Below are 72,089 nucleotides of genomic sequence, written 5' to 3' on the forward strand. Positions count from 1 at the left end.
ACCCAGTATTAGATTGGAAATCAATGTCTGTGTCCAGCTGGGGTTGTCAGGGGGTACATGGTGATGTTCCATTTCTGTCTATCTCATCATCCACCCCTTCTGAGGTCCCAGAATTCTTGTCTGATTACCGGGATGTATTCGATGAGCCCAAGTCCAATGCCCTACCTCCGCATAGGGATTGTGATTGTGCTATCGATTTGATTCCTGGTGGTAAGTTTCCTAAGGGTCGACTGTTTAATTTGTCTGTACCTGAGCACGCCGCTATGCGGAGTTACGTGAAGGAGTCTTTGGAGAAGGGTCATATTCGCCCGTCATCGTCACCATTGGGAGCGGGTTTCTTTTTTGTGGCCAAGAAGGATGGTTCGCTGAGACCTTGTATTGATTACCGCCTTCTAAATAAAATTACGGTCAAATTTCAGTACCCCTTGCCGCTGCTGTCTGATTTGTTTGCTCGGATTAAGGGGGCTAGTTGGTTCACCAAGATAGATCTTCGTGGTGCGTATAATCTTGTGCGTATCAAACGGGGCGATGAATGGAAAACAGCATTTAATACGCCCGAAGGCCATTTTGAGTGCCTGGTTATGCCATTCGGACTTTCTAATGCTCCATCAGTGTTTCAGTCCTTTATGCATGACATCTTCCGAGAGTACCTGGATAAATTCCTGATTGTATACTTGGATGATATTTTGGTCTTCTCGGATGATTGGGAGTCTCATGTGAAGCAGGTCAGAATGGTGTTCCAGGTCCTGCGTGCTAATTCTTTGTTTGTGAAGGGGTCAAAGTGTCTCTTTGGTGTTCAGAAGATTTCATTTTTGGGGTTCATTTTTCTCCTTCTACTATCGAGATGGACCCTGTTAAAGTTCAGGCCATTTATGATTGGACTCAGCCAACATCTCTGAAGAGTCTGCAGAAGTTCCTGGGCTTTGCTAATTTTTATCGTCGCTTCATCGCTAATTTTTCTAGCATTGCTAAACCATTGACTGATTTGACCAAGAAGGGTGCTGATGTGGTCAATTGGTCTTCTGCTGCTGTGGAAGCTTTTCAGGAGTTGAAGCGTCGTTTTTCTTCTGCCCCTGTGTTGTGCCAACCAGATGTTTCGCTTCCGTTCCAGGTCGAGGTTGATGCTTCCGAAATTGGAGCAGGGGCTGTTTTGTCGCAGAGAAGTTCTGATTGCTCGGTGATGAAACCATGCGCCTTCTTTTCCAGGAAATTTTCGCCTGCTGAGCGAAATTATGATGTTGGCAATCGAGAGTTGCTAGCCATGAAGTGGGCATTCGAGGAGTGGCGTCATTGGCTTGAAGGAGCTAAGCATCGCGTGGTGGTCCTGACTGATCACAAAAACTTGACTTATCTCGAGTCTGCCAAACGGTTGAATCTTAGACAGGCTCGTTGGTCGCTGTTTTTCTCCCGTTTTGACTTTGTGGTTTCGTACCTTCCGGGCTCTAAAAATGTGAAGGCTGTCTAGGAGTTTTGTGCTCGATTCTCCGGGTTTGTCTGAGCCGGCGGGTATTCTCAAAGAGGGGGTAATTTTGTCTGCCATCTCCCCTGATTTGCGGCGGGTGCTGCAAAAATTTCAGGCTAGTAGACCTGACCGTTGCCCAGCGGAGAAACTGTTTGTCCCTGATAGGTGGACGAATAAAGTTATCTCTGAAGTTCATTGTTCGGTGTTGACTGGTCATCCTGGAATCTTTGGTACCAGAGATTTGGTGGCTAGATCCTTTTGGTGGCCATCTCTGTCACGGGATGTGCGTTCTTTTGTGCAGTCCTGTGGGATTTGTGCTCGGGCTAAGCCCTGCTGTTCTCGTGCCAGTGGGTTGCTTTTGCCCTTGCCGGTCCCGAAGAGGCCTTGGACACATATCTCTATGGATTTTATTTCGGATCTCCCCGTCTCTCAAAGAATGTCGGTCATTTGGGTGGTATGTGATCGCTTCTCTAAGATGGTCCATTTGGTGCCCTTGTCTAAATTGCCTTCCTCCTCTGATTTGGTGCCATTGTTTTTTCAGCATGTGGTTCGTTTACATGGCATTCCAGAGAACATCGTTTCTGACAGAGGTTCCCAGTTTGTTTCGAGGTTTTGGCGAGCCTTTTGTGCTAGGATGGGCATTGATTTGTCTTTTTCCTCGGCTTTCCATCCTCAGACAAATGGCCAGACTGAACGAACCAATCAGACCTTGGAAACATATCTGAGATGTTTTGTTTCTGCTGATCAGGATGATTGGGTGTCCTTTTTGCCTTTGGCTGAGTTCGCCCTTAATAATCGGGCCAGCTCGGCTACTTTGGTTTCGCCGTTTTTCTGCAATTCTGGGTTCCACCCCCGTTTCTCTTCAGGGCAGGTTGAGTCTTCGGACTGTCCTGGTGTGGATACTGTGGTGGATAGGTTGCAGCAGATTTGTACTCATGTAGTGGACAATTTGACTTTGTCCCAGGAGAAGGCTCAACGTTTCGCTAACCGCAGGCGCTGTGTGGGTCCCCGACTTCGTGTTGGGGATTTGGTTTGGTCATCTCGTTATATTGCTATGAAGGTTTCCTCTCCTAAATTTAAGCCTCGTTTCATTGGTCCATATAGGATTTCTGAGGTTCTTAATCCTGTGTCGTTTCGTTTCGTCTTTTCCGGCTTCTTTTTCCATCCATAACGTGTTCCATAGGTCATTGTTGCGGAGATACGTGGCACCTGTGGTTCCATCTATTGATCCTCCTGCTCCGGTTTTGGTTGAAGGGGAATTGGAGTATATTGTGGAGAAGATTTTGGATTCTCGTGTTTCGAGACGGAAACTCCAGTATCTGGTTAAGTGGAAAGGTTATGGTCAGGAAGATAATTCCTGGGTCTTTGCCTCTGATGTCCATGCTGCCGATCTGGTTCGTGCCTTTCATGTGGCTCATCCTGGTCGGCCTGGGGGCTCTGGTGAGGGTTCGGTGACCCCTCCTCAAGGGGGGGTACTGTTGTGAATTCTGTGGCCAAGCTCCCTCCTGTGGTCGTGAGTGGTACTGCGGCTGGTTCTGTCTATAAGCTTCCTTTGGTGGATGAGAGTGGTACTGCGGCTTCTGAGTTTCCTTCCTCAGGTGATGAGGTTAAGTCGTTAGGTGCTGCTCTATTTAACTCCACCTGGTGCTTTGATCCTGGCCTCCAGTCAATGTTCTAGTATTGGTCTTGCTTCCTCCTGGATCGTTCCTGTGGCCTCTCTATCCTGCATAAGCTAAGTTCTGCTTGTGTTATTTTTGTTTGCTATATTTTCTGTCCAGCTTGCTATATTGGTTTTTTCTTGCTTGCTGGAAGCTCTGAGACGCAGAGGGAGCACCTCCGTACCGTTAGTCGGTGCGGAGGGTCTTTTTGCCCCTCTGCGTGGTTGTTTGTAGGTTTTTGTGTTGACCGCAAAGCTATCTTTCCTATCCTCGGTCTATTCAGTAAGTCGGGCCTCACTTTGCTAAATCTACTTCATCTCTGTGTTTGTATTTTCATCTTACTCACAGTCATTATATGTGGGGGCTGCCTTTTCCTTTGGGGAATTTCTCTGAGGCAAGGTAGGCTATTTTTGCTATCTTCAGGGCTAGTTAGTTTCTCAGGCTGTGCCGAGTTGCATAGGGAGCGTTAGGCGCAATCCACGGCTACCTCTAGTGTGGTGTGTTAGGATTAGGGATTGCGGTCAGCAGAGTTTCCACGTCTCAGAGCTTGTCCTATATTTTTGGTAAATGTCAGGTTACCTTGTGTGCTCTGAACTTCAAGGTCCATTGTGGTTCTGAATTACCTGTTCATAACACCAGGGTAAAAATCGGGTTACTAAGCGCAGGGCTGCGCTTAGTAACCCGATGTTTACCTTGGTTACCATTGTAAAAGTAAAAAAAAAGTACATACTCACATTCCTGTCACGTCCCCCAGCGTCAGCTTCCCTGCACTGTGTCAGTGCCGGCCAGCCGTAAAGCAGAGCACAGCGGTGACGTCACCGCTCTGCTTTCCGGCCGGCGCTTACACAGTGCAGGGAAGCTGACGGCGGGGACGTGACAGAAATGTAAGTATGTAGTGTTTTTTTTTTTTACTTTTACAATGGTAACCAGGGTAAACATCGGGTTACTAAGCGCGGCCCTGCGCTTAGTAACCCGATGTTTACCCTGGTTACCGGGGGACTTCGGCATCGTTGGTCGCTGGAGAGCTGTCTGTCTCCAGCGACCACCAACGATCACGGCCAGGTCATATCGCTGGTCGTGATTGTTGGTAAGTTGTTTAGTGTAACGGTACCTTTAGAGATGTGCCTTTTATATTTTTAGCCTGGGGGCGCAGTATCCATGGCACCTTCCTAGGCTATTAATATCAACTCGCAACTGTCTGCATAGCCTTTGCTGGTTATTACATATAGGGGGACCCTACATCACTAAAGGCTAAGTATACAGTTCTGAGTTGATGTTACTAGCCTGGGAAGCTCCACGGGTATTACTCCCTTCCCAGGCTATAAACAAACTTCTGTGTGTGAATCAGACCTGAGATCTAACGTGATAGAAGATTACAGTGCGGGGAAGACGGGAAACCTTCATATAGACGGCCGGTGGTGATGGAGTCAGTGACCGAATCTGGCCGAATCTGTTTCTAGAGCCATAGTAGAAGATGAAGATGTCGTCCTCATCATGAAGTAGTTATTTCTCATGTCACGTGTAATGAATATCTCCTGCAGTATTGCTAATGCCAATTCCAATGAGACGAGAATTAGCGTTATGGAAGATGAGTCTATGAGAAACGTATTCAGCTGCCGACTCTGAGGAGGAAACTGCTTGTTGTCTGTGACCTAAATATATAGGATTTATTAGTAGATGTAAAGAAGGAAACTAAATCCTGTAAAATAATAAATCTCCTCATATGTTTCCCTTATTATCTCCAGTAATTGTATTATTACACAGGATTCTTATGATGTTCCATCGGCTCATCTTCTCATTCAGTTCTCTACAATATCAGATCCTCTCAGTGAAGATCTTCTACAAAAGAACATATTCCTGATTTACCCATCACAGATGGATATGGACAGAGACAAGATGGCGGAGAGGATATTACACCTCACCCTAGAGATCCTCTTCCGGCTTACTGGAGAGGTGAGAGATTCTGATGACGTCACATTACATCATTCTTATCTATGGGAATAACAGATGGACAGAACTGGAGAGGTGAGGACTCTGGAAATGTCTGTAGGGAGATTTATTAATGTGTCTCTCCATTACCAGGATTACACAGTGGTGAAGAAGACCTCTAGTGATCGCTGTCAGGACCCTGTGTCTGAGGGATGGGGAAGACCCCTGAGCCCAATCACGGGGCCTCCACCTCACCCCCTGATCCATGAGGACATCAATGACCAGAAGATCCTAGAACTCACCTACAAGATGATTGAGCTGCTGACTGGAGAGGTGACACTGCTGGGAATGCTGGGACATTATACAGTAACACTATGAAGGGATCGGGGGATGACGGTATCATTGTATGTGTCAGGTTCCTATAAGGTGTCAGGATGTCGCTGTCTATTTCTCCATGGAGGAGTGGGAGTATTTAGAAGGACACAGAGATCTGTACAAGAACGTCATAATGGAGGTTCCCCAGCCCCTCACATCTCCAGGTAATAGACAGGACTAAATACACACGGCCTATAATTATCTGTATGTAAAGAATGAATTCACCCCCTGTGTGTGTTTCCTCCAGATCTATCCAGTAAGAGGACAACACCAGAGAGATGTCCCCGTCCTCTTCTTCCACAGGACTGCAAACAAGAAGATCCCAATGCTCCTCAGGATCATCAGGTAGATGGAGAGAAGGTGTCAGGAGATCTCCCATATGATGTGTAGACGCCGGTGAAGGTCTTGTGCTCAGTCTTGTTTTATCCACCAGTATTATATGTTTTATACTTGTGTAATGAGAACGGTGGAGATGGCAGGATTAGAGCTGATCATAGATGGGACTTCTCCATCTGTCGGTGACTTTTACAATATTTGTTTCAGGGTGAAGATCTGACCCATATTAATACTACAGAGACATATGTGAGGGGGGATGAGCGGTGTAAAGAGGAGATTCCCACATATGGCTACCCAGGTGAGTAGTAACCACTAAATGCAGAGAAGTCACAGATTCTTCTCAGTCACCGGCTGTGGCTGCTTTATCAGTGGTGTAGTCCGGCCGTATTACCATGATCACCATTTTGCCTCTAGACCACAACATTCTCCCCCACCCAAAACTGTTCTAATGACTTTGGGCATTGAAAGCCCTTTTCTATAGAACTTACAACCTGGAGGATCCACCTACCCCCTGGGTTTAGGAGACGCTGTTACCTGCCCAGATCTGCATAGGCAGCATCAATAGTAAAAGGTTGGGGACACACAGGGTTAATAGCGGCGGTAACGGAGTGCGTTACCCACGGCATAACGCAGTCCTTTACCGCCAGGCATTAACCCTGTGTTAGCGGTGACCGGAGGGGAGTATGGAGCGGAGCGCCGGGGACACTGCGGGGAGTATGGAGCGGAGCGCCGGGGACACTGACTGCGGGGAGTTTGGAGCGGAGCGCCGGGGACACTACAGGGAGTATGGAGTGGAGCGCTGGGGACACTGCGGGGAGTATGGAGCGGAGCGCCGGGGACACTGCGGGGAGTATGGAGCGGAGCGCCGGGGACACTGCGGAGAGTATGGAGCAGAGCGCCGGGGACGCTGCGGGGAGTATGGAGCGGAGCGCCGGGGACACTGCGGGGAGTATGGAGCGGAGCGCCGGGGACACTGCGGGGAGTATGGAGCGGAGCGCCCGGGACACTGCGGGGAGTATGGAGCAGAGCGCCGGGGACACTGCGGGGATTATGGAGCGGAGCGCCGGGGTCACTGACTGCGGGGAGTAAGGAGCTGCCATTTTCTTCCTGACTGCCCGTCGCCGATTGGTCGCGGCAGCCATGACAGGCAGCTGCCGAGACCAGCGAATGGATAACCGTGACAGAAGGACAGACAGACGTAAGTGACCCTTAGACAATTATATAGTAGATTCACTGAGGGCTATAATCTATACATATGTGGTCAAAATTGTTGGTACCCCTCGTTTAATGACAGAAGAAAACACAATGGTCACAAAAATATCTTGAATCTGACAAAAGTAATAAGAAATAAAAGATCTATGAAAATGAACAAGTGAAAGTCAGACATTGCTGTTCAACCATGCTTCCACAGAATGTAAAAAAAATAAAACTCATCAAATAGGCCTGGACAGAAATGATGGCACCCCTGAAAATAATGTGACAAAAGGGACATGTTAAATCGCGGTGTGTCCAGTAACTAGCATCACAGAGGTCTACAATCTTGGAATCAGTGAGTGGCCTGTATATAGGGCTACAGATACTCACTGTGCTGTGTGATGACATGGTGTGTATCACACTCAACATGGACCAGAAGAAGTGAAGGAAAGAGTTGTCTCAGGAAATTAGAAAGAAAATTATAGACAAACATGTTAACCCCTTCCCGACCTGTGACACAGTGTATGCGTCATGAAAGTCGGTGCCAATCCGACCTGTGACGCATATGCTGTGTCACAGAATGATCGCGTCCCTGCCGGCCGGGTGAAAGGGTTAACTCCAATTTCACCCGACCTACAGGGACAGGGGGAGTGGTACTTTAGTCCAGGGGGGGTGGCTTGCCCCCCACCCCCCCGTGGCTACGATTGCTCTGATTGGCTGTTGAAAGTGATGGGAGTTAAAGGTTTTGAATAACTGTTTGGGGTTGTAGGATAGGGAAGATACGAGGGTTCTGAAGTAGACCTGTTTAGCAGAGGTGAGAGCAGATTTAAAAGCGAGTATTGCCTGTTGCCTTCTCACAATACCCTACATACAATTGTACACTACTCTCTGGGCACATGGCAGTGTTCAGAAGGGAAGGAGCGCCATTTAGCTGTTTGAATGCAGATCTAGCTGGAATAGTTTGCAGACACAATGTATTGGGAGCACTGTTCGTGGTCAACTGGCAGCTCAAAAGATCTCCACCATGAACATGCTTGGCATTATCTTCTCTGCTTTCCATATCCCAAGGATCGCCTTGCCCATCGCTCTTTAACACCATTACATGGATCTGTACTTACACTGGGACCCCTAGGTTTGGACCATGGTGTTACCTGCTATTCTGTGGTATTAGATGGCAAGAAGAGTAGTCAGGTAGCTAGGTCAGAACCAGAAGGACAGAATGCAGATTCAGAAGACACAAGAGTAGTCAATAAACGGGCCACGGTCAGAACAGTAAACAAATATACAAGCCACAAGCTGAGCACAGAGGACTGAACCAGAGGAGAATAATGCTGTTTCTGGCAGATTCCGGCCATGTGCTTTGAGCTTTAGTAGGGTGTGGTACTTTCCAATTGGCTGAAGTAGGAAGCAGATTACTCCAGCTGGACAGCAGGAACAGATCCCAGATGAGATTGGACACACCATATGCAGAAGTGCTAATATGACTAAATGACAGAAAACCAGAATAGTTGAAATCCCCATAAAGTGATTCCATTTTATAAATTAATTCACTGAGGGATATAATCTATACATACGTGGTCAAAATTGTTGGTACTTCTCGTTTAATGACAGAAGAAAACACAATGGTCACAAAAATAACTTGAATCTGACAAAAGTAATAAGAAATATAAGATCTATGAAAATTAACAAGTGAAAGTCAGACATTGCTTTTCAACCATGTTTCCACAGAATGTAAAAAGATAAAACTCATGAAATAGGCCTGGACAGAAATGATGGTACCCCTGAAAATAATGTGACAAAAGGACATGTTAAATCGCGGTATGTCCACTAACTAGCATCACAGGTGTCTACAATCTTGGAATCAGTGAGCGGCCTGTATATAGGGCTACAGATACTGTGCTGTTTGGTGACATGGTGTGTATCACACTCAACATGGACCAGAAGAAGAGAAGGAAAGAGTTGTCTGAGGAGATTAGAAAGGAAATTATAGAGAAACATGTTAAAGGTAAAAGTTATAAGACCATCTCCAAGCAGCTTCATGTTCCTGTGACTACAGTTGCACATATTATTCAGAAATGTTAGATCCATGAGACTGTAGCCACCTCCCTGGACACAGGAGGAAAATTGATGACAAATCAAAGAGACGGATAATACGAATGGTAACAAAAGAGCCCAGAAAAACTTCTAAACAGGTTAAATGTCAACTTCAAGCTCAAGGAACATCAGTGTCAGATCTCACCATCCTTCATTGTATGAGCCAAAGTGGTCTTCATGGGAGATGACCAAGGAGGACACCATTGTTGAAAGAAAAATCATAAAAAAAGCCAGACTGGAATTTGCCAAATTACATGTTGACAAGCCACAAGGTTTCTGGGAGAATGTACTATGGACAAATGAGACAAAAATGGAATTTTTAGATCCGCTCTATATTCAGATGGAAAAATGAAGCTTATGAAGAAAAGAACACTGTCCCTACTGTAAAACATGGAGGAGGCTCTGTTATGTACAAATCCCTAGTTAGACCGCACATGGAGTACTGTGTCCAGTTTTGGGCACCGGTGCTCAGGAAGGATATAATGGAACTAGAGAGAGTACAAAGGAGGGCAACAAAATTAATAAAGGGGATGGGAGAACTACAATACCCAGATAGATTAGCGAAATTAGGATTATTTAGTCTAGAAAAAAGACGACTGAGGGGCGATCTAATAACCATGTATAAGTATATAAGGGGACAATACAAATATCTCGCTGAGGATCTGTTTATACCAAGGAAGGTGACGGGCACAAGGGGGCATTCTTTGCGTCTGGAGGAGAGAAGGTTTTTCCACCAACATAGAAGAGGATTCTTTACTGTTAGGGCAGTGAGAATCTGGAATTGCTTGCCTGAGGAGGTGGTGATGGCGAACTCAGTCGAGGGGTTCAAGAGAGGCCTGGATGTCTTCCTGGAGCAGAACAATATTGTATCATACAATTATTAGGTTCTGTAGAAGGACGTAGATCTGGGTATTTATTATGATGGAATATAGGCTGAACTGGATGGACAAATGTCTTTTTTCGGCCTTACTAACTATGTTACTATGTTACTATGTTCTGGGGCTGCTTTGCTGCATCTGGCACAAGGTGTCTAGAATCTGTACAGGGTACAATGAAATCTCAAGACTATCAAGGGATTCTAGAGAGAAATGTGCTGCCCAGTGTCAGAAACCACCAGAGCAACAAGTATACTCGCTCATCACTAATAATGACCGAAAACACACAGCTAAAAACACCCAAGAATGGCTAAGAGGGAAACCTTGGACTATTCTGAAGTGGCCTTCTATGAGCCCTGACCTAAATCGTATTGAGCATCTTTGGAAAGAGCTGAAACATGCCGTCTGGAAAAGGCAACCTCCAAACACGAGACAGCTGGAGCAGCTTGCTCTTGAGGAGTGGCCAAAATACCTGTTGAGAGGTGCAGAAGTCTCATTGACAGTTACTGAAATCCTTTGATAGCAGTGATTGCCTCAAAAGGTTATGCAGCAAAATATTAACCCTTTCACGCCAGAGCTTGTTTTTGCCAATTTTTTTCAATTCTAACCAGTGTCACTTTATGAGGTCATAACTCTAAAACGCTTCAATGAATCCTGGTGATTCTGAGACTGTTTTCTTTTGATATATTGTACTTTATGATAGCGGTAATATTTCTTTGATAAAATGAAAATTTGGCGAACATTTTGAAAATTTTGCAATTTTCAAAATTTTAATTTTTATGCTTTTAAATCAGAGGGATACTGTATGTCACACAAAATAGTTAATAAATAACATTTCCCACATGTCTACTTTACATCAGCACAGTTTTGGAAACAATTTTTTTTTTTTTAGTTAGGAAGTTGTAAGGGTTAAAAGTTGACCAGCGATTTCTCATTTTTACAACAAAATTTACAAAACCATTTTTTTCGGGACCACTTCACATTTGAGGTGAGTTTTGGGGGTCACTATGACAAAAAATACCCAAAAGTGACACCATTCTAAAAAATGCGCCCCTCGAGGTGCTCAAAACCACATTCAAGAAGTTTATTAATAGTGATGATTGAGTATAATCGTTGCTCGGGTTTTTCCGAGCACGCTGGGGTGACCTCTGAGTATTTGTTATTGCTCGGAGATATAGTTTTCATCACCTCAGTTGCATGATTTACGGCTTCCAGATACGCTGAATACATGTGCGGAATGCCTGTTTGATAGGCAATTCCCACATGTATTCAGCGTATCTGGAAGCCGTAAATCATGCAACTGAGGCGATGAAAACTATATCTCCAAGCAATAACAAATACTCGGAGGTCACCCCAGCGTGCTCAGGAAAACTCGAGCAACGAGTACACTCGCTCATCACTATTTATTAACCCTTCAGGTGCTTCACAGGAATGAATGGAATGTGGAAGGAAAAATAAACATTTACTTTTTTTTCACAAAAATTTTCATTTAGACCTAATTTATTAATACTTTCACAAGGGTAACAGGAGAAAATGGACTATATATATTCTGCAATTTCTCCTGAGCACGCCGATACACCGTATGTGGGGGAATACTACTATATAATGCTCCATACAGTTCATGATGGCCCCATAAGATGCTCCATACAAAATATGCCCCATATAATGCTCCATACAGTTCATTATGGCCCCATAAGATGTTCCATATACAAATATGCCCCATATAATGCTCCATACAGTTCATTATGGCACCATAAGATGCTCCATATACAAATATGCCCCATATAATGCTCCATACAGTTCATTATGGCCTCATAAAATGCTCCATATACAAATATGCCCATATGATGCTCCATGCAGTATTATGGCCCCATAAGATGCTCCATATACAAATATGCCCATATAATGCTCCATACAGTTCATTATAGCCCCATAAGATGCTCCATATACAAATATGCCCCATATAATGCTCCATGCAGTTCATTATGGCCCCATAAGGTGTTCCATATACAAATATGCCCCATATAATGCTCCATACAGTTCATTATAGTCCCATAAGATGCTCCATATACAAATATGCCCCATGTAATGCTCCATACAGTTCATTATAGCCCCATAAGATGCTCCATATACAAATATGCCCCATATAATTCTCCATGCAGTTCATTATAGCCCCATAAGATGCTCCATATACAAATATGCCTCATATAATTCTCCATGCAGTTCATTATGGCCCCATAAGATGCTCCATATACAAGTATGCCCCATATAATGCTCCATACAGTTCATTAAGGCCCCATAAGATGCTCCATATACAAGTATGCCCCATATAATGCTCCATACAGTTCATTATGACCCCATAAACGCTCCATATAACAATGTGCCACATATAATGCTGCTGCAATAAAAAAAAATTATATACTCACCTCTCATCGCTGCTCCTCAGCGTCCCGTTTCTCTGCACTGACTGTTCAGGCAGAGGGCGGCGCGCACACTAATACGTCATCGCACCCTCTGATCTGAACAGTCACTGCAGAGGAAGCAGAAGATGGAGCGGCGCCGACGCTGGAACGAGGGACAGGTGAATATGAAATACCCACCTGCTCCTGGCGCGGTCCCTGGCAGCTTCTCCCGGACAGATGGTCTCCGGCGCACGCAGCTTCTTCCTGTAGTGAGTGGTCACATGGTACCACTCATTACAGTAATGAATATGCGGCACCACCCCTATGGGAGTGGAGTCCATATTCATTACTTTAATGAGCGGTACCACGTGACCGCTGAACAGAGGAAGAAGGTGCCGGCGCCGGAGACCATGGGACATGCAGGGACCGCGTCAGGAGCGCCAGGAGCAGATGAGTATGTGATCTTCGTCGCTCCCCCTCACCCGCCGACCATGACTCGAGTATAAGCCGAGAGGGGCACTTTCAGCCCATTTTTGGGCTGAAAATCTCAGCTTATACTCGAGTACATACGGTGTATATATATGTTTTTCAATTGGATTTCTGCATTTTGAGCATTGTATATATCATATTTCCAGATCGTCCCTCATGACAGCACCACAAGGAGGTTGCTCTTCATATCCTTGATAGGGACAGGAACACAGAAGAGGTTAAATAGCCCCTCCCCACCTCTACCCTTCAGTGTTTTTCCTGTCCCTATCAGGGACAGACGCAGGAGAGAGTTCTCCAGAAGTTTGGATTTTTTACCTGATTGAGGTCAGGTCTCGGTGGAGCAGGAGCTCCTGAGTGCGGTCCCATCCTCCTGAAGGGGGCTTTAGCCGCGTGAGTCTGGCAGTGAAGACTCCCCAGAGTTGCTGGATACCGATGGAGGTACCTCCGCAACTAGGTTGAGCTGTGTGCTCCCAGGGCCTGCCTCATCCCCTCACAAAGGGGCTCTGAGACAGCGGCTGCGGTGTCCGGCGCTCCCTCGGGCGCCATGTGCAGCCGGTGCTGGCGTCGTTCCCCGGACTTCCGGTCCGGCGCCCGATCAGAGGTGACGTCTTCCGGGGGCGTGGCCGGATTCCCGGGGTCGGCGGCGCTGAAGCATTTCCGAGTATGCCGGGAAGCTGCGGGGGAAGCAGAGGCCAGAACAGGATGGCGACCGGATTATGCGCCAGAATCTAGGTCCCAGGCTGGTCGGCGTGCATTCCGGATGACGCATGCGCAGTACAGCTGGGGACCTGGAATCACCATGAAGCCGGCAGCTGAGTTCGGAAGGAGGACGAATCAGATGTCTTGAAGCTGGGTAAGACTGACTACTTAATGACGGACAGCTGACAGCACACTTGACTCAGTAACATAGAAGGTGCTAGTCGTCCTGACGTCCAATCCTTAGAGCTTCCCACGGACCATGTGAGTAGTACGTAGTATGGGAGACATTACAGTACTCTAGATCCGTAGCTACAGGGGTCTCCTTTACATTTACAGGATCCCGAGAGGCCTAAGAAAAGGACTATCAGATGTCCGCTGTGCACCACCAAGTTCCCAGATGGCTATAAAAAGAAGTTATGCGAAAAATGCATTGCTAAACTTCTAAAGAACGAACAGGCTTCGTTATTACATAATATCAAAAGCAGGAAGCCGGTAACTTCGGCTATATACCTAAAAATTTGGAAGAAATTTTGTGCACAAAGCAATACTTCAATATCTGTTCTCCAAGAACCAGATATTCCTCAGATATTAAATTTCCTCCAAACAGGCTTTGATATGGGCTTGAGGCCTAGTACACTGAAAGTACAGGTCTCGGCTTTAAGTGCCTTTTATGATTGTCCACTAGTAAATCATCCCTGGGTAGCGAGATACATCAAAGCTATGCAACGTATCCGACCAACAGTACGAAGTTCAGTACCTCCATGGAACCTCACCCTGGTACTAAATGAATTACGGAAAGCTCCATACGAGCCACTTGATCAGGCAGACCTGAAATCTGTAACATTCAAAACTATCTTCCTAGTCGCAATAACGTCAGCAAGGCGAATAGGCGAAATCCAAGCCCTGTCCATAACAGATCCATACTTAAAGATACAAGAAGATTGCATTGTCCTAAAGTTGGACCCTTCGTTTCTTCCAAAAGTTGTGACGGACTTTCACAGAAACCAGGAAATTATTTTGCCTACGTTCTGTCAGAACTACAACAATGATAAAGAACGTTCTCTCCATTCCCTGGACGTTAAGAGAACAGTATTGCAGTATCTGAAACTCACAGACAGCTGGAGAATTAATTCAAACCTCTTTATCCAGATGTCTGGGAAGAATAAAGGCAGAAAAGCCTCAAAAGCAACCCTAGCCAGATGGATCAAATCTACCATTTGCGCTGCATATATTTCAGCCGGTGAATTTCCTTCAGAACACCTGAAAGCCCACTCTCTGAGAGCAATATCTGCTTCATGGGCAGAAAGTGCGGGTGCATCCATGGACCAAATTTGCCGAGCGGCAACTTGGTCTAGCTCAAATACCTTTTGTAAGCATTACAAGCTGGACGTTCTGTCAAATCAACAAACCGGCTTTGGGAGGAAAGTCCTCCAAGCTGTGATCCCGCCCTAAATAGGAGTTATTTGGTATTTCTCCTTGTGGTGCTTGTTGTGAATTCTGTGGTCAAGCTCCCTCCTGTGGTCATGAGTGGTACTTCGGCGGGTTCTGTCTATGAGCTTCCTCTGGTGGATGTGAGTGGGGCTGCGGCTTCTGAGTTTCCTTCCTCAGGTGATGAGGTTAAGTCGTTAGGTGCTGCTCTATTTAACTCCACCTAGTTCTTTGTTCCTGGCCTCCAGTCAATGTTCCAGTATTGGTCTTGCTTTCTCCTGGATCGTTCTTGTGGCCTGTCTGCCCTGCATAAGCTAAGTTCTGCTTGTGTTACTTTTGTTTGCTATTTTTTCTGTCCAGCTTGCTATATTGGATTTTCTTGCTTGCTGGAAGCTCTGAGACGCAGAGGGAGCACCTCCGTACCGTTAGTCGGTGCGGAGGGTCTTTTTGCCCCTCTGCGTGGTTGTTTGTAGGTTTTTGTGCTGACCGCAAAGCTATCTTTCCTATCCTCGGTCTATTCAGTAAGTCGGGCCTCACTTTGCTAAAATCTATTTCATCCCTGTGTTTGTATTTTCATCTTAACTCACAGTCATTATATGTGGGGGGCTGCCTTTTCCTTTGGGGAATTTCTCTGAGGCAATGTAGGCTTATTTTTCTATCTTCAGGGCTAGCTAGTTTCTCAGGCTGTGCCCGAGGCGTCTAGGTCTGGTCAGGAACGCTCCACGGCTACCTTTAGTGTGGTATGATAGGATTAGGAATTGTGGTCAGCAAAGTTCCCACGTCTCAGAGCTCGTCCTATGTGATTAGCAACTATCAGGTCATTTTCTGTGCTCGTAACCACCAGGTCCATTGTGGTTCTGGACCACCTGTTCATAACAGTACTGGAGGCCCAAAGTACTAATGCTTCTCAATAGAGGGAAAAGAGAAGTTCTGAGACCATTTTTTTTTCTTTGCACTGTGTTTTGTCTTTCTTTTCCCCTTTACATCAGGGTGGTTCAGAACACAGGTGTAGACATGGACATTCAAGGTCTGTCCTCTTTGATGGATAATCTCGCTATAAGTGTACAGAACATTCAAGATTTAGTGGTTCAGAATCCTATGTTAGAACCTAAAATTCCTATTCCTGAGTTATTTTCTGGAGATAGAGCTAAGTTTCTGAATTTCAAAAATAACTGTAAACTATTTCTGGCTTTGAAACCCCGCTCCTCTGGTGACCCAGTTCAACAAGTTAAGATCATTATTTCTTTATTACGTGGCGACCCTCAAGACTGGGCATTTTCCCTTGCGCCAGGAGATCCTGCATTATGTGATATTGATGCGTTTTTTCTGGCGCTCGGGTTGCTTTATGATGAACCTAATTCAGTGGATCAGGCAGAGAAAATCTTGCTGGCTCTGTGTCAGGGTCAGGATGAGGTAGAGATATATTGTCAGAAATTTAGGAAGTGGTCTGTGCTCACTCAATGGAATGAATGTGCTCTGGCAGCAATTTTCAGAAAGGGTCTCTCTGAAGCCCTTAAGGATGTCATGGTGGGATTTCCTATGCCTGCTGGTCTGAATGAGCCTATGTCTTTGGCCATTCAGATCGATCGATGCTTGCGTGAGCGTAAAACTGTGCACCATTTGGCGGTATTACCTGAGCATAAACCTCAGCCTATGCAGTGCGATAGGACTTTGACCAGAGCTGAACGGCAAGAACACAGACGTCAGAATGGGCTGTGTTTTTACTGTGGTGATTCCACTCATGCTATCTCCGATTGTCCTAAGCGCACTAAGCGGTTCGCTAGGTCTGCCACCATTGGTACGGTACAGTCGAAATTTCTTTTGTCCGTTACTTTGATCTGCTCTTTGTCATCCTATTCTGTCATGGCATTTGTGGATTCAGGCGCTGCCCTGAATTTGATGGACTTGGAGTATGCTAGGCGCTGTGGGTTTTTCTTGGAGCCCTTGCAGTATCCTATTCCATTGAGAGGAATTGATGCTACACCTTTGGCCAAGAATAAGCCTCAGTACTGGACCCAGCTGACCATGTGCATGGCTCCTGCGCATCAGGAGGATATTCGCTTTTTGGTGTTGCATAATCTGCATGATGTGGTCATGTTGGGGTTGCCATGGCTACAAGTCCATAACCCAGTATTGGATTGGAAATCTATGTCTGTGTCCAGCTGGGGTTGTCAGGGGGTACATGGTGATGTTCCATTTCGGTCTATCTCATCATCCACTCCTTCTGAGGTCCCAGAGTTCTTGTCGGATTACTGGGATGTATTTGATGAGCCCAAGTCCAGTGCCCTACCTCCGCATAGGGATTGTGATTGTGCTATCGATTTGATTCCTGGTAGTAAGTTTCCTAAAGGTCGACTGTTTAATTTGTCTGTGCCTGAGCACGCCGCTATGCGGAGTTACGTAAAAGAATCCTTGGAGAAGGGTCATATTCGCCCGTCGTCGTCGCCATTGGGAGCAGGGTTCTTTTTTGTGGCCAAGAAGGATGGTTCGCTGACACCTTGTATTGATTATCGCCTTCTAAATAAAATCACAGTCAAATTTCAGTACCCCTTGCCGCTGCTGTCTGATTTGTTTGCTCGGATTAAGGGGGCTAGTTGGTTCACCAAGATAGATCTTCGTGGTGCGTATAATCTTGTGCGTATTAAACAGGGCGATGAATGGAAAACAGCATTTAATACGCCCGAGGGCCATTTTGAGTACCTGGTTATGCCATTCGGGCTTTCTAATGCTCCATCGGTGTTTCAGTACTTTATGCATGACATCTTCCGAGAGTACCTGGATAAATTCCTGATTGTATACTTGGATGATATTTTGGTCTTCTCGGATGATTGGGAGTCTCATGTGAAGCAGGTCAGAATGGTGTTCCAGGTTCTACGTGCAAATTCTTTGTTTGTGAAGGGGTCAAAGTGTCTCTTTGGTGTTCAGAAGGTTTCGTTTTTGGGTTTCATTTTTTCCCCTTCTACTATCGAGATGGACCCTGTTAAAGTTCAGGCCATTTATGATTGGACTCAGCCGACATCTCTGAAGAGTCTGCAAAAGTTCCTGGGCTTTGCTAATTTTTATCGTCGCTTCATCAATAATTTTTCTAGTATTGCTAAACCGTTGACTGATTTAACCAAGAAGGGTGCTGATGTGGTCAATTGGTCTTCTGCTGCTGTGGAAGCTTTTCAAGAGTTGAAGCGTCGTTTTTCTTCTGCCCCTGTGTTGTGCCAACCAGATGTTTCGCTCCCGTTCCAGGTCGAGGTTGATGCTTCTGAGATTGGAGCAGGGGCTGTTTTGTCGCAAAGAAGTTCTGATGGCTCGGTGATGAAACCATGCGCCTTCTTTTCCAGGAAGTTTTCGCCTGCTGAGCGAAATTATGATGTTGGCAATCGAGAGTTGCTGGCCATGAAGTGGGCATTCGAGGAGTGGCGTCATTGGCTTGAAGGAGCTAAGTATCGCGTGGTGGTCTTGACTGATCACAAAAACTTGACTTATCTTGAGTCTGCCAAATGGTTGAATCCTAGACAGGCTCGTTGGTCGCTGTTTTTCTCCCGTTTTGACTTTGTGGTTTCGTACCTTCCGGGCTCTAAAAATGTGAAGGCGGATGCCCTGTCTAGGAGTTTTGTGCCCGACTCTCCGGGTTTGTCTGATCCAGCGGGTATTCTCAAAGAGGGGGTAATTTTGTCTGCCATCTCCCCTGATTTGTGGCGGGTGCTGCAAAAATTTCAGGCTAATAGACCTGACCGTTGCCAAGCGGAGAAACTGTTTTTTCCTGATAAATGGACGAGTAGAGTTATCTCTGAGGTTCATTGTTCGGTGTTGGCTGGTCATCCTGGAATCTTTGGTACCAGAGATTTGGTGGCTAGATACTTTTGGTGGCCGTCTCTGTCACGGGATGTGCGTTCGTTTGTGCAGTCCTGTGGGATTTGTGCTCGGGCTAAGCCCTGCTGTTCTCGTGCCAGTGGGTTGCTTTTGCCCTTGCCAGTCCCGAAGAGGCCATGGACACATATCTCTATGGATTTTATTTCGGATCTCCCCGTCTCTCAAAAAATGTCGGTCATTTGGGTTGTTTGTGATCGCTTCTCTAAGATGGTCCATTTGGTACCCTTGTCTAAATTGCCTTCCTCCTCTGATTTGGTGCCATTGTTCTTCCAGCATGTGGTTCGTTTACATGGCATTCCGGAGAACATCGTTTCTGACAGAGGTTCCCAGTTTGTTTCGAGGTTTTGGCGAGCCTTTTGTGCTAGGATGGGCATTGATTTGTCTTTTTCCTCGGCTTTCCATCCTCAGACAAATGGCCAGACTGAACGAACCAATCAAACCTTGGAAACATATCTGAGATGTTTTGTTTCTGCTGATCAGGATGATTGGGTGTCCTTTTTGCCTTTGGCTGAGTTCGCCCTTAATAATCGGGCCAGCTCGGCTACTTTGGTTTCGCCGTTTTTCTGCAATTCTGGTTTCCATCCTTGTTTCTCTTCAGGGCAGGTTGAGTCTTCTGACTGTCCTGGTGTGGATACTGTGGTGGATAGGTTGCAGCAGATTTGGACTCATGTGGTGGACAATTTGACTTTGTCTCAGGAGAAGGCTCAACGTTTCGCTAACCGCAGGCGCTGTGTGGGTCCCCGACTTCGTGTTGGGGATTTGGTTTGGTTGTCATCTCGTTATATTCCTATGAAAGTTTCCTCTCCTAAGTTTAAGCCTCGTTTCATTGGTCCGTATAGGATTTCTGAGGTTCTTAATCCTGTGTCTCTTCGTTTGACCCTTCCAGCTTCTTTTTCCATCCATAACGTATTCCATAGGTCATTGTTGCGGAGATACGTGGCACCTGTGGTTCCATCCGTTGATCCTCCTGCCCCGGTTTTGGTTGAGGGGGAGTTGGAGTATATAGTGGAGAAGATTTTGGATTCTCGTATTTCGAGACGGAAACTCCAGTACCTGGTTAAGTGGAAGGGTTATGGTCAGAAAGATAATTCCTGGGTCTTTGCCTCTGATGTTCATGCGGCCGATCTGGTTCGTGCCTTTCATTTGGCTCATCCTGGTCGGCCTGGGGGCTCTGGTGAGGGTTCGGTGACCCCTCCTCAAGGGGAGGGGGTACTGTTGTGAATTCTGTGGTCAAGCTCCCTCCTGTGGTCATGAGTGGTACTTCGGCGGGTTCTGTCTATGAGCTTCCTCTGGTGAATGTGAGTGGGGCTGCGGCTTCTGAGTTTCCTTCCTCAGGTGACGAGGTTAAGTCGTTAGGTGCTGCTCTATTTAACTCCACCTAGTTCTTTGTTCCTGGCCTCCAGTCAATGTTCTGTCCAGCTTGCTATATTGGTTTTTCTTGCTTGCTGGAAGCTCTGAGACGCAGAGGGAGCACCTCCGTACCGTTAGTCGGTGCGGAGGGTCTTTTTGCCCCCTCTGCGTGGTTGTTTGTAGGTTTTTGTGCTGACCGCAAAGCTATCTTTCCTATTCTCGGTCTATTCAGTAAGTCGGGCCTCACTTTGCTAAAATCTATTTCATCCCTGTGTTTGTATTTTCATCTTAACTCACAGTCATTATATGTGGGGGGCTGCCTTTTCCTTTGGGGAATTTCTCTGAGGCAAGGTAGGCTTATTTTTCTATCTTCAGGGCTAGCTAGTTTCTCAGGCTGTGCCCGAGGCGTCTAGGTCTGGTCAGGAATGCTCCACGGCTACCTTTAGTGTAATATGATAGGATTAGGAATTGTGGTCAGCAGAGTTCCCACGTCTCAGAGCTCGTCCTATGTGATTAGCAACTATCAGGTCATTTTCTGTGCTCATAACCACCAGGTCCATTGTGGTTCTGGATCACCTGTTCATAACAGGTGCTGTCATGAGGGACGATCTGGAAACTAGGAGTTAGTCGTACCGGTAATGGTATTTCCAGAAGTCAATCATGACAGCACCCATTATTTACCCTCCCTTGAACTCTTGTCTGATGTGTGATATAAACATGTATAGAAAGGAAGTTCAATACAATTGCGTTGTATCTATCCTGGTGTGGTACTTTGTAAAATCACTGAAGGGTAGAGGTGGGGAGGGGCTATTTAACCTCTTCTGTGTTCCTGTCCCTATCAAGGATATGAAGAGCAACCTCCTTGTGGTGCTGTCATGATGGACTTCTGGAAATACCGTTACCGGTACGACTAACTCCTAGTTTTTAACACCTGTATGTAGTTTGTGCACCACATGTATGTGTGTTTGAGTCTCTAGTCGCATACAATTTTGAATTTGAGGGTATTCTATCTATCTATCTATCTATCTATCTTTATACGAACTGGACTTTAGCGTTCCTGCAATAACATACAGAAAATTGTTTTTAAGTACTATCATTCTTTATTATGGATATATTTTTTTAATTTCATTGTTTTTAAACCTCTTAACAATAAAATCATATGATAACAATATTGAAATATATTCTTTGGACTTTCTGGTCGGTCTTTTTTCTTCTTCTTGGTGGTATTGACATTGGAAAATGTAGATAGGTAAATGGTCACTACACCAATAGATGAATTCGCAGAGGGGTGTCATTTCCAAAATGGGGTCACTTCAGGGGGGGATTCTTCTGTTATGGCACTTTTGAGAGCCGCTAAGCGCCAGAACAACAGAATCTCCCCTGAAGTGACCCCATTTTGGAAATGACACCCCTCTGCGAATTCATCTGTGGATATAGTGACCATTATCACTACATGGATGATTTCCAGAAACATGTAGTGGAAGTTTTAGAGCAAAAATTGTCATTGTAGTGCCCAATATATTGTGCCCAGCTTGTGTCTGGAGACATCCCCTCACCTACCCCCGGAAATTGTTAAGCCAGCTCTACTCAGATGTGTCTGTCACTAAATAAACCAAATGCTTGAATGTCAAAACAGTTTAAAAACGTGGTTCTGTGTGGAAGATTTTAAAGCAGTCATGGAGGCATAAGGCCGGCAATGATGGGCATTGTGGGCAATAATAGCGGGTATCATGCCTCATTCCTCTCTTGGAACATACACGACATCTTCTCTGGGGTTCTTTCTTGTTTCAGTTGCTGGAATGAGGGCAATAAAATGTCGCTCAATGAGTCTTGTGACATCTTCAGATTATAAAGGATTGGTGAGGACAATATTTTCAAAAACAAAAATTTCAATGACCTTTTCCTGATAATCAAGGAAAGTATCTGCATTTCCGGCTTTTTTGTATAACACAAAAGAATTATATGAGGCCACCTGAAACAAATAAATGACTAACTTTTTATACCAGGTATATGATTTTCTTGATGCCTGGTATGGCTGTAGAACGTGATCTGCAAGGTCCACACCCCCATATATTTGTTGTAGTCAATGACAGACACAGGTTTTGGAGTAGTGGATCCCTGTTGGTCTGCAGTGGCCCTTGTGGCATCTGTGTGGATCGAGCTCAGGATAAAAATATCTTTGTTATCCTTATACTTAAGGTCAAGCAGCTCTCCATTGTGTAAAGCCCCTGTCTGCTCCTTTCAGAACTTTTCGTTGACCAATGATTGTGGAAACCCCTGACCGTTTTTGCGAATGGTCCCACAAGCCTCCATGTTATGTTCAACCAGACTTTTAAATAGGGGTATGCTGGTGTAGTAGTTGTCAACATACAGATTGTAGCCTTTTTGTAATAATGGAGTTATCAGCTCCCAAATGGTTTTTCCAGATGTCCCCAGATAAGTAGGGCATCCTGGTGGGTTTAGTTTGCTATCTTTCCTTCATAAATTCAAAAAGCTGATGTGTATCCTCTTGAACTGTCGCACATTTTATAGAGTTTTATTCTGAACCTTGCCCTGTTTAGAAGGAATAAATTGCTTGAGGTGCAGTCTTCCTTTGAATTTTACAGGGGATGCATGAATGGAAATGTTTTCTGTTGGGGTGTAAAGCTTTAAGAATTTTTCTGTCAAGTCTTCTATGATGGATCTGATTTTCAATGGTCTGTCATGTTCTGGAGCATTTCTGGGCAGGCATTGACTCTTGTCGTTAAAATGCCAAAATATCATGAGCATTTCATAACGGGTCCTAGGAAGAATGGCAGAAAACATTGGGGTGGCTTGAACAGGGCAGTTAGACCAATAGGACCGAATGCTCATTTTTTTTAACAAGCCCCATAGCGAATGTAAGTCCTAAAAATGTAATAGGATCATGGATTCTGGCTGATGAATTTGGATGCATGTACATTTATTTGTAGGACAGTATGCTCTAGCAAGCTAATAGAAAACTCTGAAGTGACCAAGTTATTGGGGAGACAATTGAGAAAAGCCTACTTCTTTAGCCTAACCCTAACTTTAGAATAAACCCTAACTTTAGCCTAACAGTAACCCTAACTATAGCACTAACCCTAACCTGCCTTCTCTGTCTTTTTACTTTATAACAAGATCGATGCCTGACTCAGCTGTTGGCAGCAGCACTTCTAACACTGTTTCTCCTCTAATCTCTTACTGACAGGAGATCTGAGGAGAAACAGCGTTTTTATGAGGCAGATCGCCCGGGAAAGTTGGTTGCTACAACAAACATTCCTAGTGATTTGTCTTATTGGCTGGTGTGATGCTGACGTCATCAGGACCTGAACCAATCAGGTCTCGATGAGGTCGGGGGTTACAGGAACTCTTGTGCGCCGGAATCCCCTCGTTATAAGGTACGTGGGGGTCCCGATGAGCACAAAACTGCCGACCGTAGACAAACGGTAGCTAAATGCCGGTGCTAGCAGGGCTTTGTGCAGCGCCACCGTTTATCTACGGTTGGTGGTCACAAAGCGGTTAAGTTAAGGGTACCATAATTTCTGTCCAGGCCTATTTCATGAGTTTTATTTTTTTTTAAATCTGTGGAAACCTGGTTGAAAATCAATGTCTGACTTTAATTTGTTCATTTTCATAGATCTCTTATAAGACTCAGTGGATGTTGGAGAGTGAAAATTACACATTTTCCATTTTATTACCCAGCACAGATTGTGCTCCAGGAGACACACACCGTAAATTAAGTGGATTCTTCTCACTATATAATATTGCTAAATACAGGGATTCTAAATGTTGTTTGAGCACACTGCAAGACTCAGAAGTGAGAGCGGATTTTGCTGGATTGATTAATAGAAACTCTTGCTTTTAAATAGCCTTTGAGCCACTAATAGTGTGGAAACCTCTGTTTTTCAATTGACAGATGCAGGACCTGAGTGGGGACTTGTGTTTTGTGAGATGAGAATTGGTATTATTTTTGCCTACATAACATTGATTGATTTCTTTTTATTCGATATATGGAAGGCAGAATGAACAAACAGTTGAACACCACACACTACTGGTTCATCCAACAAGGTTTTCTATTAGACTGTGAACAGTCATTGTCTTAGTATAAATAAAGTTGTTGTACATAGCTTGCCATTTGTATGGACAGCTTAAGCAGAAATGTTCAATAATATAAAACTCAAGGACATTGTGTTTAAAAAATAAATTGTTTATCTTAGCAGATGACTGTACCAGGAGATCAGAGGGACAGCTGACATCTTCAATGTTTATATCTGATGATCTTGAGATCCTACAAGATACAACTGAAATGACTGCTGTTTCTCCAGATATATCATCATCAATTCACACCAACGATCTGTCATCTGATCCTATGAAACAGATCCCATCTTCTGATTCATTACTGACTGCTAAGGAAAATCAAAATCACAAAAAAGGCAACAAAAAACAAACTGCTCCTAAAGCAAAGAAGTCATTTTCATGTTCAGAATGTGGAAAATGTTTTAACCAGAAAGGGAATCTTGTTAGTCACCAGAGAACCCACACAGGGGAGAAGCCTTTTTCCTGTTCAGAATGTGGGAAAAGTTTTAACCAGAAAGGGCATCTTGTTATTCACCAGAGAAGCCACACAGGAGAGAAGCCTTTTTCTTGTTCAGAATGTGGGAAATGTTTTACACATAAATTGCATCTTGATAGTCACCAGAGAACCCACACGGGGGAGAAGCCTTTTTCCTGTTCAGAATGTGGGAAATGTTTTAACCAGAAATCAGATTTGGTTACTCACCATAGAACTCACACAGGGGAGAAGCCTTTTTCATGTTCAGAATGTGGGAAACGTTTTAACCATGAAGGGAATCTTGTTAGTCACCAGAGAACCCACACAGGGGAGAAGCCTTTTTCCTGTTCAGAATGTGGGAAAAGTTTTAACCAGAAAGGGTATCTTGTTAGTCACCAGAGAACCCACACGGGGGAGAAGCCTTTTTCCTGTTCAGAATGTGGGAAAAGTTTTAACCAAAAAGGGAATCTTGTTAGTCACCAGAGAACCCACACAGGAGAGAAGCCTTTTTCCTGTTCAGAATGTGGGAAATGTTTTACACATAAATTGCATCTTGTTAGTCACCAGAGAACCCACACGGATGAGAAGCCTTTTTCTTGCTCAGAATGTGGGAAATGTTTTAACCAGAAAAAGAATCTTGTTACTCACCAGAGAACTCACACAGGGAAGAAGCCTTTTTCGTGTTCAGAATGTGGGAAATGTTTTAACCGGAAAAGGAATCTTGTTAGTCACCAGAGAACCCACACAGGGGAGAAGCCTTTTTCGTGTTCAGAATGTGGGAAATGTTTTAGCCAGAAAGGCAATCTTGTTAGTCACCAGAGAACCCACACAGGGGAGAAGCCTTTTTCCTGTTCAGAATGTGGGAAAAGTTTTAACCAGAAAGGGTATCTCGTTATTCACCAGAGAACTCACACAGGATAGAAACCTTTTTCTTGTTGAGAATGTGGGAAATGTTTTACACATAAATTGCATCTTGTTAGTCAGTAGAGAACCCACACAGGGGAGAAGCGTTTTTCTTGTTCAGAATGTGGGAAAAGTTTTAACAATAAATGTCGTCTTGTTAGTCACCAAAGAACCCACACAGGGGAGAACCCTTTTTCCTGTTCAGAATGTGGGAAATGTTTTATCCGGAAAACATATTTAGTTACTCACCAGATAAACCCACACAGAGTTGAAGCCTTTTTCATGTTCAGAATGTGGGAAAAAGTTTTAACCAGAAAGGGAATCTTGTTAGTCACCAGAGAACCCACACAGGGGATGTCACGATTCACACCGTGACCGTCACCCCTACGTCACGGATCGGGGTGACTTTAGGCCAACAGACGGCTATCACATGTGCAGGGGAGCTTATCTTAGTTATCCCTCCACTGCTACAATGTAATGAAAAAACACACAAGGCTATTGACCTCTTGTATTACAGCAGGGGCTTATTTTAGGTATCCCACTGCTCTTCAATATATCACGAACTGCAGGGATTTATGTATATCCCACTTACAGTTCCACTTGAAACTTGCAGCTCTCTGGCGCCCCCCTTACTCTCAGGTCAGACTAGGTACTGCACCTAGGGTAATTAGTCACCAGAAAGGCTGCCTGCTATGTACTGGCTATTGGGCACGCTGCAGCGAGGCGATATAAATACTCCCACTCAGGCAGGAACAATAATTATCAATGCCGCATTCGCTACAACGACTCCCAACTACCCAGTACAAAGGTATGCTGCCACCGGCTTCAATTAAACAGGTCTGAAGCTAACCCAAAACAGTAGCGTAATTCCCTTCAGAAGACTTAGGGTATGTTTTAGAACAAGAGAACGAAAAACTAGTAATTTGAATATTTACTCCAAAGAAGGCAGTGTTTTATCAAAATATTTCAGGATGTTACAATAAGAGACAATTGAAAAGATGTACAAGGTAATTATAAACTAAAGGGATTAAATGAGAAATTAACACTTACATGTGTTCAGGAGATTGCAGGCAACCAGGCTAGTGGGTGGAGTTTCCATATGTCCCAATGCATCAGGACTGGCAGTCAGGACTCCTGAAGTAAACTAAAACTGCTGGGGGCTTGGCAGAAACTTATAAACTGCAGCCCGTGACATCACCAACAGAGCTGGTTTACCCAGACCCTCCTCTCTCTTCAGTCTTAGTAAATTTCACACAAGTTTGTCGAATGACTGTATCTCCGCTACAGAACATGTCAGAATCATAACACACCCAGCACTCATCTTGTATTAACATTGGCGTTCTAATGAGACCAAATTTGTGCTATTTGTGACGCACAGTTCCAGAGAAATCCATACTTTGTAACTGATGGAGTTAGAAGCCCGCGCTTACCGTGGCGGATAAATCCGTCGATAAAGATTCAGAAACTGGACTTAATATTTTCCTAGCCTAAACCGTTGGCCCAATATCTCACTATAATGGAACAAAGAACTTCTTGCCTTTAAAGAAGGAGATCAAACCAGTCTCTGCTGGAGAAAGAGATGATCCAACACAAGCGATCGTAAAAATTCTTTTGGGAGGGACATGAGGGGTTTGGGAGCTGCACATACACATCTCAGAACAGGAACACAGAGAAGGGGGGTTTTAGCCCACAGCATGGGCTAGCAAGAGAAACTAAAACTTATATCACATTTCATACAATATCATGACAGGGGAGAAGCCTTTTTCCTGTTCAGAATGTGGGAAATGTTTTATCCAAAAATCAGATTTGGTTAGGCACCATAGAACTCACACAGGGGAGAAGCCTTTTTGCTGTTCAGATTGTGGGAAATGTTTTAAATGGAAAGTGCTTCTTGTTAGACATCAGAGCAGTCACGCAGAGGAGAAGTCTTTTTCATTTTCTTAATGTGGGAAATATTTTAATTGAAAATCAAGTGTTAATAAACATCAGAGACGTCACGTAGGGGAGAAGCCTTTTTTATATTCATAATGTTGGAATAGTTTTAACCAAAATCGAATCTTCTTAAATGGGTTATCTCTTGTCATTCCTCGTGTTTGCTGACAAAAGGGTAAAACTAAACTTTATTAATTCCAAATGTAAAACTATACCGATAATTCACCCCCTGAAGGTTAGTCAGTAGGTGACTAAGAGAAAAAACATGTACCGCACAGATCAGTATATAGGGTGAGGTGACATATACACACTCACTCTCCAAGCCTCTATTTTCTACGTGTTTCATCATCCTCACCAAAGGCGACTCAAAAGGAGGCTATTTAATATTGACCTATATTCAAGCGAGACTCGACAAGAAAAAAAACTAGTCATGTATCATGTTATCCGAAACAGAAAACTAGCCACATATTGGCAGATCTCAGATCTCAAGCTGTATACTTCGTAAGTTTATAAGCCACTGCAGTGTCCGGAATAGACAGTATGTGAAAATACAGCACAGTAAAATTCTTGTGTTTTATCTTCTATAAGGACTGCCCCAGTTTGGTATTGTAACAGCTGTTAATTAGTAGTGCAGACAAAGTGTCCTGGACTAAGCTCAGTTTTCAGGCAGCCCAATATGTACCACTCAGGGAAAACTTACCTGCTGCAAAGATCAATAGCAGCTTCTAACTAATAGCCATGCTGCGGTCTGTCAAGGAATGCAATATCGTTATAAAGGCTAGGGATGTGTGCAATCATAAGACATGAGAAGGACAGTACAGCAGCCATTTTACATCATGGCTCCATTACGAGGGACACGGATCTATCCATAGGAAAACAACCTAGGGGTTTTCAGCCTCGGTTGCAAGAATACAGATATGCTCCATTGACCATCATTGAACCATGGATACATTTGGAAAAGCCAGGTTGTGATCCTCAGATCAACTGACCTTGTATAGACTCAATGGACTGTCCTCTTCCTATGCTTGTCGTTACCTCTTGTCTGTGTGCGTGCCACAGGTGGAGTAACCAACCCTGGAATATGAAGCTAAGTTGTGATCCTCGTATCAACTGGCCTTGTATGGACTGGCATCTTCCTACGCTTGTCGTTACCTCCTCTGTGTGTATACCACAGGTGAGGTAGTGACCCTAGAAGATCTGTAGTCACAGCTGCTATTTTCCCGGTGAGTCAGCGGAAGGGCGAGACTCTGTAATGTTCAACATCTTGGGTACTGTGCTGTGACTGTTCTGTGTTATCTGCCTATTTTGTGGAACAATAAAGCATTGCCACACTGTTTTACTCTCACCCTGTGTTGCCTGAGTAGCATTTTGCCCATGTTTAAAGGATTTAAAGCAGGAGTTTGGTGAGATGATCCCTAGGTTCATGCCTTTTCGCCTAGCAATCCAGCAGTGACAACCATAGACTTCTGCTGGAGACCTCTGGTTGTCATGCCAACCCATCGGTAACCTGCGATCATGTGAGGGGTCACTGATGAGCGGGATTTCCGGTGCATTTCTGACATGTGCCAGAAAAGATGTGATTCAGCGCCTGAGCCAACATCAAAGGGAGGGAGCCATACATCTGCGTACATTTACGTCTGATGTCGGAAAGGGGTTAAAAGGGATTGTTTTAGGCTAGTTTCACACTAGCGTTCGGCAGGGCTGCAAATGAAAGCCTTCTAACTGCGAAGCCCCGCCCACTGCCGCTCCTCTTCCTTCAGCTTCGCCTATGTCTGCATGCGTCCTGCATACCCTATCTTTAACATTTGGTACACAAGCCATGCTGATGTATGCGAATGCTTCTGCATGCGTCGTTTTGAAGCTGCGCCAACCGCAACATGTTGAGTTTGACGCAGGTCAGCGCAACGTCAAGACGACGCATGCGGAGGCATCCGCATACATCTGCGTGCCCAATGTTAAAATTAGGGAATGTAGGATTGTAGGATGCATGCAGATGTAGGCGGTGTCATGAATCCCACCATGCTGCCACCAATGTCACGAATCCCACCGGATATGTCAGGGATCCCACCACTCTGTCACGGTTTACGGGGAAGATACCTTTATCATCCCCACCACACACCAATTTGTCATGAACCGAGGTTGTTTGGTTGCCCCTCGTTCCTTCTGAAGGGGATTTATCTATATCCCACTTCCCAGTTCCGCTTTGAAACTTGCAGCTCTCTTGGCACCCCCTTAACCTCAGGTCAGTCAGGGTACTCACAGAGTAATTAGTCGCCAGAAGGTCTGCCTGCTATGTATTGGCTATTGGGCACGCTGCAGCGAGGGTGATATAACTACTCCCACACAGGCAGGAACAATAATTATCAACTATATTCCCTCGTCGTGACATCACTGAGTTGGCTGACTTATGACATGCACTCTTTCCACTCTTTACGTTTTGGCTTCACCAAACAAAGATATTCCTGGGGGAAGGGAGGGGGAATGAGTGGCTTGAATTCCAATGGGCTGCCAGCAGAGAAGGGGGGTCGAACATGCAGCGGGTGTCTGTTCTCTGTTCTTGGATGTGGCAGAGCTCAGTAGGCGATAATAGACAATCCACTACCTCATGTTCCTGACACCTCCCCTTTTGGACTGTGCTACGGAGGCAGGACCTCTAGGTACATCTCCAGGCGCACCTCGGCAGGTTCTCCCAGGCGGGACAACACATCTGCATTGCTATGCTCCCTGCCCATTTTGTGTGTGACTGTAAAGTCGTACTGCCGGAGGGCAAGGCTCCAGCGTAGCAACCTTCCGTTGGTTCCACACATGGCTTGCAGCCAGCGCAGAGGGAGGAGGTCCGTCATCACAGTGAAGGTGCACCCGTACAGGTAGGGCTGTAAACGTTGTAGGGTTCAGACTATGGCCAGGCACTCCTTCTCGATAGTGGAATAGGCCACCCCTCAGCAGAAGCTTCCGGCTCAGGTACAAGATGGGGTGATGATGGTTCCCTGAGTTGACCTGGCTGAGCACAGCACCAAGGGCAAACTCACTGGCATCAGTCTGCACCTAGAACGGTCGACTGCTGTCAACTGCTTTCAACACAGGAGCATTACACAGGGCTGTTTTCAATGCCTGGAAGGCCCCCTCACAGCCGTTGGTTCAGTCGACTATGTGGGGTAGCTTCTTCCTGGTGAAGTCCGTCAAGGGTTTTGCCAGGCTACTATAGTTCTATACGAAGGACCTATAGTACCTTGCAGTGCCCAGGAAGGACATCACCTGTTTCTTGGTCCTGGTGTGGGCCAGGACGCGATCGCATCCACTTTCCCAGGCTCTGGCTTTATGGACTTCCCACCTACCCATCTGGCACTTTCCCGGCTTGATGGTCAGAACGGCTCAGTGAATTTGCCTGAGCACCTCCTGAAGATGCTGCAGCTGTTCATCCCAGGGGGAACTGAAGATGTTATTCAGGTACACCACCACGTTCTTCTCCAGTTCCTGAAGCAGGTGGTTGACCATCCGCTGGAAAGTGGCAGGGGAATTCTTCTTGCCGAAGGGCATGACCGTGGACTCGTACAGTCCGAAGGGGGTGACTTCTCCTGTGCCTCGGGGCTCAGGGGAATCTGCCAGTATCCTCAACTCAGATCCATTATGGTCAGATATTTTGCGCCAGCTGACAGCTCAATTAGTTCCTCGATGTGCGGTATTGGGTGCGCATCAGAGGCTGTGATGCCTTGAGCCCCCTGTAGTCCACGCAGAACCAGGTGGTTCGATCCTTCTTTGGCACGAGAACTACAGGTGAGGCCCACGTGCTCTTTGACCATTGAATCACCCCCAGCTGTAACATCTCATTGATCTCCTGGCACATTAACATCTCATTGATCTCCTGGCGCATAACCTGCTGCACCTAGTCGGAGAACCGATAGGGTGTTCACCGGAGTGGGGCATGATTCCCGGTGTCCACCTCGTGGACCGCTAACATGGTCATTCCAGCGTGGTCTGCAACTGCAACCGCTGAGGTTCGGTTAACAAGGTGCTTACCTCCACGTCCTCAATGGACCCACAAGCCTTGGCTTGGGCCAGCATGTTCAAGAGGGGGTCTTCCTCCCTGTCTTCGAGCAGGCTGCAGACCGGTAGGACGCAAGCTTCACATTCGTGATGAGCCGTCATGTTGACATGAAAGGCCTCTCGTCTACTCCGAGCGTGGTCAAGCGTGACCACGTAGGTGACCGGGTTTAGCTGTTGGTAGACGACGTACGAGCCTTTCCAGGCTGTCTGAAGCTTATAATAATAATAACAATAATTTTTATTTATATAGCGCCAACATATTCCGCAGCGCTTTACAAATTATAGAGGGGACTTGTACAGACAATAGACATTACAGCATAACAGAAATACAGTTCAAAACAGATACCAGGAGGAATGAGGGCCCTGCTCGCAAGCTTACAGACTATGAGGAAAAGGGGAGACACGAGAGGTGGATGGTAACAATTGCTTTTAGTTATTCGGACCGGCCACAGTGTAAGGCTCGGGTGTTCATGTAAAGCTGCATGAACCAGTTAACTGCCTAAGTATGTAGCAGTACAGACACAGAGGGCTATTAACTGCATAAAGTGAATTAGAACATGATGCGAGGAACCTGTTTTTTTTTATTATTTTTTTATATAAATAGGCCACACAGGGATCGTTAGGTTAATGCATTGAGACGGTAGGCCAGTCTGAACAAGTGAGTTTTTAGGGTACGCTTAAAACTGTGGGGATTGGGGATTAATTGTATTAACCTAGGTAGTGCATTCCAAAGAATCGGCGCAGCACGTGTAAAGTCTTGGAGACGGGAGTGGGAGGTTCTGATTATTGAGGATGCTAACCTGAGGTCATTAGCGGAGCGGAGGGCACGGGAAGGGTGGTAGACTGAGACCAGAGAGGAGATGTAGGGTGGTGCAGAGCCATGGAGTGCTTTGTGGATGAGGGTAGTAGTTTTGTACTGGATTCTGGAGTGGATGGGTAGCCAGTGTAATCACTGGCACAAGGTAGAGGCATCGGTGTAACGGTTGGTGAGGAATATGATCCTGGCTGCAGCATTCAGGACAGATTGGAGTGGGGAAAGTTTGGTAAGAGGGAGGCCGATTAGTAGAGAGTTACAATAGTCCAGACGAGAATGAATAAGTGAAACAGTAAGAGTTTTTGCAGAGTCGAAAGTAAGAAAAGGGCGAATTCTAGAAATGTTTTTGAGATGCAGGTAAGAAGAGCGAGCCAGTGATCGAATGTGGGGGGTGAATGAAAGGTCAGAATCAAGGATGACCCCAAGGCAGCGGGCATGTTGCTTTGGAGTAATGGTGGAACCGCACACGGAGATGGCAATGTCAGGCAAAGGTAGGTTAGTAGAGGGAGAGAACACGAGGAGTTCAGTTTTTGACAGGTTTAGTTTCAGATAGAGGGAGGACATGATGTTAGAGACAGCGTTAAGACAATCACTGGTGTTTTCTAAAAAGGTCGGCGTGACAACAGAAGAGGTGTATAATTAGGTGTCGTCAGCATAGAGATGGTACTGGAAACCAAATCTACTGATTGTTCAATAGGGGCAGTATACAACGAGAAGAGGAGGGGGCATAGGACTGATCCTTGAGGAACCCCAACAGTAAGGGGAAGGTGAGAGGAGGAGGAACCAGCAAAACATACAGTGAAGGATCGGTCAGAGAGATAGGAGGAGAACCAGGAGAGAACGGTGTCCTTGAGGCCGATGGAGCGGAGCATAGTGAGGAGGAGCTGATGATCCACAGTATCGAATGCTGCAGAGAGATCCAAGAGAATTAGCATGGAGTAGTGACCATTAGATTTAGCTGTTAGTAGGTCATTAGAGACTTTAGTGAGGGCAGTTTCAGTAGAGTGTAAAGAGCGGAAGCCAGATTGAAGAGGGTCGAGAAGAGAGTTATCTGAGAGATAGCGGGTAAGACGGGAGTGGACCAGGCGTTCGAGGAGTTTAGAGATGAAGGGAAGATTAGAGACAGGTCTATAATTAGCGGCACAGTTTTGATCAAGGGATGGTTTTTTAAGTAATGGATGTATGATGGCATGCTTAAATGAGGAGGGAAAAATACCGGAAGTGAGGGAAAGGTTGAATATTTTTGTTAGGTGAGAGGTGACAGCCGGGGAAAGGGACTGGAGGAGATGTGACGGAATGGGGTCACTGGTGCAAGTGGTCGGGCGAGAAGATGCAAGGAGCCTGCTTACTTCTTCTTCTGTAACTGCTTCAAAATCAGAGAGTGAACTAGATGCAGTGGGGGAGGGAGGACAGTGCATGGTATGAAGAGATTGGGAGATGATTTCCTGTCGAACGTGGTCAATTTTTTTCTTTGAAGTAATTGGCCAGATCATCAGCATGGAGATTTGTGGTTGGGGCCTGCTCTCTTGGGTTGAGTAGGGACTGGAACGTGTCAAAGAGACGTTTAGGGTTATTGGACAGGGAGGTGATGAGGGTGTTGAAGTAGGTTTTTTGGAGAGGTGAAGGGCAGAATTGTATGTCTTTAGCATGAACTTATAATGGATGAAATCTTCAGGTAGATTAGATTTTCTCCACAGACGTTCTGCGCACCTGGAGCACCGCTGCAGGAAACGTGTTTGCAGCGTGTGCCACGGTTGTTGCCGTCTGTGCCGAGTTGTTTTATGTATAGGAGGAGCAGCTTCATCCAGAGCACTTTGCAGGGTTTCATTGTAATGCTTCAGAGCAGAATCAGGACATGAGATGGAGAAGATTGGGGCCAATGAGGACTGCAAGTTCTTCATAAGTTTCTGGGTGTTAATGGCCTGTATGTTTCTATAAGTGTGGAAAGTGGGGGTGATCTAAGCGGGATGGCAGTTCTTGATAGAGAATGAAAGAAGGTTGTGGTCAGAGAGTGGGAGAGGGGAGTTTGTGAAATCATCCACTGAGCAAATCCGGGAGAAGACCAAGTCAAGGGAGTTTCCATCTTCATGTGTTGGAGAGCTAGTATGCTGCGAGAGGCCGAAAGAGGAGGATAGAGATAAAAGGTGAGAAGCAGATGGGGAGAGGGGAGAGGCAATGGGGATGTTGAAATCACCCATGATAAGGGTGGGGGTGTCACAGGAGAGAAAGTGTGGAAGCCAGGTGGCAAAGTGATCCAGGAACTGATGAGAGGGGCCGGGAGGACGATACACCACCGCCACTCGCATGGAGAAGGGGACGTTGAGTCTGACCACATGGACCTCAAAGGAAGGGAAGACAAGTGAGGGTACTTGGGGGATAACTTGGAAAGTACATTTGGGTGAAAGGAGCAGACCAACGCCTCCACCTGCTCTGTTGTCTGATCTTGGGGTATGAGAAAAGTGTAGTCCACCATATGAAAGAGCAGCAGCCGCGGTGGTGTCTGACTGCTGGATCCAGGTTTCAGTAAGAGCCAGGAGATTAAGAGAATTAGAAAGGAAGAAGTCATGAATGAAGGAGAGTTTATTACACACAGAGCGAGAATTCCAAAGGGCACAATTCAAAGAGACAGAAGGCATGCATGGAATATTAATAAGGTTAGAGGGGTTTCTGAGTGTAGCAATTGGGAGGTTTGACTGGCTATAACATGGGGGGCCGGGGTTTGGAGAGATGTCTCCAGCGACTAGGAGAAGGAGGATCGAAAGAGTGAGCAGATGGTTAAGTGATTTGTGAGAGCGTCTCTTGTGTTGGATGGTGGGACTGAATGGATCTGCACTGTTAAGCAATGTAAACAGAGCATGAGTGCTATACATAGGAGAGGAGAGGACAGAGGGGCCGATATGGATGGAGTATAGAGAGTTAATGCAAGGGCGGTGAATGTGAGTGAATGCGGCAGCCAGGATATAGATTATACAAATAAATATGGTGAGTATTTGTGCTATTTCAAGTGAATATGGATTAGATTTAGATTGTCTTACCTGTCTCCTGCCCTGTCTAACTGCCATGTTATAACTGCCGAGTACTTAGAAAAAAAAGTACTTTGAATAAAAAATACACGAATACTAGTGCACGAATGCATCCCCAAGCTAAGTCTACATTTATAGAAGGCTAGCCCTTAGATCACCCTTTTTTTTTTTTGTGTTAAAGCTCGTTAGCAATCAATCTAACTCACTCAACTCAGTTGAGACAACAGGACACAATAAATGTAGTAATCAGATAAACAAATGTCCAGGTCTACATGGATCATAAACCGCTTTGAAACAGTTATGTGATCTCTCTGAGTAAGGACATGCAAAAGTGAGTTAAATATCTATAAACACAAACAAATGCATAATAGGATGACTAACATATATAGATACAGTGGGGCAAAAAAGTATTTAGTCAGTCAGCAATAGTGCAAGTTCTACCACTTAAAAAGATGAGAGGCGTCTGTAATTTACATCATAGGTAGACCTCAACTATGGGAGACAAACTGAGAAAAAAAAATCCAGAAAATCACATTGTCTGTTTTTTTAACATTTTATTTGCATATTATGGTGGAAAATAAGTATTTGGTCAGAAACAAAATTTCATCTCAATACTTTGTAATATATCCTTTGTTGGCAATGACAGAGGTCAAACGTTTTCTGTAAGTCTTCACAAGGTTGCCACACACTGTTGTTGGTATGTTGGCCCATTCCTCCATGCAGATCTCCTCTAGAGCAGTGATGTTTTTGGCTTTTCGCTTGGCAACACGGACTTTCAACTCCCTCCAAAGGTATTCTATAGGGTTGAGATCTGGAGACTGGCTAAGCCACTCCAGGACCTTGAAATGCTTCTTACGAAGCCACTCCTTCGTTGCCCTGGCGGTGTGCTTTGGATCATTGTCATGTTGAAAGACCCAGCCACGTTTCATCTTCAATGCCCTTGCTGATGGAAGGAGGTTTGCACTCAAAATCTCACGATACATGGCCCCATTCATTCTTTCATGTACCCGGATCAGTCGTCCTGGCCCCTTTGCAGAGAAACAGCCCCAAAGCATGATGTTTCCACCACCATGCTTTACAGTAGGTATGGTGTTTGATGGATGCAACTCAGTATTCTTTTTCCTCCAAACACGACAAGTTGTGTTTCTACCAAACAGTTCCAGTTTGGTTTCATCAGACCATAGGACATTCTCCCAAAACTCCTCTGGATCATCCAAATGCTCTCTAGCAAACTTCAGATGGGCCCGGACATGTACTGGCTTAAGCAGTGGGACACGTCTGGCACTGCAGGATCTGAGTCCATGGTGGCGTAGTGTGTTACTTATGGTAGGCCTTGTTACATTGGTCCCAGCTCTCTGCAGTTCATTCACTAGGTCCCCCCGCGTGGTTCTGGGATTTTTGCTCACCGTTCTTGTGATCATTCTGACCCCACGGGGTGGGATTTTGTGTGGAGCCCCAGATCGAGGGAGATTATCAGTGGTCTTGTATGTCTTCCATTTTCTAATTATTGCTCCCACTGTTGATTTCTTCACTCCAAGCTGGTTGGCTATTGCAGATTCAGTCTTCGCAGCCTGGTGCAGGGCTATAATTTTGTTTCTGGTGTCCTTTGACAGTTCTTTGGTCTTCACCATAGTGGAGTTTGGAGTCAGACTGTTTGAGGGTGTGCACAGGTGTCTTTTTATACTGATAACAAGTTTAAACAGATGCCATTACTACAGGTAATGAGTGGAGGAAAGAGGAGACTCTTAAAGAAGAAGTTACAGGTCTGTGAGAGCCAGAAATCTTGATTGTTTGTTTCTGACCAAATACTTATTTTCCACCATAATATGCAAATAAATTGTTAAAAATACAGACAATGTGATTTTCTGGATTTTTTTTCTCAGTTTGTCTCCCATAGTTGAGGTCTACCTATGATGTAAATTACAGACGCCTCTCATCTTTTTAAGTGGTGGAACCTGCACTATTGCTGACTGACTAAATACTTTTTTGCCACACTGTATATGCAGGATTCAATGCCGAAAATAGAATGACTCAGATACCATCCAAGCTGCTTGCTGTCAGGGACTGGAGCAATAGACATGCAGGATATTTCAGCTCAGAGAATGAATGATATGTTTACCATCCAAGCTGCTTGCTGTCAGGGACTGGAGCAATAGACATGCAGGATATTTCAGCTCAGAGAATGAATGATATGTTTACCATCCAAGCTGCTTGCTGTCAGGGACTGGAGCAGTAGACATGCAGGATATTTCAGCTCAGAGAATGAATGATATGTTTACATATATAGATACAGTTAGGGCCAGAAATATTTGGACAGTGACACAAGTTTTGTTATTTTAGCTGTTTACAAAAACATGTTCAGAAATACAATTATATATATAATATGGGCTGAAAGTGCACACTCCCAGCTGCAATATGATCGTTTCCACATCCAAATCGGAGAAAGGGTTTAGGAATCATAGCTCTGTAATGCATAGCGTCCTCTTTTTCAAGGGACCAAAAGTAATTGGACAATGGACTCTAAGGGCTGCAATTAACTCTGAAGGCGTCTCCCTCGTTAACCTGTAATCAATGAAGTAGTTAAAAGGTCAGGGGTGGATTCCAGGTGTGTGGTTTTGCATTTGGAAGCTGTTGCTGTGAGCAGACAACATGCGGTCAAAGGAACTCTCAGTTGAGGTGAAGCAGAACATCCTGAGGCTGAAAAAAAGAAAAAATCCATCAGAGAGATAGCAGACATGCTTGGAGTAGCAAAATCAACAGTTGGGTACATTTTGAGAAAAAAGGAATTGACTGGTGAGCTTGGGAACTCAAAAAGGCCTGGGCGTCCACGGATGACAACAGTGGTGGATGATCGCCGCATACTTAATTTGGTGAAGAAGAACCCGTTCACAACATCAACTGAAGTCCAGAACACTCTCAGTGAAGTAGGTGTATCTGTCTCTAAGTCAACAGTAAAGAGAAGACTCCATGACAGTAAATACAAAGGGTTCACATCTAGATGCAAACCATTCATCAATACCAAAAATAGACAGGCCAGAGTTAAATTTGCAGAAAAACACCTCAAGAAGCCAGCTCAGTTCTGGAAAAGTATTCTATGGACAGATGAGACAAAGATCAACCTGTACCAGAATGATGGGAAGAAAAAAGTTTGGAGAAGAAAGGGAACGGCACATGATCCAAGGCACACCACATCCTCTGTAAAACATGGTGGAGGCAACGTGATGGCATGGGCATGCATGGCTTTCAATGGCACTGGGTCACTTGTGTTTATTGATGACATAAGAGCAGACAAGAGTAGCCGGATGAATTCTGAAGTGTACCGGGATATACTTTCAGCCCAGATTCAGCCAAATGCTGCAAAGTTGATTGGACGGCGCTTCATAGTACAGATGGACAATGACCCCAAGCATACAGCCAAAGCTACCCAGGAGTTCATGAGTGCCAAAAAGTGGAACATTCTGCAATGGCCAAGTCAATCTCCAGATCTAAACCCAATTGAGCATGCATTTCACTTGCTCAAATCCAGACTTAAGACGGAAAGACCCACAAACAAGCAAGACCTGAAGGCTGCGGCTGTAAAGGCCTGGCAAAGCATTAAGAAGGAGGAAACCCAGCGTTTGGTGATGTCCATGGGTTCCAGACTTAAGGCAGTGATTGCCTCCAAAGGATTTGCAACAAAATATTGAAAATAAAAATATTTTGTTTGGGTTATGTTTATTTGTCCAATTACTTTTGACCTCCTAAAATGTGGAGTGTTTGTAAAGAAATGTGTACAATTCCTACATTTTCTATCAGATATTTTTGTTCAACCCTTCAAATTAAACGTTACAATCTGCACTTGAATTCTGTTGTAGAGGTTTCATTTCAAATCCAATGTGGTGGCATGCAGAGCTCAACTCGCGAAAATTGTGTCACTGTCCAAATATTTCTGGCCCTAACTGTATATGCAGGATTCAATGCCGAAAATAGAATGACTCAGATACCATCCAAGCTGCTTGCTTATCCTTTGGTACGGGACCAGCACCCACACCTTTAGAACCATGTGTAGGTCCGCTCCCAGGGCGTTCTGGTCGTACCAGTGCTTCTGATCAGCCTGAGTCGGTGTCATGTCATGCACCAACTTCGACAAGGTCTGCATTTTGTCACGAAAGCGCATGACATACTCCACTATGGACACTTCAGAAGGGTTTGACTCCTCTTCCCAGGATTCCCTTACCAACCCAAGGGGTCCCCGGAGTCGCCTGCCGTACAGGAGCTTGAATGGGGAGAACCCCGTTGAGGCCTTCGGAACCTCTCGGCAAGCGAATAGCAGGTGTGGGAGGTACTGCTCCCAGTCATGTCCTTGGGCGTCAACCAGCTTGCGTAGCATCTGTTTGAGGATATCATTGAAGCGCTCACACAAGTCATTTGTCTGTGGGTGATACGCACTCGATACCAGACGCTTCACCTGCATTTTCTTACAGAGAGCCTCCATTAGGCAGGACAAGAATTGGGTCCCTTGATCGGTAAGCATCTCCCTGGGAAATCCTACATGTGAAAAGATAGCCAACAGTGCATCTGCCACCTTATCTTCCCTAGTTGAGGACAGAGCCACTGCCTTTGGGTACCGGGTAGCGTAGCCTACAACAGTGAGGATGTAATGCTTTCCACAGTCCCACAGTGTCCAATACAATCCTCTGGAAAAGCACCTTGATCACTGGCAAAGGGATTAGGGGAGCCTTAAGAGCAGGCCTGTTATGGACCTGGTGGTTAGAAGCACCCGGAATGACCTGATGGTTAAACTAACACAGGACAAGCTCTGGGAAGTGGGAGCTCTGCTGACCGCAACCCCTAATCCTATCACACACACTAGAAATAGCCGTGGAGCGTACCTAACTCTGCCTAGACGCCTCTTCACAGCATAAGAGCTAACTAGCCCTAGAGATAGAAAATAAAGCCTACCTTGCCTCAGAGAAATTCCCCAAAGGAAAAGGCAGCCCCCCACATATATTGACTGTGAGTTAAGATGAAAGTCACAAACACAGAAATGAAACGGGTTTCAGCAAAGGAGGCCTGTTGTGAAAGGTAATTCAGTACCACAATGGACATAGAGGTCAGCGCACATACCGTGACCTGGCGATAACCCAAAAAACAAGAACGAGCTCTGAGACGTGGGAACTCTGTTCACCGCAATCCCTAATCCTCTCCAACCACACTAAAGGCAGCCGTGGATTGCGCCTAACGCTCCCTATGCAAATCGGCACGGCCTGAGAAACTAGCTAGCCTGAAGATAGAAAATAAGCCTACCTTGCCTCAGAGAAATACCCCAAAGGAAAAGGCAGCCCCACATATAATGACTGTGAGTTAAGATGAAAAGACAAACGTAGAGATGAAATAGATTTAGCAAAGTGAGGCCCAGCTTTCTGAACAGAGCGAGGATAGGAAAGGTAACTTTGCGGTCAACACAAAACCCTACAAAAACCACGCAAAGGGGGCAAAAAGACCCTCCGTACCGAACTAACGGCACGGAGGTACACCCTCTGCGTCCCAGAGCTTCCAGCAAGCAGAAAAAACAAATTGACAAGCTGGACAGAAAAAAACAGCAAACAAATAGCAAAGAGGAACTTAGCTATGCAGAGCAGCAGGCCACAGGAACGATCCAGGAGGAAACAGGTCCAATACTAGAACATTGACTGGAGGCCAGGATCAAAGCACTAGGTGGAGTTAAATAGAGCAGCACCTAACGACTTCACCACATCACCTGAGGAAGGAAACTCAGAAGCCGCAGTACCACTTTCCTCCACCAACGGAAGCTCACAGAGAGAACCAGCCGAAGTACCACTTGTGACCACAGGAGGAAGCTCTGCCACAGAATTCACAACAGTACCCCCCCTTGAGGAGGGGTCACCGAACCCTCACCAGAGCTCCCAGGACGACCAGGATGAGCCATATGAAAGGCACGAACAAGATCGGGAGCATGGACATCAGAGGCAAAGACCCAGGAATTATCTTCCTGAGCATAACCTTTCCACTTAACCAGATACTGGAGTTTCCGCCTTGAAACACGAGAATCCAAAATCTTCTCCACAATATACTCCAACTCCCCCTCCACCAAAACCGGGGCAGGAGGATCAACAGATGGAACCATAGGTGCCACGTATCTCCGCAACAATGACCTATGGAATACGTTATGTATGGAAAAAGAATCTGGAAGGGTCAGACGAAAAGACACAGGATTAAGAACCTCAGAAATCCTATACGGACCAATAAAACGAGGTTTAAACTTAGGAGAGGAAACCTTCATAGGAATATGACGAGAAGATAACCAAACCAAGTCCCCAACCCGAAGTCGGGGACCCACACAGCGTCTGCGATTAGCAAAACGTTGAGCCTTCTCCTGGGACAAAGTCAAATTGTCCACTACATGAGTCCAAATCTGCTGCAACCTGTCCACCACAGTATCCACACCAGGACAGTCCGAAGACTCAACCTGCCCTGAAGAGAAACGAGGATGGAACCCAGAGTTGCAGAAAAACGGTGAAACCAAGGTAGCCGAGCTGGCCCGATTATTAAGGGCGAACTCAGCCAACGGCAAAAAGGACACCCAGTCATCCTGATCAGCAGAAACAAAGCATCTCAGATATGTTTCCAAGGTCTGATTGGTTCGTTTGGTCTGGCCATTAGTCTGAGGATGGAAAGCCGAGGAAAAAGACAAGTCAATGCCCATCCTACCACAAAAGGCTCGCCAAAACCTCGAAACAAACTGGGAACCTCTGTCAGAAACGATATTCTCTGGAATGCCATGTAAACGAACCACATGCTGGAAAAACAATGGCACCAAATCAGAGGAGGAAGGCAATTTAGACAAGGGTACCAAATGGACCATCTTAGAGAAGCGATCACAGACCACCCAAATGACTGACATCTTTTGAGAGACGGGAAGATCTGAAATAAAATCCATAGAGATATGTGTCCAAGGCCTCTTCGGGACCGGCAAGGGCAAAAGCAACCCACTGGCACGAGAACAGCAGGGCTTAGCCTGAGCACAAATCCCACAGGACTGCACAAAAGTACGCACATCCCGCGACAGAGATGGCCACCAAAAGGATCTAGCCACTAACTCTCTGGTACCAAAGATTCCAGGATGACCAGCCAACACCGAACAATGAACCTCAGAGATAACTATTCGTCCACCTATCAGGGACAAACAGTTTCTCCGCTGGACAACGATCAGGTTTATTAGCCTGAAATTTTTGCAGCACCCGCCGCAAATCAGGGGAGATGGCAGACACAATTACTCCCTCTTTGAGGATACCCACCGGCTCAGATACACCCGGAGAGTCGGGCACAAAACTCCTAGACAGAGCATCCGCCTTCACATTTTTAGAGCCCAGAAGGTATGAAATCACAAAGTCAAAACGGGCAAAAAACAACGACCAACGAGCTTGTCTAGGATTCAACCGCTTGGCGGACTCGAGATAAGTCAAGTTCTTATGATCAGTCTAGACCACCACGCGATGCTTAGCTCCTTCAAGCCAATGACGCCACTCCTCGAATGCCCACTTCATGGCCAGCAACTCTCAATTGCCCACATCATAATTTCGCTCAGCAGGCGAAAACTTCCTGGAAAAGTCACCGAGCAATCAGAACTTCTCTGCGACAAAACAGCCCCTGCTCCAATCTCAGAAGCATCAACCTCGACCTGGAACGGAAGCGAAACATCTGGTTGACACAACACAGGGGCAGAAGAAAAACGACGCTTCAACTCTTGAAAAGCTTCCACCGCAGCAGAAGACCAATTGACCAAATCAGCACCTTTCTTGGTCAAATCGGTCAATGGTTTAGCAATACTAGAAAAATTGCAGATGAAGCGACGATAAAAATTAGTAAAGCCCAGGAACTTTTGCAGACTTTTCAGAGATGTCGGCTGAGTCCAATTATGGATGGCTTGGACCTTAACAGGGTCCATCTCGATAGTAGAAGGGGAAAAGATGAACCCCAAAAATGAAACCTTCTGAACACCAAAGAGACACTTTGATCCCTTCACAAACAAAGAATTAGCACGCAGGACCTGAAACACCGTTCTGACCTGCTTCACATGAGACTCCCAATCATCCGAGAAGATCAAAATGTCATCTAAGTACACAATCAGGAATTTATCCAGGTACTCTCGGAAGATGTCATGCATAAAGGACTGAAACACTGATGGAGCATTGGCAAGTCCGAATGGCATTACTAGATACTCAAAATGGCCCTCGGGCGTATTAAATGCAGTTTTCCACTCATCGCCTCGCTTAATACGCACAAGATTATACGCACCACGAAGATCTATCTTGGTGAACCAACTAGCCCCCTTAATCCGAGCAAACAAATCAGATAACAATGGCAAGGGGTACTGAAATTTAACCGTGATCTTATTTAGAAGGCGGTAATCTATACAAGGTCTCAGTGAACCATCCTTCTTGGCTACAAAAAAGAACCCTGCTCCTAATGGCGACGATGACGGGCGAATATGCCCCTTCTCCAAAGACTCCTTCACATAACTCCGCATAGCGGCGTGCTCAGGCACAGATAAATTAAACAGTCGACCTTTTGGGAATTTACTACCAGGAATCAAATCGATAGCACAATTACAATCCCTATGCGGAGGTAGGGTATCGGACTTGGGCTCATCAAATAAATCCCGGAAATCAGACAAGAACTCAGGAACCTCAGAAGGGGTGGATGACGAAATAGTCAGAAATGGGACATCACCATGTACCCCCTGACAACCCCAGCTGGACACAGACATGGATTTCCAATCTAATACTGGATTATGGACTTGTAGCCATGGCAACCCCAACACGACCACATCAGATTATGCAACACCAGAAAGCGAATAACCTCCTGATGTGCAGGAGCCATGTGTTAGGGCTAGCGGAACGCACCAAATAATAAGACTGATAGTGTACGTTGCGTTCGTAGCCCGGGGTCCACCGTGCAGAGATGGAACCTGCTGCTGAGTAATGACGGACTATATGGCGGTACTCATAAGTATACTCGCGTGGGTTAAACTTCACCCAACGTGAAGGAAGCGATCCTGTTGCGTCACAGGATCGCGGTACCGCACATAGAAGGCGAGCAAGCAGTCAGCGAACTTAACCCCAAGTAGGATTGAAGTCCGATTAGACCACTTGCTGACACAACACCGCAACAGGGTGTGTTAGGCAACTCTTATAATTAGAGCACCGAAGTGCGAACTGTGCCGTGCTGGCAGGCACCACTAAGCACCCAGACGTGGGTCAGGAAGTGCACTACTGGCGCGTGGCACCGCACTGGCGGTCACAGCAATAGACGCTGATACGTGTGTGACACGTTGAGTGATTTGTCGGGCGCTAGATAGCAGCCATACTCCATACGCGAACAGTCATACAATAGGGTAGGGGTATTTAATGAACGACTTGCACTCACAACAAACACACGTATTCAATTGTACACTAGCACATGGCCGTGCGGTCATGCGCAGTTTATATAATTGCAGGACAGGAAGTGGCCACAGAAACTTTGCCCTTCCAGGGCCTGCCAAGAGGACCAATGGAATGCGCTGCAGAGCCAGAGCACATGACCCTCGATCTCCAACGGGAGATCTTGCTCTGGGCATGCTCAGTGTGCGCAAACAAGGACTTAGTCCCAGGGAAGTCCGCTCGCCGCTGACCAGCACTGACTTCAATGGCAGGAGCTGAAGAAGCAGCAGTAACTCTCTGTACAGAGTGAGAGCGAGCAAGACACTGGGAGCGACGTCCCTGCTGAGCAGACTCCACTGCGGCTGGAGGAGAATGGGAGACCGCAGCGGAGACGGATCGAGATTCCCCCTGTGCAGCAGAGGAAACTCGACTCCTAACATGGCCCCCCCCTCCTTGGGCCTCGCTACGCTCGAAGGCAGCAATGAGCTGTGGGGCCCGAATGTTTTCAGCAGGCTCCCAAGACCTGTCCTCTGGACCATAACCCTTCCAATCCACCAAATAAAACTTTTTGCCGCGTACCACCTTGCACCCCAAAATAGCGTTCACCTCGTAATCGTCCGTAGACGAACCCGATGTCCCGGCAGATGACTCGGAAAACCGGGACATGTATATGGGTTTCAAGAGGGACACATGAAAGGTGTCGGTGATACCCAAGCGTGGAGGAAGAGCCAGGCGGTAGACCACAGGATTAACCTGTTCGAGAACCTTGAAGGGACCCAAGTAGCGAGGAGCAAACTTAGTGGACTCAACTCGCAGCCTGATGTTACGGGCGGAGAGCCACACCAAGTCGCCAGGGGCAAAAGTCGGAGCGGGGCACCGATGAACATCGGCGGAGGACCTCATTCTCTCCTTGGAGGCCCGAATGGCATCCTGCATGCGATCCCAAATGTCCCGTGCCTCCACAGCCCAGTCTGCCACCCTGGGATCAGCGGAAGACACAGGCATGGGCACAGGAACACGCGGATGCTGGCCGTAATTTAAGAGGAATGGAGTCTGACCGGTAGAGTCGGCTACGGCATTGTTAAGTGCAAACTCTGCCCACGGTAGCAAGGATGCCCAGTCATCCTGTCTGGCAGAAACAAAATGTCACAGATATGTGACCAAGGTCTGGTTGGCCCTTTCTACCAACCCATTCGTCTCGGGATGATATGCCGAAGAGAGATTTAACTCAATACTGAGTAGACGACATAGCTCCCTCCAGAATCGAGACGCAAACTGGGGATCCCGGTCACTAACAATTTTGTCTGGCATACCGTGTAGGCGAAAGATATGCTTGATAAACAAGACAGCCAACGCCCGTGCAGATGGTAGCCGTGGAAGAGGCAACAAATGCACCATTTTGGAAAAATGATCAGTGATCACCCAGATAATGGTGCAATTACGAGACTTGGGTAAGCCAACCACAAAGTCCATCCTGACCATCTCCCAGGGCCTGTCAGCCACGGGCAGAGGATAAAGCAACCCAGCTGGCCGTTGCCGAGGAGTCTTGTTCCTGGCGCAAGAGACACACGCCCGAACGTACTCCGCGACATCACGAGCCATATGCGTCCACCAGTATGTCCTCGCCAGTAACTCTGATGTCCTTATAGTACCAAAATGTCCACCCACCCTGGACGAGTGCGCCCAAGAGAGAACCTCCGGTCGCAAACTAGATGGAACAAAAGTCTTGCCCGGGGGCACAGACTCCAGCGAAACCGGGGCCACGGTTCTCAAACTCTCGGTGGGGACAATAAGCCGAGGCTCCTCCTCCGCAGATGACACAACGGAGCGAGAGAGAGCGTCGGCCCGAATGTTCTTCTCCCCAGAAAGGAAATGGAGGGTGAAATGAAACCGGGAGAAGAACAAGGACCATCTGGCCTGGCGAGAATTTAACCGCTGAGCTGTCTGCAGATACACCAAATTTTTGTGATCTGTGAAGACTTGGAAGGGAAAACGTGCTCCCTCCAAGAGATGTCTCCACTCCGAGAAAGCCAACTTCATGGCTAGCAACTCCCTGTCCCCGATGGAATAATTCCTCTCTGCTGGTGCGAAGGTCTTGGAGAAAAAGAAGCAAGGATGCTTCCGACCTTGAGCATCCTTTTGGAAGAGGACTGCTCCAGCACCAACAGAAGAGGCATCCACCTCCATGATAAATGGCTTATCAACATCGGGGCGATTAAGAATGGGAGCGCTAGCGAAGTGTGACTTTATAGAAATAAAAGCCTTGGAGACCTCCTCAGACCACAATTTGGGATTCGCCCCCTTCTTGGTGAGGGCAACCAAGGGAGCTACCAAAGTTGAGAAATGCGGGATGAACTGGTGATAATAATTGATGAACCCCATAAAGCGCTGCACCGCTTTAAGAGAATGGGGTTCCTGCCAGTCCATCACAGCCTGTAGTTTGGCAGGATCCATAGCCAATCCCTGGGCTGAGATGATGTAGCCTAGGAAAGGTAAGGACTCCTGCTCAAACATACACTTCTCCAACTTGGCATAGAGGGAGTTTGCCCGTAGGAGGTCGAAGACTTTGCAAACATCTCTCCGGTGGGAGTCAATATCTGGAGAGTAGATGAGAATATCATCCAGATAGACTACGACCGAGGTGGAAAGCATATCCCGGAAGATATCGTTCACAAAGTCTTGGAAAACGGCTGGGGCATTACAGAGCCCAAAGGGCATCACCAGATATTCATAGTGCCCATCCCTGGTGTTAAAAGCCGTCTTCCATTCGTCCCCCTCACGGATGCGAATCAGGTTGTAAGCACCCCGCAGATCTAATTTAGTAAATACCCTTGCTCCCCGAAGCCTATCGACCAGTTCAGATATCAAAGGCAAAGGGTATTTATTCTTAACGGTGATGGCGTTAAGACCCCTGTAGTCTATGCATGGACGCAATTCCCCACTCTTCTTCTGCACGAAGAAGAGCCCTGCCCCAGCACGTGACACTGACTTCCTGATGAACCCTCTTGCCAGATTTTCCTGGATGTACTGTGACATTGCCTCCGTCTCCGGGAGAGATAGCGGATAGACTCAGCACCAGGCAAGAGGTCAATAGGACAGTCATAGGGGCGATGGGGCGGAAGGGTCTCCGCCGCCTTTTTGGAGAATACGTCTGCATACGGCCAATACTGCTTGGGGAGAGAGGAAAGATCTGCGGATACCTCAGTTGTAGCTTCCTGAACGCACTCCCTCTGACACCTACCCCCACAAGATTCACCCCATCCCAGAATTCTGCCTGAGGACCACTCGATATGAGGAGAGTGGTACCATAGCCAAGGTATTCCCAACAGGACTTCATCAATTCCCTCTGGAATGACGAGCAGAGAAATAATCTCCTGATGAGATGGCGACATGGACAGAGTAAAAGGGATGGTCTGGTGAGTTATCTGTGAGGGCAGAGTCGACCCATTCACCACTCGTACCGTTACAGGTTGAGCTAGCATAACCAGAGGTATTGCGTGGCGTTGGGCGAAGGCAGAAGACATAAAATTGCCCTCCGCCCCAGAATCCACGCAGAGCTCTACCGAGTGGGAGAATGAGCCTATAGTAATTGTCCCCTTAAAGGACAATTTAGAGGCAAACGTCGCCGTGTCTAGTGTACCTCCACCTACGACCACTAGACTCTGACGTTTCCTCGACTGCTGAGGACATCTGGTGGCTAAATGTCCAGACTGCTGGCAAACATGACAGACCCTGAGTGCACAAGCGGTCCGGGACTTAGGTCCCGCTTGTGACACTTCCCTGGCCTCATGTGACTCAGGAACCAGGACCAGAGATTCCAGAGGTTTGGCGAAAGTAGGAGCCAGCCGAAACCTCTGCCTACACTGGGCTCGCTCTAACCTCCGCTCGTTAAAACGGAGGTCAATTCGAGTGGAGACTGTTATTAACTCCTCCAGTGTGGCAGGAATCTCCCTAGTGGCCAGAGCGTCCTTTACATGGTCAGCCAAGCCCCTCCAAAATATGGGGATAAGAGCTTTATCCGACCATTCCAGCTCAGATGCTAAAGTGCGGAATTGGACGGCAAAATGACTGACCAAGGACTCACCCTGAGTTAATGCCAGCAGTTGGAGCGCAGTGTCATGGGTGACTTGAGGTCCTAAAAAGACCTGTTTTAAAGTGCTCAAAAACAGAGGAGCACTCTGCACCACATGATCACCATGCTCCCACAGCGGCGTAGCCCATTCCAACGCCCTGTCCGACAATAGAGACACAATAAATCCCACCTTAGCCCGCTCTGTGGGGAAACGTGCAGCCAGAAGCTCGAGATGAATAGAGCACTGACTCACGAATCCCCTACAAAATTTTTCTGGCAGCGGGAGGCGAGAAAATGTCGGAACAGGGGTGGCAATGGACAAAGTTGCTGCAGCCACGCTGGCAGCCTGTACAGCAACTGCGGTAACATCCACAGCTGAGGTTGCGCTCTCGAGAGCCGCCAACCTACCCTCCAGCTGCTGTATATACCGCAGGGATTGCTGTTTGTCCGTCATCACTAGCCAGACCCTGGCGCTAGTGTAATGTTAGGGCTAGCGGAACGCACCAAATAATAAGACTGATAGTGTATGGTGCGTTCGTAGCCCGGGGTCCACCGTGCAGAGATGGAACCTGCTGCTGAGTAATGACGGACTATATGGCGGTACTCATAAGTATACTCGCGTGGGTTAAACTTCACCCAACGTGAAGGAAGCGATCCTGTTGCATCACAGGATCGCGGTACCGCACATAGAAGGCGAGCAAGCAGTCAGCGAACTTAACCCCAAGTAGGATTGAAGTCCGATTAGACCACTTGCTGACACAACACCGCAACAGGGTGTGTTAGGCAACTCTTATAATTAGAGCACCGAAGTGCGAACTGTGCCGTGCTGGCAGGCACCACTAAGCACCCAGACGTGGGTCAGGAAGCGCACTACTGGCGCGTGGCGCCGCACTGGCGGTCACAACAATAGACGCTGATACGTGTGTGACACGTTGAGTGATTTGTCAGGCGCTAGATAGCAGCCATACTCCATACGCGAACAGTCATACAATAGGGTAGGGGTATTTAATGAACGACTTGCACTCACAACAAACACACGTATTCAATTGTACACTAGCGCATGGCCGTGCGGTCATGCGCAGTTTATATAATTGCAGGACAGGAAGTGGCCACAGAAACTTTGCCCTTCCAGGGCCTGCCAAGAGGACCAATGGAATGCGCTGCAGAGCCAGAGCACATGACCCTCGATCTCCAACGGGAGATCTTGCTCTGGGCATGCTCAGTGTGCGCAAACAAGGACTTAGTCCCAGGGAAGTCCGCTCGCCGCTGACCAGCACTGACTTTAATGGCAGGAGCTGAAGAAGCAGCAGTAACTCTCTGTACAGAGTGAGAGCGAGCAAGACACTGGGAGCGACGTCCCTGCTGAGCAGACTCCACTGCGGCTGGAGGAGAATGGGAGACCGCAGCGGAGACGGATCGAGATTCCCCCTGTGCAGCAGAGGAAACTCGACTCCTAACACCATGCACATGGTCAGCTGGGTCCAGTACTGAGGCTTATTCTTGGCCAAAGGCGTAGCATCAATTCCTCTCAATGGAATAGGACACTGCAAGGGCTCCAAGAAAAACCCACAACGCCTAGCATACTCCAAGTCCATCAAATTCACAGCAGCGCCTGAGTCCACAAATGCCATGACAGAATACGATGACAAAGAGCAGATCAAGGTAACAGACAGAAGAAATTTTGACTGTACCATAGCAATGGTGGCAGACCTAGCGAACCGCTTAGTGCGCTTAGGACAATCAGAGATAGCATAAGTGGAATCACCACAGTAGAAACACAGCCTATTCAGACGTCTGTGTTCTTGCCGTTCAACTCTGGTCAAAGTCCTATCGCACTGCATAGGCTCAGGTTTAAGCTCAGGTAATACCGCCAAATGGTGCACAGATTTACGCTCGCGCAAGCGTCGACTGATCTGAATGGCCAAAGACATAGACTCATTCAGACCAGTAGGCATAGGAAATCCCACCATGACATCCTTAAGGGCTTCAGAGAGACCTTTTCTGAAAATAGCTGCGAGCGCACCTTCATTCCACTGAGTGAGTACGGACCACTTTCTAAATTTCTGACAATATACCTCTATTTCATCCTGACCCTGACACAGAGCCAGCAAATTCTTCTCTGCCTGATCCACAGAATTAGGCTCATCGTACAGCAGTCCGAGCGCCAGGAAAAATGCATCGATATTACTTAATGCAGGATCTCCTGACGCAAGAGAAAATGCCCAGTCCTGAGGGTCGCCACGCAAAAAAGAAATAACGATCCTAACTTGTTGAACTGGGTCACCAGAGGAGCGAGGTTTCAAAGCCAGAAATAGTTTACAATTATTTTTGAAACTCAGAAATTTAGTTCTATCTCCAAAAAACAAATCAGGAATAGGAATTCTCGGTTCTAACATAGAATTCTGAACCACAAAGTCTTGAATACTTTGTACTCTTGCCGTGAGCTGATCCACACATGAAGACAGACCTTTAATGTCCATTGCTACACCTGTGTCCTGAACCACCCAAATGTCTAGGGGAAAAAAAAGGCAAAACACAGTGCAGAGAAAAAAAAATGGTCTCAGAACTTCTTTTTTCCCTCTATTGAGAATCATTAGTACTTTGGGCCTCCAGTACTGTTGTGAAAGGTAATTCAGTACCACAATGGACATAGAGGTCAGCGCACATACCGTGACCTGGCGATAACCCAAAAAACAAGAACGAGCTCTGAGACGTGGGAACTCTGTTGACCGCAATCCCTAATCCTCTCCAACCACACTAAAGGCAGCCGTGGATTGCGCCTAACGCTCCCTATGCAACTCGGCACGGCCTGAGAAACTAGCTAGCTTGAAGATAGAAAATAAGCCTACCTTGCCTCAGAGAAATACCCCAAAGGAAAAGGCAGCCCCCACATATAATGACTGTGACTTAAAATGAAAAGACAAACGTAGAGATGAAATAGATTTAGCAAAGTGAGGCCCAGCTTTCTGAACAGAGCGAGGATAGGAAAGGTAACTTTGCGGTCAACACAAAACCCTACAAAAACCACGCAAAGGGGGCAAAAAGACCCTCCGTACCGAACTAACGGCACGGAGGTACACCCTCTGCGTCCCAGAGCTTCCAGCAAGCAGTAAAAAACAAATTGACAAGTTGGACAGAAAAAAACAGCAAACAAATAGCAAAGAGGAACTTAGCTATGCAGAGCAGCAGGCCACAGGAACGATCCAGGAGGAAACAGGTCCAATACTAGAACATTGACTGGAGGCCAGGATCAAAGCACTAGGTGGAGTTAAATAGAGCAGCACCTAACGACTTCACCACATCACCTGAGGAAGGAAACTCAGAAGCCGCAGTACCACTTTCCTCCACCAACGGAAGCTCACAGAGAGAACCAGCCGAAGTACCACTTGTGACCACAGGAGGGAGCTCTGCCACAGAATTCACAACAGAGGCCAGACTTACTAAACAGACTGAGGATAAGGAAAAGAAGGCACATGGTTTCATCACCGAGCGATCAGAACTTCTTTGAGACAAAACAGCCCCTGCTCCAATCTCAGAAGCATCAACCTCGACCTGAAACGGGAGCGAAACATCTGGCTGGCACAACACAGGGGCAGAAGAAAAACGACGCTTCAACTCCTGAAAAGCCTCTACGGCCGCAGAGGACCAATTGACCACATCAGCACCTTTCTTGGTCAAATCAGTCAACGGTTTAGCAACACTAGAAAAATTAGCGATGAAGCGATGGTAAAAATTAGCAAAGCCCAGGAACTTCTGCAGGCTCTTCACAGATGTCGGCTGAGTCCAATCATAAATGGCCTGAACTTTAACAGGGTCCATCTCGATAGTAGAAGGGGAAAAAATGAAACCCAAAAATGAAACCTTCTGAACTCCAAAGAGACATTTTGACCCCTTCACAAACAAGGAATTCGCACGAAGGACCTGGAACACCATTCTGACCTGCTTCACATGAGACTCCCAATCATCCGAAAAGACCAAAATATCATCCATATATACAATCATGAATCTATCCAGGTACTTTCGGAAGATGTCATGCATAAAGGACTGAAACACAGATGGAGCATTAGAAAGCCCGAATGGCATCACCAGGTACTCAAAATGGCCCTCGGGCGTATTAAATGCTGTTTTCCATTCATCGCCCTGTTTAATACGCACAAGATTATACGCCCCTCGAAGATCTATCTTGGTGAACCAACTAGCCCCCTTAATCCGAGCAAACAAATCAGACAGCAGCGGCAAAGGGTACTGAAATTTGACCGTGATCTTATTAAGAAGGCGGTAATCAATACAAGGTCTCAAAGAACCATCCTTCTTGGCCACAAAAAAGAACCCTGCTCCCAACGGTGATGACGACGGGCGAATATGACCTTTCTCCAAGGATTCCTTTATATAACTCTGCATAGCGGCGTGCTCTGGCACAGATAAATTAAACAGTCGGCCCTTAGGAAACTTACTACCAGGAATCAAATTAATAGCACAATCGCAATCCCTATGAGGAGGTAAGGCACTGGATTTGAGCTCATCAAATACATCCCGGTAATCCGACAAAAACTCAGGGACTTCAGAAGGAGTGGAAGACGAAATTGACAGCAATGGAACATCACCATGTACCCCTTGACAACCCCAGCTGGACACAGACATAGATTTCCAATCCAATACTGGATTATGGACCTGTAGCCATGGCAACCCCAAAACGACCACATCATGCAGATTATGCAACACCAAAAAGCGAATATCCTCCTGATGTGCAGGAGCCATGCACATGGTCAATTGAGTCCAGTACTGAGGCTTATTCTTGGCCAAAGGCGTAGCATCAATTCCTCTCAATGGAATAGGATACTGCAAGGGCTCCAAGAAAAAACCACAGCGCCTGGCAAACTCCAAGTCCATCAAATTCAGGGCAGCGCCTGAATCCACAAATGCCATAACAGAATAGGACGACAAAGAGCAAATCAGAGTAACGGACAAAAGAAATTTAGACTGTACCGTACCAATGGTGGCAGACCTAGAGAACCGCTTAGTGTGCTTAGGACAATCGGAGATAGCATGAGTGGAATCACCACAGTAAAAACACAGCCGATTCCGACATCTGTGTTCTTGCCGTTCAGCTCTGGTCAAAGTCCTATCACATTGCATAGGCTCAGGCCTATGCTCAGAGAATACCGGGCACATGGCACACTCATTCCACTGAGTAAGCACAGACCACTTTCTAAACTTCTGACAATATACCTCCGCTTCATCCTGACCCTGACACAAAGCCAGCAAGATTTTCTCTGCCTGATCCACTGAATTTGGTTCATCATAAAGCAATCCAAGCGCCAGAAAAAACGCATCTACATCACGCAATGCAGGATCTCTTGGCGCAAGGGAAAATGCCCAGTCTTGAGGGTCGCTACGCAACAAAGAAATAATGATTTTTACTTGTTGATCGGGGTCACCAGAGGAGCGGGGTTTCAAAGCATGAAACAGTTTACAATTATTTTTGAAATTCAGGAACTTAGATCTATCCCCAGAAAACAAATCAGGAATTGGAATTCTAGGCTCTAACATCGGATTCTGAACCACAAAATCTTGAATGTTTTGTACCCTTGCAGTGAGATGATCCACACAAGAGGACTGACCTTGAATGTCCATATCTACACCTGTGTCCTGAACCACCCAGAGGTTAAGGGGAAAAGAAAGACAAAACACACTGCAGAGAAAAAAAATGGTCTCTGAACTTCTCTTATCCCTCTATTGAGATGCATTAACACGTTTGGCCAGCTGTACTGTTATGGACCTGGTGGTTAGGAGCACCCGGAAGGACCTGATGGTTAAACTAACACAGGACAAGCTCTGGGAAGTGGGAGCTCTGCTGACCGCAACCCCTAATCCTATCACACACACTAGAAATAGCCGTGGAGCGTACCTAACTCTGCCTAGACGCCTCTTCACAGCCTAAGAGCTAACTAGCCCTAGAGGAAAATAAAGCCTACCTTGCCTCAGAGAAATTCCCCAAAGGAAAAGGCAGTCCCCCACATATATTGACTGTGAGTTAAGATGAAAGTCACAAACACAGAAATGAAACCGGTTTCAGCAAAGGAGACCAGACTTACTAAACAGACTGAGGATAGGAAAGGTATCTTTGCGGTCAGCACAAAAACTACAAAAAGACCACGCAGAGTGTGCAAAAAGACCCCCGCACTGACTCACGGTGCAGAGGTGCCACTCTGCATCCCAGAGCTTCCAGCTAGCAAGGCAAAATCATGATAGCAAGCTGGACAAGAAAACAATGAACAAATAATTAACTAGCAGGGACTTAGCTTCTGCTGGAGTAGACAGGTCACCAGAAAGATCCAAGAGCGAACTGAACCAGTACAAGAACATTGACAGCTGGCATGGAGTAACAATCTGAGTGGAGTTAAATAGAGCAGCCAGCCAAAGAATAAACTAAGTCACCTGTGGAAGGAACCTCAGAACCAGCAGCTCCACTCACAGCCACCAGAGGGAGTCCATAGACAGAACTCGCCGAAGTACCATTCATGACCACAGGAGGGAGTTCGATAACAGAATTCACAACACAGGCCCCAACTTCCCCACTCTTTGGCAGGTGATACAGGAGCGGCAGTAGTTTGTTACATCTGTCCCCATCTTGGGCCAATAGAAGTGTTGAGACAGCCGTGCCTTAGTTTTGCTGATCCCCATGTGTCCAGCGAGCAGGATCTCGTGGGCAATCCGCAACTCACTCCTGAATTGGTGCGGGATGACCAGCTGTCTTTCCCTCAACCACTCCTTTTGCAATTTTCCGGTTACTATCTCCCGGTACAACCACACTCGTTCCCAGAACACCCTCTCCTTATCAGTCACGGAGGTGGGCGTCTCGGCAAGGTGTCTCAAATTCTCCAGGCTCGCAGCTGAGTGCAGAGCATCCTGGAGCTCCTGGCTAGTGGCAGCCAGAAGCGACATCAGGGTCCCTTCCCCATGGAAACCCTCTGGGACCTGCTCTGGGTCCATCTCTGGTTCAGTCAAACCTGTGACTGAGGAGTGTCCAGAAGGCAGAATGTTATCTGCGTTCCGGGCACTCTGACTGCGGGTGACAGCAGCTACGTAGGCTGTCTCCCCGGGAATCTCCACAGACCCATCAGCCGGTGCTGCTATGGGTACTACCTCCCCATCCACCCCCAACATCCCAGGAGCAGTGCTACTTATGGAGCAGTTACCTTCCTCTGGGGCACTGGTCACTTGCACGGCATCACCTTCCTCACGGTTCCCATGCACCTCCCCATTTCCCATAGCACCATCACTTGCTGGTTCCTCAGCCATCCCACCCCGCAGTGAAGAGGCTGAGCACTCCTGCACCTGTGAACACATCATTCTTGGGACACAAATGGTTAACAGCTAGCACGTGCACATTTTCAACATTAACATTATTGGTATTACCCTCGGCATTTTCAGAACAATGATTGTCAGGTACATCATTAATCGGTAAAGCATTGTCAGGTAACACATGCAATTTCCCATTGCTATCGTCAGCATTCGATTGGGGAGGGGAGTCAGGGACATAGTATGCAACCATCCTCCCCAAATCATTCCCTTATAAAACACCAGTGGGCAAGTTATCGGACAGCTCCACTTCCTTCACCCCGCTCCCGGCACCCCAATCTATATACACCTGGGTCAATGGCAAGGGACAGCGGATGCCCCCAATCCCGGTGACAGTCAGGGTTTTCCTCAGAATGGTTTCTTCAGGGTCTGCCAGTTCGGGTCGGATAAGGGTTCGTTTAGCCTCGGTGTTCTTGAGGCCTGTAGCGATATGGTTCCCCCCCCACGGTGACTTGCTGCACGTTGATACACACCCAACCTCCCCACCCACCAAAAGAACTGCTGCATTAGGCCCTGGGGCCTTTGCTGGGGGATTCTTCTGCCTCTATGGACAGTGGGTGCTGATATGACCAGTCCGCTTGCAGAAAAACACTGTTGAGGGTAGGTCTGATGCTGTTGGCAGTGGGGACAGGGTCTCTGGTGTGTTGGCTTGTAGGGGCACTGGCATTGGTTGCAGGCTTACCCCCTCCAGCTGGCGGTGACTTGCTTCCGCACTTCCGATTTATGGTTGGCCTTATAGGCATCGTCAATCTGTGCGGTTTTCGTCACGTCTTTGTGCTCTCTGTCCATCACTAACTGTCGTACCTCAGCTGGGTAAAGTTGTAAGAACTGGTCTTTGATCATCAGGTTCCGCAGCTGTGCAAAGGTGGTCACTGACAGTCCTTGGGTCCACTGGTCAAAGTAGGTCCCGAGTCCATGCGCCATATCGCTGTAACTGTCATGTGGGCCACGTTGGAGGTTCTGGAATTTTCTACGGTAAACCTCAGGTGTCAGCTGGTACTTGGTTATCAGGGCCTGCTTGATGGCCTCATAGTCACCATGACTTGAAGGAGAGCAGCAATCACCTCCAGAGCGTTGCCTCGTAGCCCTGGGGTCAGGAATCTGGCTCTGTCACGGATCCCACCTTGCTGCCACCAATATGTCACGGATCCCACCAATCTGTCACGGTTTAAGGGGAAATTACCTTTATCATCCCTACCACTCACACCAATTTGTCATGAACCGGGGTTGCTTGGTTGCCCCTGGTTCCTTCTGCAGGGGTTTTATCTATATCCTACTTCCCAGTTCCGGTTGGGAACTTGCAGCTCTCTGGCGCCCCCCCAGGTGGGAATACTGATTATCAATGCCTCCGTCACTACAAAGCCTCCCAAATGCACAGAACAAAGTATGCTGCCACCAGCTCCGATTTTCCAAGTCTGGAGCCAACCCAAATCTGTAGCGTTATTCACCTCAGAGGACGCAACAGTTTGTTTAGAGGAGGAGAAGACACACAGTTATATACTATATACAGATGACATACAGGTATATACAGGGGAGATGGCACACATGTGTATACTATATACAGGGGAGAGGACACAGGTATATACTATATACAGGGGAGAGGACACATGTATATACTATATACAGGAGAGATGACACACAGGTATATACTGTATACAGGGGAGAGGACACACAGGTATATACTGTATACAGGGGAGATGACATACAGGTATATACTATATACAGGAGGAGATGACAGGTATATATTATATACAGGGAGAGGACACAGGTATATACTATATAGGGGAGATGACACACAGGTATATACTATATACAGGAGAGAGGACACACAGGTATATACTATATACAGGGGAGAGGACACACAGGTATGTACTATATACAGGGGAGAGGACACAGGTACATACTATATATAGGGGAGAGGACACACAGGTATATACTTTATACAGGGGATAGGACACACAGGTATATATACTATATACAGGGGAGAGTACACAGGTATATACTATATACAGGGGAGAGGACACACAGGTATATACAGGGAAGATGACACACAGGTATATACTATATACAGGGGAGAGGACACAGGTATATACTAAATACAGGAGAGAGGACACACAGGTATATACTATATACAGGGGAGATGACACACAGGTATATACTATATACAGGAGCAGATGTCACAGGTATATACTATACAATGTGTGCAGAATTATTAGGCAAGTTGTATTTTGATAACATGATACTTTTCATACATGTCCTACTCCAAGCTGTTCAGGCTTGAAAGCCAACTACCAATTAAGAAAATCAGGTGATTGTGCATCTCTGTAATGAGCAGTAAAGGGCAGAGAGCTCCACTCGGACTCAGATGCCAGCAAGGTGGAGGTGGGGTACTCGTATGGGCTGGTATCATCAAAGATGAACTTGTGGAACCTTTTCGGGTTGAGGATGGAGTGAAGCTCTCTGCCCTTTACTGATCCATCTGGCCCATCAAGAGTCACTCTCATTTCATCAGTCCATAAAACCTTTGAAAAGTCAGTCTTCAGATATTTCTTGGCCCAGTCTTGAAGTTTTATCTTATGTTGCTTGTTCAAAGGTGGTCATTTTCAGCCTTCCTTATCTTGGCCATGTCCCTGAGTATTGCACACCTTGTGCTTTTTGTTACTCCAGTAACGTTGCAGCTCTGAAATATGGCAAAACTGGTGGCAAATGGCATCTTGGCAGCTTCACTCTTGATTTTCCTCAATTCATGGGCAGTTATTTTGCGCCTTTTTTGCCCAGCACGCTTCTTGCGATCCTGTTGGCTATTTGCCATGAAATGCTTGATTGTTAGATGATCACGCTTTAAAAGTTTGGCAATTTCAACACTGCTGCATCCCTCTGCAAGACATCTCACAATTTTGGGCTTTTCAGAGCCCGTCAAATCTCTCTTCCGACCCATTTTGCCAAAGGAAAGGAAGTTGCCTAATAATTACACACACCTTATATAGGGTATTGATGTCATCAGACAACACCCCTCCTCATTACAGAGATCTCCTGATTTACTTAATTGGTAGTTGCCTGGCTCTCAAGCCTGAACAGCTTGGAGTAGGACAACATGTATAAAAGGATCATGTGATCAAAATACAACTTGCCTAATAATTCTTCACAGAGTGTATATCATGTGCTACCCTTCCAATGGACACCCTCAAGTCAACTATACAAGAGATTTAAGTTTATTGTTCACTTTCACTTATGCTGTTATTTCTGTATATTGCATTTATGGTCTTTTACAGATTCATATGGCTTTTGTCTCTTAATATTTTTCTTTTTCTATTTTTCTTTCTTTTTCTTAAATATTACTATTTATTATTATTCATCTTCCCTTACGGTTTTTATTTTTTATTTATTGTCATATGATTTTTCTCATTTTTTCTTGTATTTTATTTATTTAATTTTTTATCCTTTTCCCCAGATCACTATTAGGCTGTGTGCACACGTCGCGTTTTTTTTGCGTTTTTTTCGCTATAAAAATGTGAAAGTAACGCTAACATTAAGCATCCTATTAATTAGAATGCAATCCGCAAATGTTGAGCACATACTGAGTATTTTTCCGCAGCGGAAACGATTTGCGGTAAAATATGCAGCATGTTCATTAAATTTGCAGAATCGCGGCGATTCTGCGCCCTTAGACTTCTATTGGCATGCTTGAAATCCGCAAAAATAAATGTTTTTAGCGGAATTCAAGCGCATTTGCAGCTGTAAAAAATGCGGCATTCAGGAAGTGACATGGCCATTCCATCATGTCCATCCCATCATGCCATGCCAGGAGCATCCCATAATCCACTAAGACAAGATAATATCTGTCTTCCTGGATGATGGCTACCAACATGGACTGGTATGACCGGGTGGAACTGGATGTGCCTTTAATAATTAGTGTGGTAGGTGTCTATGTGTATCCGTGTGTGTTGTGTGTGTGTGTCCGTGTGTGTTCCTGAGTGTGGTGTATATGGTGTATGTGTGTTGTCAGACATAGGCCGATGAGACTACTACTACTCCTATCGGCCTATGTCTGTTCCCTATCATAGTCGCAGCAGGCTCAGCTTGATGGGAAGACACAAAAGAGAATAGTAAAACCAAAAACACTCAGTTTGAAAAAATGTTGCAGTAATCCGCAAGTGCTAGTAAAAGATGTAAAAAACAGGGTATTTGGTTGATACGTTTTTTGCAAAAAATGTATACTAAGCTGCTCTACCAATCTTCACGGTATACCCTTATCAGAGCAGTCCTAACTAATGTATGCAATCCCTATCTGATGTATTTAAAAACCTGATCATCTGTATATAACCTGTGTGAACAGGGTTCAGAGAGGAAAAAATCCATGTGTGCATACAGGGTAGAACAGCTTTTGTGCAGATAGCCCAAGAGGAGTGGTGGAACTCCCCAGTCTTGTAGACACAAGAGAACAATTATGGAAACAGGAACACATGGGCTACTTGCACAGTGAACAAGTCTGTATGATCATGTTCACACACCACCAAGAAACCTGAAGACACAAAAGAGAATAGTAAAACCAAAAACACTCAGTTTGAAAAAATGTTGCAGTAATCCGCAAGTGCTAGTAAAAGATGTAAAAAACAGGGTATTTGGTTGATACGTTTTTTGCAAAAAATGTATACTAAGCTGCTCTACCAATCTTCACGGTATACCCTTATCAGATAAGGGTATACCGTGAAGATTGGTAGAGCAGCTTAGTATACATTTTTTGCAAAAAACGTATCAACCAAATACCCTGTTTTTTACATCTTTTACTAGCACTTGCGGATTACTGCAACATTTTTTCAAACTGAGTGTTTTTGGTTTTACTCAGATTTATCAGATAAGGGTATACCGTGAAGATTGGTAGAGCAGCTTAGTATACATTTTTTGCAAAAAACGTATCAACCAAATACCCTGTTTTTTACATCTTTTACTAGCACTTGCGGATTACTGCAACATTTTTTCAAACTGAGTGTTTTTGGTTTTACTATTCTCTTTTGTGTCTTCAGGTTTCTTGGTGGTGTGTGAACATGATCATACAGACTTGTTCACTGTGCAAGTAGCCCATGTGTTCCTGTTTCCATAATTGTTCTCTTGTGTCTACAAGACTGGGGAGTTCCACCACTCCTCTTGGGCTATCTGCACAAAAGCTGTTCTACCCTGTATGCACACATGGATTTTTTCCTCTCTGAACCCTGTTCACACAGGTTATATACAGATGATCAGGTTTTTAAATACATCAGATAGGGATTGCATACATTAGTTAGGACTGCTCTGATAAGGGTATACCGTGAAGATTGGTAGAGCAGCTTAGTATACATTTTTTGCAAAAAACGTATCAACCAAATACCCTGTTTTTTACATCTTTTACTAGCACTTGCGGATTACTGCAACATTTTTTCAAACTGAGTGTTTTTGGTTTTACTATTCTCTTTTGTGTCTTCAGGTTTCTTGGTGGTGTGTGAACATGATCATACAGACTTGTTCACTGTGCAAGTAGCCCATGTGTTCCTGTTTCAGCTTGATGGGAGCAGTATTTCCCATCGAACTGTTCCTGCTTGCAAAAAAAAAATATTTTTTTTTAATCGTCCCGGACCCGATAAATTTTCGCCTCCCCCCCACAATTCACATATTAATTTAGTTTATGCCAATTTCATGCCCCCCAAATTATATTTGCCCTTTTTTTTAACCCCCCCAAAAAAAGTTTCATTGGTGGCCAGTGTCCCGTATTTCCCCCCCCAAAAAAAAAGTTTCATTGGTGGACAGTGGATAGTGACCCGTATTTATTCCCCCAAAAAAAGTTTCAAGGGTGGACAGTGTCCCGTATTTTTCCCCCCAAAAAAAGTTTCATTGGTGGACAGTGGATAGTGTCCCGTATTTTTCCCCCCAAAAAAATTTCATTGGTGGCCAGTGGTTACCTGTGAAATAAATTATACATACCTGTCCCCGACGATCACCACCTAAAATAAAAGTAAAAAACAAACCCGTACTCACCTACACACCCAATACCACGAAGCCCTCGTCCAAAAAAAGTAAAAAAAAACAAACCACAATGTACACCTACCCTCCGCAGCATCCAATTAAACGCGTGTCCCATGATGATCTACAGTTTAGAGCAGCCACATAACATGTGGCTGCTCTAAACCGCGGCCGCCGATACAATGAACGGGATCGTAAAGTGATCCCGTTCACTGTATACCGAGTTCTCCCGAAGGCAGCTCGCGCTGCTCGGGTGAACTCGTTCGGTAGTCACTGCGGCTGCGCGGACTCCCCGGCTGACCAGAAGTGAACTCGGTAGCGTGGGAAAATTTCCCACGCTTATCAGTTCATTTCCGGTGAGCCTTGGGAGTGGTTTACAGAGGGGCTGGTTGCATTAGCCTCGGTCCCGTTGTAAACTTGTTAACCCTTTGCTTTGATTTGCTGTGCAATAAAAAATGTGGTCAAAACGTGGTGTCATTATTTCATTAAAATACTTTTTTCATAATGTGTATTTTATTAACCCTTTATTACTATAGGATTAATAATGGATAGGTGTCTTATTGACACTTCTCCATTATTAAACCGGCTTAATGTCACCCTTCAATAGCAAGTTGACATTAACCCTTTATTACCCCATATCCCACCGCTACAGGGGAGTGGGAAGAGAGAGGCTAAGTGCCAGAAAAGGCGCATCTTGTTGATGCATCTATTCTGGGGTGGCTGGGGGCAGATGTTTTTAGCCGGGGGGGGGGGGGGGACAATAACCATGGTCCCTCTCTAGGCTATTAATATCTGCCCTCAGTCACTGGCTTTCCCACTCTGGCAGAGAAAATTGCGCGGGAGCCCACGCCAGTTTTTTCCGTGATTTAACCCTTTATTTTAACACCTAGAGCTCCCAAATTTAGGGTAAGGGCTAAGGTTGCTACTAGGGTTTGAATTAAGGCTAGTGTTGTGATTAGGTTTAGGGGTGTAGTGGGGTTAGTTTTGGATTTAGAATTGGGGGTTTCGACTGTTCAAGCACTTCAGGCTCTCTGCAAATGCGAGCTTCCGTCTGATCTCAATTCCAGCCAATTCTGTGTAGAAAAAGTGTAACGGCGCTCCTTCCCTTCCCAATTCTTCTGTGCGACCAAACCTAGGTTTACTCCCACACACAGGGAATTGGTGTACTCAAGATAATTGCACAAAACCATTTGGGGTCAAATTGTTACCCATGGTAAATGGGAAAATTCGGTCCAAAATTTTAATTTTTCGACTGCAGCATCAATAGTAAAAAGATCTCATGTTAAAAATATTAACAAAACAAAAAACCTGCTATTCTCACCATCCGTCATCCGCCGAGGCGCGTGCAGCGGATGCCGGCTTCCATTCCCAAAGATGCATTGCAAAATTACCCAGAAGACTTAGCGGGCTCACGAGACCGCTACGTCATCTGGGTAATTTTGCAATGCATCCTGGGAACAGAAGCTGGCGGCAGCCGCGCGCGCATCGAGAGCTTTGCTGGACGACGGAGGGTGAGTATAGAACTATTTTTTATTTTAATTATTTTTTTTAACAGGGATATGGTGCCCACACAGCTAAATACTAGGTGGGCTGTGTTATATACTACGTGGGAAATGTTATATACTGTTTGGGCTGTGTTATATACTGCGTGACCACTGTTATATACTGGGTGGCCTGTATTAACGCATCAGGTATTCTACAATATGTCGTGGCCTGTGCTACATACTATGTGGCTGCTATATACATACATACATACATATTCTAGAATACCCGATGCGTTAGAATCGGGCCAACATCTAGTGTATAGATAAAATATTTAGATTTCTTATCCAAATAATAATTTGAAAAAATGTATTCACTGGTTCTCTCTAAAAATTGTAGATAGAAAAACACCCCGAGGTCTGGGACCATGCCAGTGAAGAGTATAAAGCATCCTCTTCAAAACGTGATGCCTGGCCAGCCATTGTCACGGAAATTTTTCCTCAGTGGCCTCAACTACCTAAATCGGGGGCAAAAAATGATTTGTAAGTATTTTAAATTTGTGTGTTTTTTTAAAGTATTCCTTTATAATTTTTTTTACTTGTTCCATTTCAGTGGACGATGTCAAAAAAAGGCACAGAGGACAGAAAGCGGCAGCTTGTCATCAAAGAGGAGGGTGCCGTTCGTAGAACAGCTGCAGTTTATTTTAACTAGCAGGAATTTGCGGCGGTAAGTTATATATATATACAGTGGGGCAAAAAAGTATTTAGTCAGTCAGCAATAGTGCAAGTTCCACCACTTAAAAAGATGAGAGGCGTCTGTAATTTACATCATAGGTAGACCTCAACTATGGGAGACAAACTGAGAAAAAAAAATCCAGAAAATCACATTGTCTGTTTGTTTAACATTTTATTTGCATATTATGGTGGAAAATAAGTATTTGGTCAGAAACAAAATTTCATCTCAATACTTTGTAATATATCCTTTGTTGGCAATGACAGAGGTAAAACGTTTTCTGTAAGTCTTCACAAGGTTGCCACACACTGTTGTTGGTATGTTGGCCCATTCCTCCATGCAGATCTCCTCTAGAGCAGTGATGTTTTTGGCTTTTCGCTTGGCAACACGGACTTTGAACTCCCTCCAAAGGTTTTCTATAGGGTTGAGATCTGGAGACTGGCTAGGCCACTCCAGGACCTTGAAATGCTTCTTACGAAGCCACTCCTTCGTTGCCCTGGCGGTGTGCTTTGGATCATTGTCATGTTGAAAGACCCAGCCACGTTTCATCTTCAATGCCCTTGCTGATGGAAGGAGGTTTGCACTCAAAATCTCACGATACATGGCCCCATTCATTCTATCATGTACCCGGATCAGTCATCCTTGCCCCTTTGCAGAGAAACAGCCCCAAAGCATGATGTTTCCACCACCATGCTTTACAGTAGGTATGGTGTTTGATGCATGCAACTCAGTATTCTTTTTCCTCCAAACACGACAAGTTGTGTTTCTACCAAACAGTTCCAGTTTGGATTCATCAGACCATAGGACATTCTCCCAAAACTCCTCTGGATCATCCAAATGCTCTCCAGCAAACTTCAGACGGGCCCGGACATGTACTGGCTTAAGCAGTGGGACACGTCTGGCACTGCAGTATCTGAGTCCATGGTGGCGTAGTGTGTTACTTATGGTAGGCCTTGTTACATTGGTCCCAGCTCTCTGCAGTTCATTCACTAGGTCCCCCCGCGTGGTTCTGGGATTTTTGCTCACCGTTCTTGTGATCATTCTGACCCCACGGGGTGGGATTTTGCGTGGAGCCCCAGATCGAGGGAGATTACCAGTGGTCTTGTATGTCTTCCATTTTCTAATTATTGCTCCCACTGTTGATTTCTTCACTCCAAGCTGGTTGGCTATTGCAGATTCAGTCTTCCCAGCCTGGTGCAGGGCTACAATTTTGTTTCTGGTGTCCTTTGACAGCTCTTTGGTCTTCACCATAGTGGAGTTTGGAGTCAGACTGTTTGAGGGTGTGCACAGGTGTCTTTTTATACTGATAACAAGTTTAAACAGGTGCCATTACTACAGGTAATGAGTGGAGGAAAGAGGAGACTCTTAAAGAAGAAGTTACAGGTCTGTGAGAGCCAGAAATCTTGATTGTTTGTTTCTGACCAAATACTTATTTTCCACCATAATATGCAAATAAAATGTTAAAAAAACAGACAATGTGATTTTCTGGATTTTTTTTTCTCAGTTTGTCTCCCATAGTTGAGGTCTACCTATGATGTAAATTACAGACGCCTCTCATCTTTTTAAGTGGTGGAACTTGCACTATTGCTGACTGACTAAATACTTTTTTGCCCCACTGTATATATTTTGTTTTATCTTCAATGTTTCACAATACTCATTTATTAAACATGTCTTTTTTATTCCTTGTACAGAACAGAAGGCAATGTAAGGGCCCAAGCCCCACCGGTCCATGAAGGCAACAGCCCGGAGCATGGTGCTGGAGAGGAGGTGGAGGACTTTCAAATGTGCTCCTCACCAAATCCAACCTTGCCTAGGCCGTCATCCTCTAAGTATGCTGCTGTTACGGCACCCTCCTGTACGATGGCCAGTTTGTCCTCTGCGGTGGATGCGGAGTTGGCGTCTACTGCTGTTGCTCCTGCCTCTGGCGCTGCGTCAAGCTCTGCTGGTGGAAGTTCAAGGCCCACTGGGATGGGGGCTGGTTCTGCCCGTCCTGTGACATTGGTAAGGGCTGCACCCAAGAAGGGCAAAAAGGGAGACTTCGACTAGTGTCATTGAAGCTCTCAGTCAAACCCTCAATATCATCGACAATTCTTCGACACAAGATGAGATGGACACATATGGTCCTGTGATAGCCAGCCACCTAAGGTCCATGCCATGGGACAGGCAGAGCCTCTGTATGACAGCAGTCAATGCTGTTCTAATGGCTTCTGCTGTGCCATCACCGATACCCCATCACAAGACTTAGTAGTGGCGATTATGAAGGCATTTAATTACCCAAGTGTACCTCCACCACCACCAGCAGCTGCTTCGCAGTGTTTTTTCCATGCAGCAGCATACAGGCCCAACGCAGCAGAAGCCTACACTTCCAGCCACTCGCCAGTAACTCGTCCAAGTACTGGGCATAATGTCTCCCAAAATACAAGTATTTTATCACAAGAACTGTTTCCGGGGTATGAGCCGGAGTACCAGCAGTTTTAAGGATTTTTGTCCCAACTCCCCCTGTCCTGTTGACAGGTTGTGATAACGTCCATTGTTGATGCACTTTTTTGTCCTGCTGACAGGTTGTGATAACGTCCATTGTCGATGGACTTTTGTGGACAATATTTGTCCTTATGTTGTTATATCTACGTCAGTTAACGACGTTTGGTTTTTATGTCTAGTAAATATTTAATTTTGGCTAAAAACTAAATTTGTATTTGAAAAAATGTGTGGCCGGAATACCAGCAGTTTTGGGGATTTCTGTCCCAAATCCCCTTGTCCTGTTGACAGGTTGTGATAACGTCCATTGTTGATGGACTTTTTTGGACAATGTTTGTCCATGTGTTGCTATATCTATGCCAGTTAACGACGTTTGGTTTTTAAGTGTAGTACATATTTAATTTTGCATAAAAACTAAATTTATATTTGAAAAAATATGTGGTCATTTTTTATTTAAAAAAAGGATATGCTTATTTACAGTATGTGAACTGTGAGTAATGTCATCAGTAAAAGCGTCAGTCACTAAAGAGTAAGTCGTGGACACAAGATTTGAAATTTCAAACAAAGTTCTTTTTTATTAATTTCTTTTTGTTTTTGGTTAAATGCTGAAGAACACAAGGGCCTTGATTGCTTGGGGTTAGTCATCCGATCTGCTCTGCTGTACTGCTGAAGAACACAAGGGCCTTGATTGCTTGGGGTTAGCCATCCGACTGCTCTGCTGTACTGCTGAAGAACACAAGGGCCTTGATTGCTTGGGGTTAGCCATCCAATCTGCTCTGCTGTACAGGCTGACGACTTGATTGGGGTTAGGTGTCCGATCTTCTCTGCTGTTCAGGCTGCTCAACACCGGCACAGGAGTATTGCCAGTGCACGGCACCTTCAGGACTCATGAAGTAATCAGTGAGGTTTCTCGCACACGCACCCCCGAGCTGGATTACCTTCCTTGACCCAAGTTGTCCACTGCAATTAATTCAGACAGCTGTGACTCCTCAACTACCTCTGTGCTGTAGTCATGAACGTAGTTGTGGAGAACGCAGCAAGCCTTTATTACAGTATCAACGGTCTCTGTATCTAACTGGATCGCAGTGTGAAAGATCCTCCACTGACTATACAGGATCCCAAAGGTGCATTCCACATATTTCCGTGCACGGCTCAGCCTATAGTTAAAAATCCTCCGCCAGTCATCCAGTGCCCTTCGTGGGTATGGGCGCAGCAGGATGGTATTTAAGAGAAATGCCTCATCTGATACCATCTCAAAGGGTACTGGATGTGTGGAACCGGGCTAAGGTCTTGGGGCTGGGAGTGTTCCGCCATCTCGAAGAATTTGAAGTCCAATCTGTGATGATTGCAGCACCCAGGAGTCCCCAGAACTGCCATAAGCACCGACGTCAATGGCAACAAACTTGTAATGGGCATCAGCCACCGCCATCAGGACCACAGAAAAATACTTCTTATAATTAAAGAGGCGCGATCTGATCGTGGTGGCTTCAGCATGTTTGCCATCGACAGCACCTACGCAGTTGGGGAAATTGGGCACAGTTTGAAAGCCTGCAACCTGCAGCCAAGTCTCCTCGGTTGGGCAAGGCATCACGATGGGCTGCAACTTCTGCCAGATGACGGTACATGTGCACCTCACAATTTGAGAGATGGTGGATTTGCCAACCCTAAATTGGAGGTGCAGGGATGTGTAGCTCTCTCCTGTAACCAAAAACCTGAAAAAAAATTTGAATATTTTTAATAACGATAAAAATATGTATGGCAACATAAAAAAAAGATTCAGGGGCACTATATCTGTCAACATTTTGGTGCAGTGGCAACATTATGTGGCAGTGGCAACATTATGGGGCACTGGCAGCATTGTGGCACAGTGGCAGCATTATGGAGGCACTGGCAGCATTGTGGCACAGTGGCAGCATTATGAGGGCACTGGCAGCATTGTGGTGCAGTGGCAGCATTATGGAGGCACTGGCAGCATTGTGGCGCAGTGGCAGCATTATGTGGCACTGGCAGCATTGTGACGGAGTGGCAGCATTATGGGGGCACTGGCAGCATTGTGGCGCAGTGGCAGCATTATGGGGGCACTGACAGGGGGTCAGGTGGAACGCTCGCCGACATTGCGTTCCATGGGGCCCCACCCACCATGCTCGCCCCATTGTCGCCGCATCAGCTGATCGTGGTGCCGTGGGTGATGTGGACCGGTTTGTGCGGGTCTCCTTGGTAACCTCCAATGTGGGCACGTGTCACTCAGCCCGTTCCCCCTCTAATTGGCTCTATTTGTACCCTCTCTCTCATGGATGACGCCACCCCATGACGAAGGCAGACGCCAAAACGCGCGTTGGGGTTAGTCGCATCCTAGGGACTCTGCAGCGTGCATTAAGGTATTTATGTGGAGATTCCATTTGGTGAATTTTCATTGGGCTACATATATTTATATGCGCATTACCTTAGATTATTGTATCATTCAGCGATTGTGCTGATTTTTTCTCGTTCCCTCTCCTTATGTTTCTCCGCTCTATTAAGCATATGCACCTTAGTAATATGTATATATACATTTCTTGCACTGCATACTTTTCACATGTCACTTTTTGCACGTGTTTTAATACTACTCTTTGGAGTGTCAGTATATTTGTTATTGTTGTCTGCTATTTTTAGCACATGTTTACTGTCGCCCTTTATTTATTTATTTTTTGAATCGGCAATATATTTGGAATGTTTTTCTATTAATTATTTCCAGCACATGTTCACTGCCGTTTTTCATTTTTATGAACTTTTTCCAGTATACACTGTGTTCCAAATTATTATGCAAATTGGATTTAAGTTTAATAAAGATTACATTTTTTTGTTTTTCAGGCTGTGTGCACACGTCGCGTTTTTTTTTGCGGTTTTCCCGCGGTTTTTCGCTATAAAAACGCTATAAAACCGCGAAAAAAACGCTAACATTAAGCATCCTATCAATTATAATGGAAACCGCAAATTTTGTGCACATACTGAGTATTTTTCCGCAGCGGAAAAGATTTGCGGTAAAATACGCAACATGTTCATTAATTTGCGGAATCACGGCGATTCCGCGCCCATAGACTTCTATTGTACCACTTGAATTCCGCAAATCTAAAAAAAATTAGCGGAATTCAAGCAGATTTGCGGAGGTAACAATGCGGCATACCGGAAGTCACATGGCCATCCCATCATGCCAGGAGCATCCCATAATCCAGGAAGACAATATCCGTCTTCCTGGATGATGGCTGCCAACATGGACTGGTATGACTGGATGCAGCTGGATGTGCCTTTCATGATTAGTGTGGTAAGTGTCTATGTGTGTGTTTTGTGTGTGTCCGTGTGTATGTGTATATTGTGTATGTGTGTTGTCAGACATAGTAACATAGTAACATAGTAACATAGTAACATAGTTAGTAAGGCCGAAAAAAGACATTTGTCCATCCAGTTCAGCCTATATTCCATCATAATAAATCCCCAGATCTACGTCCTTCTACAGAACCTAATTGTATGATACAATATTGTTCTGCTCCAGGAAGACATCCAGGCCTCTCTTGAACCCCTCGACTGATTTCGCCATCACCACCTCCTCAGGCAAGCAATTCCAGATTCTCACTGCCCTAACAGTAAAGAATCCTCTTCTATGTTGGTGGAAAAACCTTCTCTCCTCCAGACGCTAAGAATGCCCCCTTGTGCCCGTCACCTTCCTTGGTATAAACAGATCCGCAGCGAGATATTTGTATTGTCCCCTTATATACTTATACATGGTTATTAGACCGCCCCTCAGTCGTCTTTTTTCTAGACTAAATAATCCTAATTTTGCTAATCTATCTGGGTATTGTAGTTCTCCCATCCCCTTTATTAATTTTGTTGCCCTCCTTTGTACTCTCTCTAGTTCCATTATATCCTTCCTGAGCACCAGTGCCCAAAACTGGACACAGTACTCCATGTGCGGTCTAACTAGGGATTTGTACAGAGGCACTATAATGCTCTCATCATGTGTATCCAGACCTCTTTTAATGCACCCCATGATCCTGTTTGCCTTGGCAGCTGCTGCCTGGCACTGGCTGCTCCAGGTAAGTTTATCATTAACTAGGATCCCCAAGTCCTTCTCCCTGTCAGATTTACCCAGTGGTTTCCCATTCAGTGTGTAATGGTGATATTGATTCCTTCTTCCCATGTGTATAACCTTACATTTATCATTGTTAAACCTCATCTGCCACCTTTCAGCCCAAGTTTCCAACTTATCCAGATCCATCTGTAGCAGAATACTATCTTCTCTTGTATTAACTGCTTTACATAGTTTTGTATCATCTGCAAATATCGATATTTTACTGTGTAAACCTTCTACCAGATCATTAATGAATATGTTGAAGAGAACAGGTCCCAATACTGACCCCTGCGGTACCCCACTGGTCACAGCGACCCAGTTAGAGACTATACCATTTATAACCACCCTCGGCTTTCTATCACTAAGCCAGTTACTAACCCATTTACACACATTTTCCCCCAGACCAAGCATTCTCATTTTGTGTACCAACCTCTTGTGCGGCACGGTATCAAACGCTTTGGAAAAATCGAGATATACCACGTCCAATGACTCACCGTGGTCCAGCCTATAGCTTACCTCTTCATAAAAACTGATTAGATTGGTTTGACAGGAGCGATTTCTCATAAACCCATGCTGATATGGAGTTAAACAGTTATTCTCATTGAGATAATCCAGAATAACATCCCTCAGAAACCCTTCAAATATTTTACCAACAATAGAGGTTAGACTTACTGGCCTATAATTTCCAGGTTCACTTTTAGAGCCCTTTTTGAATATTGGCACCACATTTGCTATGCGCCAATCCTGCGGAACAGACCCTGTCGCTATAGAGTCCCTAAAAATAAGAAATAATGGTTTATCTATTACATTACTTAGTTCTCTTAGTACTCGTGGGTGTATGCCATCCGGACCCGGAGATTTATCTATTTTAATCTTATTTAGCCGGTTTCGCACCTCTTCTTGGGTTAGATTGGTGACCCTTAATATAGGGTTTTCATTGTTTCTTGGGATTTCACCTAGCATTTCATTTTCCACCGTGAATACCGTGGAGAAGAAGGTGTTTAATATGTTAGCTTTTT

The 72,089-nt window shown here is 45.8% G+C and overlaps 1 protein-coding gene across 1 annotated transcript; it reads left to right on the forward strand.

The window, feature by feature from the left end:
- Positions 1–4,888: 4,888 nt before the first annotated feature.
- On the forward strand, positions 4,889–28,887 carry LOC138662846 (oocyte zinc finger protein XlCOF22-like). The gene is made up of 6 exons (XM_069748824.1): positions 4,889–5,073; positions 5,203–5,382; positions 5,465–5,588; positions 5,672–5,769; positions 5,968–6,058; positions 24,373–28,887. Exons 1-6 carry the CDS (start codon positions 4,996–4,998, stop codon positions 25,626–25,628), a joined length of 1,827 nt encoding a protein of 608 aa, XP_069604925.1. The 5' UTR covers positions 4,889–4,995; the 3' UTR covers positions 25,629–28,887.
- The last annotated feature ends 43,202 nt before the right edge of the window (positions 28,888–72,089 follow it).

This window comes from Ranitomeya imitator, chromosome 2, assembly GCF_032444005.1.
Source record: "Ranitomeya imitator isolate aRanImi1 chromosome 2, aRanImi1.pri, whole genome shotgun sequence".
NCBI classification, from domain to species: Eukaryota; Metazoa; Chordata; class Amphibia; order Anura; family Dendrobatidae; genus Ranitomeya; species Ranitomeya imitator.

Excerpts from the sequence above, each read along its gene's own strand:
- LOC138662846 (XM_069748824.1), top strand. The coding sequence starts at position 4,996 with ATGGATATGGACAGAGACAAGATGGCGGAGAGGATATTACACCTCACC. Across the intron at positions 5,383-5,464 it reads TTGAGCTGCTGACTGGAGAG|GTTCCTATAAGGTGTCAGGA; the intron begins GTGACACTGCTG and ends TGTATGTGTCAG. Across the intron at positions 5,589-5,671 it reads CCAGCCCCTCACATCTCCAG|ATCTATCCAGTAAGAGGACA; the intron begins GTAATAGACAGG and ends TGTTTCCTCCAG.